The 60,948-nt window shown below is 38.9% G+C and overlaps 1 protein-coding gene across 1 annotated transcript; it reads left to right on the top strand.

Moving 5' to 3' along the window:
• The first annotated feature begins 25,665 nt into the window (after positions 1-25,665).
• AADAT (aminoadipate aminotransferase) lies at positions 25,666-48,606 on the top strand. Its single transcript, XM_045831816.1, has 13 exons — positions 25,666-26,338; positions 26,924-27,092; positions 28,047-28,179; positions 31,810-31,884; positions 36,358-36,567; positions 38,409-38,474; positions 39,779-39,861; positions 40,562-40,658; positions 41,906-41,967; positions 42,219-42,283; positions 43,646-43,752; positions 46,994-47,095; positions 48,053-48,606. Exons 1-13 carry the CDS (start codon positions 26,272-26,274, stop codon positions 48,092-48,094), a joined length of 1,278 nt encoding a protein of 425 aa, XP_045687772.1. The 5' UTR covers positions 25,666-26,271; the 3' UTR covers positions 48,095-48,606.
• Positions 48,607-60,948: the final 12,342 nt, after the last annotated feature.

Consider the following 60,948-nt stretch of genomic DNA (forward strand, 5'->3'; position numbering starts at 1 on the left):
GATGGATAGTTGCTTTTTTTGAAATGTTTTTTAAACTTTGCTAGTAAAATCATGTTTTAATACACTAATTTTTGTAAAAATAAAAGCACACTGGTCACTAACATGCCAGAATTCTATTGATTTTCTAATTACATACTAATGCTGAGGAAATTCCTAGTAATTTAAAAATTCATGAAAACAAAAAAGTAAGAGAAGCCTAAACCAGGGCTTGCAAATACATGTGCCAAGTTACAGAAAAAATGAGCACAATGAAAATATGAATTCAGAAAATTGGTCACTATGGAAATTCTCCTTGGTAAGACCTTTTGATCCACGCAAAACAGAACGAGCCCAGGAAAAGCGGTAGTAGAAAAACTGTAACGGCATCAAAGTGGCTGCACTGGAGCATCACATTCCTAGAACGACACAGAATAAATCTGCTTCTATCTTTGTGAATCCCACCACTGTTTGAGCATTGTTCTGTTTCTCTTCAGTCTTACCACCTTCAGCTTAAATCTCCCCCCCATAATCATTCTCTTAGACAATAATTTTCTGACTATTCAATATTCTGATTTACCATCTCTGTTTCATCAATGATATCAGACAATACAATGTCCAGGTATGGTTCAAGCAGAACAGAATACAGTGCCTATTACCCCTTTTGATCTAGACTAGCAAGTTGGCAAATGTGTGGAGTGCATGTCACCATTCTCTTGTCTCACACCTGTGTCTGCAATATTCCTTCCAGAGGAAGGCTTCTAACCCATTGCTGCTGGCATATGGGAAAGCAACTAACTGTTGTCTGTTCCTTTGCATCTGGTCATTATATTAACAGTCAGGTGGCCAGAGAGTCCAAGGGCTTGGTTCATCACAGAGCATGAGACCCAGGGAAGCAGGGAAGCTCTGGGCATCAGAAACTAGTCACAGACTGGGTCCCTCTCTCAAGTCAGTATTGATAGATTTGTAAGACCTCACATGTTATTACTCTTAAGCTCACATGCATAACCCAGTAATTATCTAGAGAGGGGAAAGAGCCCCTCTTGTCACATCTAAGTGAGCTCTCATGGGTGGGAAGAATGGATGAGATGACAGAAGTGACTGGATGGTCACTCTGGACAGGTGGAGTGGACTGATCTACTCAGGGAATATCCTAAAAGAATGACAGCATTTCTAAAGGAAATGATCTGCATAAAATTAAGGCCACTGGCAACTTGATATATGAAATTAATTAGATCTGAACATGCTGTTTAGATGAATGATCATAAACACAACTATTCCCGATGTAATGAAGCCATCCACTAGAGAAACATGGCCACATGAGAAAGTTTGCATTTAGTACCTAGACAATAAGTTTGCTCGATCCCTTCAGCCAGTAGCAGAATTGCAGTCCATCATTGTTAACCTATTGGAGCTTTGGTCATTTTCTTTGTTTTTCTCTTTATTTCTGTGGTGTCTTCTTTATGTATCTGACCTTCTTTCCTTATGTCTTTTTCCCTTGTTGCATCTTGGCATACCAGAGAGCCAGCCAGGTCAGCACAAAAGATAAAACCTCAGAATTAAAATCCCCTAAGTCAAACAACTAACTGAAGAGGAGGCCAGGTTCAGGAGCAAAACGGAAGTTTCATTATTTCAAGCCTGCTGAGCCACAGCCTGTCCTAACAGAAATGTCCATGGGCCAGAGGTGTGGGACCAGCGGCCATGGCCCTATTCTCAGGCTAAGAGAATAGGACTTAGAGTTCAACTTTTCCAACTCCTACATTTTATAGTCCATGGAGATGTAAATGCTAGTTACATAACTAGTTAGTGACAGAGTTAATTCTAGATTCTGCTTTATGCTGAACAAACACATAGTTATGGGTTGAATTGTGTCTATCCAAGAAATATGTTGATGTTCCACCCCAACCCCTGGTATCTCAAAATATGACTGTATTTGGAAATAGTGTGATTACAGATGTCATTAGTTAAGGTGATACTGGAATGGGGAGGGGCCCTAATCCAATACAATGGTGTCCTTGTGAGAAGACAGCCATCTGAAGACACAGAGACACAAAGGGAGAATGCCACGTGAAGATGGAGGCAGAGACTGAAGTTATCCAGCGGCAAGCTAAGGAATGCCAAAGAGTGCTGGCAAATGCTAGGAAGTTTTTCCAGAAGCTAGAAAGAGGCAAGGAAGGACTCTCCTACAGGTTTCAGAGGGAGCATGGTCCAGCCAGCACTTTGATTTCGGACTTCTAGGCTGCAGAACTATGAGACAATAAGTTTTTGTTGTTTTAAGCCACCCAGTCTGTGGTACTTTGTTAGAACAGCCCTGGGAAACTAATGTACACACCCTCAGAAAGTGTCTGTTCCTTTCACCTCGTTCATGCTGAGACCTGTGGGTGATCAAGAGCCTTACTAAGCAGCTGCTATTGAATAGAATACTCTTGTCTTTAGGATAACAGAAATTGCAGAAATACGACTCCACAGCCCAGTCATTGTGTCCATATCGGCACATTCACTTTCAGGCACCAAATCTCACATGCCTACAAGTGCAGAAGTCAACAGGCAATTTTTTCTTTTCCTTTGTGCTACATTTTAAGTCACATCAGGCCCAGAGGAGTAGGAATCACTAGCGCACTTGATTTAGAGGACAAGGAAAATATCCTTGAGGCTAAAACATCTCTGTTACTCTTCTGTGATAGTGTGTCATCTGGCAGACAGCCCCATAGGTTAACCATTGAGCTCTACCGGGTCTCCTCAAATACAAGTCAACCTAGGAGAGGCTGTACCTGCTTTCCCTAATACCTCGGTGCGTGTGAGTCCCCTGATAAAAGAAATGTACACAACAAGGCAACTCCAAATAAGGGGCAGCGTGGTGTGGCGGGAAGAACATAAGCCTTGGGGTTACAGAAACTCCAGCTGGGATCACGTTCTGCTCTGTGACTCCAAGAAAGGCATTTTACTTCACGGAGTTTCATTACTTATCAATAAAGATATTAATACCTGCCTTCCTGGGTTCATGTGATGAGTCTAGATAAGCTATTTAAAACATGTTGGTCTGCTTAGATATATATTAATAACATTAGGTATATATTAATAAATTCATTAATGTGATTTTGTTGGTATTTTTATTACTATTTTTTAAAATCCCAGTCCTAGACAAAGATCTTGGGGGCAAATCTGATTATGTCTTTTCAATTTTCTTCTCTCCCATATTGGAAGCATGACACAGAAAAACAAGGGCCCCTATCGGACAGATGTATCTGTCCTACTAGACTGCATATTCATGAGGCCATGGACAGGGACCGATGACTGTTTAAATCCCTGGCCCTTGGCATAGATACATAGTAAGCAGTCAAAAAATATTTGTTGCATGTTGAATACATGCTTCATAATCAATTTTCCTCCAGATTCAAAACTGAACAGTCACTTAAAATGGGCAAGTTAAAGACTCTTGTCCTAAAAACACTCATTACTGTACTTTTGCTAATAAGGAGCACCAAGTACAAACATCACCCAAGTTTCCTGGACTCAGGAGTAAAAGAAGCTGCACTGCACTACAGCTTCCCAAAGCTAATGATGATATTTTGCTTGAATCATGTTTTTAAATAAGTTAGCCCTTTGTATATAGAAGACCAGGAATGGATTATTCATACCTTTTGGATTATCTCTTTAGGACCCAACTTTGCATCCATAGGTTTCCAAATACTCAATTTTCTTCACATAAGTTCAACTGGCCTCAGTTTTTTTAAAATAAATTAATACTCAAATGTAAATCAAAATTTCCTGATATCTTAAACATATAAATTTTATTATGTTGGAAACAATATACACAATAGCATTTCTGATCAAGTCATCTAAGTCCCATATAATATATTAATATATTTAATTAATAGTGTTCAGCTGTTACTAGCTATTTCAGTTGTAGAATTATTATATGTGTTTAGTCTTTGAAATAATAATCTACAAATCATAATTACTGCTATAGTCTGAAACAGGAAGAGAAAAATCATAATTGTGAAAATAAAACAATGCTTAAAAAAACAGTAATTTTGAACTGCTAAAAGTGTGAACAAAATGGCTCTTGTCATGTTCTGAAATAAGAGTTTTCTTTCAAGCATGGAAATGCCACTTCTTTGTACAAACTCTTGTTAACTGGCCTCAGTTTTTAAATCTGAAATCTTTAAAGGGGGTGCAATGCACAGAAAATGTGACACCTGGTAATGTGGAATGGGGTCACATTTTATTCCAGGGTCTGACTTCCCTTGATTCTCTATAGGTGTGTCATGTTCCTTTCCTCTCTGTCCCTACCACAGCCTTAAGATGTGCAACATTCTCTGTATGCAGCCTATTGTATCTCAGTTACGTCCATTTCCTGAGTTTATCACTCCTTCCCCATTATTTGAGGACTGAAACAAACAGAAACCCTGCTGTGGAAGCTCTAGAGCATATTTAATGTGATCTTCCAACAAAACCAGTTTTTAAAACTCTGTGACTTGACTGCCATCTAGAGATGACTAGAGATATTAACATCAGCCAAGAGAATCCAGGATCCTGATGGGTTGGTTTACTTTTCTCTAACCCTGTGGTGGAAAACCATGAGGAAAAGCAGCTTAAACGAGAAATGTAGAAAACATTTCAATGTTGTATTGTGGCTTTGGGTGGTGTCATTAATTTTCTGGTTTACAAAATAATATGCAGCCATTGTATTGTTCCTAAGGAAATATGACACTATTAGCGATGGCAATCTGCTTGGCTTCAAATTTATTTTATGGATTCTTTATGGAAATACACACCAAGGTAATGTAGTTATTACATCTGCACATTTGTAATGCTGTAATTAAAACTGGATGGTTGTTCTCATTGAATTCCCCGGATTGTTTGAGGTTTATTTCCTCCTGCCGTAAGAGTTTTTATCTTAAAGCAGATTTCATAACCTGTCTTTGCTGCTCTTGTTATATTAATGTTGATGTTACTGGACAAGAAATTGCTTCAGCTTTGTAAAATATCTGTTTAGCAATTTTATCATGAAGTAGCTTCAATAAAACTTTGAGACCTAGGAAATTTAAAAATGATTTCTCTCATTAAATCACCTCAAAGTTTCTTCTGTTTATATACAACAAAGGTGGGTTTTGTTTTTCTTCTGGCTTCTACTACCTAGAAACATAAAAGAATTGGTGGTGTTCATTGTCCCTTATATTACACTAGGAATTATTTGCTACTCAAATGCCAAGAAGTCACAACTTGACCTTACAGAAATTCTTGATCATTGCCACAATGGGATTTTTGTCACAATTTGTAAATAATGGTAAGGAGAGGGTTAAATTCAGGAAATTGGAAAACTGAAAGACAGTAGGATGAATTACAATGAATGAGGCACAGATTAAGGCTGTACATTGAAATTAGAAAGCATGAAAGGACATGAAGAGTCCACAGAGTATTAACTAAACAACCAAGGACTGAATTTTGATCCCATCCTGTGTTGCCAGTTGTCATATCTTTTGTGTATCACATCCTCTTCGAAGAGGCCACGTGAGCCTATGTGAAAAAGAATGCATATTTGAAAGCCTACGAATGCAAATTTGAGGCAAGAGAAAATCCAAAAATTGTAAATATTCCATTCTTCATCTTCTATATACAAAGGATGTTGATTTATTTTTAAATATGATTAAAGCCAAGTGTCAGTAATGCAACATTGGCATTGGAAAGCTCTAGGCCAAGGTCATTTATTTTACAATTGAGTCCAGGTAAACTGAGACAAATGTGCTCCCAATAGGGGTCAGCAAACTTTTTCTTAAAGGTTCAGGTGGTTAAAATTTTTGACTTTCCACATCACATGGTCACAATTAACCAATTGCCACCGTAACATGGAAGGAGCACAGGCAATGTGTGAACAAATGGGGGTGGTGGGGATGCAATACAACTCTACTTAACAAAAACAGGCTAACTAGTTTGCCTACCACCGTGAGAGACCAAGTCTTTAACTGCCCAATGTAATGCATGTCAGATCGTGAAGCCTAAACATTCTGTGTACTCAAGGAGTCAAGTCTTAATTTAGGAGATTTCAGTGCAGCTTACACTGGTGCCAACATACTAGAACTAGTTTCATTTGTTTTTTCATGCATCTGGTACATCTTCTAACAATATCAAACTTAAAACAGTCTCAGAAAAAATAAAACTTTTTCCCAGATAGTAAAAACTGAAACATAAACTCAGACACACACAAATTCAGTACTCTTCTCAGATTAGTAATGCAGCAGAAGGCAAAAGGTAAATTTGGAGTAGACAAATATTTATCTATTGATGTGTATCTCCAAACCTGTTTTAGTATCCTACGTAATTAAAACTGGATGTTCCTAGTACTAGTATCCTATGGGTGGAGTCTGTAAAAGCTATGAGATGCATTTTCACTTTAAAACTTAGCTTATATCTCATGATTAGTCTGCTCCCGTAAGTCAGGACTATAAAAAGGACCTCAAGAAAGAATCATTCCCCTAAAAATCTAAATACTGTGTGGAGGGTACCATCCAGCAGTATCCACCTCAACTGCGGATGCTCATCGAAACATGCTAAAAACATACACAGAGACAACCAGGTCCTGCAGGAGAATAGGAACAGAAGGGCCACTCCTCATGTGGGGAGAGCCTTTGCCACCCTCTCTCCTGGAGGGTGCCATGGCCACTCCTCACGTTGGGAGCTTCTTGTGTCCATACCCAAGCAGATTTTTATTGAGAAAACAGACTTAGTTTGTGGATTCACAGTCTGGCAGAAAAGATCAAAAGATGTAAACAACTTACAAAGGTGGGGACAGGACTCCTGCTGAGAATCCGGGCAAGGTTTGTGGTCTTTGTTTGTGAACATATGAAAGAGGTACAGGTTCCAAAAGTTTCCTGCCTGTGCTTTTAAATTCCAAGATAATAACATCCTCCAGCAAACAGATCTCACAGGATCTTGCATATTCTATGTCCCAGGCCTGATTACCCTGGGGGTTTGCCATTTCTGGTCTGGGCTGTTTCACCCCTGCAGGCAGGAGACAGAGGCAGCCAGGAGACTTGGATTTCTCACATCCAAGAACAAAGACTCAGGCTTTGACAAAGCCAAAAGGGGCAGGGGTTGATGTTGATCACCCCGTTACTTCCACAGCCCCGTGAGTCTTATCCCTGTCATTCCTTCATGAACGCGTCTGTCTTACATTCATTCTCTATCCAAGAGAATTGTTACCCGTCATTGACTGCCGTTCAAGCATAAAAAGGAATGAAGCATATGAACAGGCAGCATTCATGCCAGGGAAATAAGTTTTGTCTCCTTTGTGTCTCCTGGTCTGGAGGTCTTTCACTCAGCCTAAGTCACAGGGGGTTACAGCTTCCTGAGACCAGGCAGGGCAGCCCACAACAATACTGGAGTAACTGGGACATACTGGGAAGTTCCTTACAGCTTCTTACTTCCCTTGAAACCGAAGAGCTATAGCTTTTTAAAAATATTATTTTAATTATTGTTCAAGTACAATTTTCTATGTTTTACTCCCATCCCAGCCCACCCACCCAGCCCTCCCCACCTCCCTCCCATTTCCACCCATCCCTAGTTTTTGTCCATGTGTCCTTTATACTTGTTCCTGTAAACCCTTCCCCTGTTCCCCTGAAATTCCCCTGAAATTCCCTCCTCTCTCCCCTCTAGACACTCTCAGTTTGTTCTCTATTTCAGTGTCTTTGGTTATATTTTGCTTGTTTCTTTGTTTTGCTGATTAGGTTCCTGTTAAAGGTGACCCACAAGGAGATACCACTTCACACCAGTCAGAATGGCCATCATAAACAAAGCAACAAACAACAAGTGTTGGAGAGGTTGTGGAGAAAAGGGGTCCCTAGTGCACTGTTGGTGGGATTGCAGACTGGTACAACCACTATGGAAAACAGTATGGAATTTCCTCAGAAAACTAAAAATAGATCTGCCTTTTGACCCAGCAATTCCATTGCTAGGATTATATCCTAAGAACCCTAAAACACCAATCCAAAAGAACCTATGCACCCCAATGTTCACAGCAGCACAATTTACAATAGCCAAGTGTTGAAAGCAACCCAAGTGCCCATCAGTAAATGAATGGATCAAAAAACTATGGTACATTTACACAATGGAATTCTACGCAGCAGAATGAAAGAAGGAGCTCCTACCCTTTGTGACGGCATGGATGGAACTGGAAAGCATTATGCTAACTAAAATAAGCCAAGAGGTGAAAGACAAATACCATATGATCTCACCTTTAACAGGAACCTAATCAACAAAACAGAGCTGTGGCTTTTAGATGGAGCAGGCAGAGGCAGGCTACAGAGAAACTGAAAACAAGCCAGCTGAGACGTTCTGCACTAGCTAAATGCAATGTTTTTTCCTTTTTTCAATGTTTTACCATCTCAAAAACAATAAGAGAAAGTTTAATTGGCAGTTTGATAGGTTATCAGTTTCACCTTTATTTTTTTTACTCTTTTCAAAATTATTTCCTCCTTTCCCTACTATGAATTCCTATGATCATTTATATCTATGATACTTTTTTCTTTCCTCTTGTTAGTGGCCAATGAAGTGTACAGACAGAGCACAGGCTGTAAAGAAGACAGACCTGAGCTGAAATCCCTGCTCCTACCCATACCATCCCTGTAACTGTGACAGCGCTACCTAACTGCTCTGAGACTTGGTTTTCTCTATATGAAATAAAGATAATACTAAGTATTGCCCAATATTTTTTTAAGACTAAGTGACAGCATTTTGTGAGAAATCCTGCATATTACTCACTGAATGTTAGTTCACCTCTTCTCTCTCTCCAGACTCCTAAGACACAGACTGCTGAAGCTGGGAACTGACTTATTCATATCCTCCCTCCCTCCAGTGCCTGCCACCAGGTTAGACACAGAGTAGGTGCTTCATGAACATCTCTTGAATAGCCAGTGCATTCTCATATTTTCATTGTTATTGAAGATCTTACCATTTTAAACTGCTATGAAGATGAGCCCAAAGGTATTTTCCGAGTCATGTAAAGAAAACATGATTCATAGGTTAAGAAAAACAAAAGAACATACTCATAACATTGGTATGCTATACACAAAGTAGGCACTCAAATATTTGCTGAAAAGATGATCTATAAGTGTGTGACTGCAGTAAAAAGATACAAGTCATGATATTTCACTCTGCTCTTGAGGGAGATATATGACCCACAATACTATCAAAACTGTGGAATAACAAGGTGCTTTATCATGAGGTTTTATTACTTATTGTTAACTTCTGTAATTCACACCATGGTCTGTTGGTCAAACTTATATGCTGCTTAGCATTGTCCAAGGAAAAATATTTTTGTTTATGTTTCTTATCTAAACTAGCTTCACATTTTAATTTCTTGTTTCAATCATACAGATTATTACAGGCTGAAAAGTTTGTGGAAATGTCAATCAGAGAATCGACAAGATTAGATGTGACTAATTTGGAGTCATCCCGGCAAAGGATTTTTGATCAGAAGACAAAATTAAACTAAAGAATCAACTGGGGGGATAAAAAATGGAAAGAGACTAGGACCCAGGAGTTATTTCAGGGCTTTATCATGAAGAAAAGAAACAGAGCCAGAGTTATTGAGAATGTGAAGGAAAATCACTAGCTAGGGGGCCCATGAACAGAGTAACTAAGATGCCAATAAAAATAAATGGGATTTTTGAAATACCAAAAAGTATATTAAAAGAAACCAATTCAACAGAAATCTCTCCTTTGTTTTCCTGTACCCATTCGGCTCTGGGGGATATGGGTTACAAATTTGTTTCCTTCTCTTTGCATTTCTAGTCTAGAAGACATAGGTGAAATTAGTTATGCTAAGAATTAAATTCTTATCAGTCACTTTTTAAACTTGAATTTTTCTCATGAAATATAACTACTGCCTCCCCTGGCTATCATTGTATATATGATTTTCCAGAATACCAGCATGAAACATAAAATGTCACATATGTTCTAATTACATTAACAGGCCTCCAAAACTTGTGTAGTCCCTACTATACAACATCCCTGACAAGTTATCGGTCTGGCTGAACAAGTCAATATGTTTTTAGGGGTAAATATGTACACAGAAAAAATCTCCATTCTAGCCTGGCAAAAACCCTAACTGTTCATTCATCCCCTACCTAGTTACAAGTCATTACACAGGTTACATCTGAACAACTCTGAAATCCTAACCTCTCTCTAACCTCTCATCATTTAAAAACTATGCTTTGCTTTTTTAATGTCTTCCTCCCAGATTGAACATAACTACATATCTAAAAGGAGAGAGGATTTAGGAAAGAGAAAATCACAGCCTTTTCCACTGACAACTTTGCCTAGGAGTAGTGGTTTTTCCAGAGAAGTCAAATACATGCAGCAGAAGGAAGTCATTCAGTATTTATTAATGTTACCAGCTTCTTCAGAATAACTGATATGTCCTAATTTGTTTTCATCTGAAACAATCAGGGCTAATGGTTATGGAGTGTGTGCTATGTGTCAGGCACTGTTTTAAACATATTTTACATTATGATATTATCCAATCTTCACAGGAACCTCAGCAAGTAAATAAGTTATTATTGCTATCCTTTTGCAGATGTACAGCCTGAGGCTGCACGGTCAAGTAGCTTCCCAAAGGTACACAGTGGGTCCTGATCCAGGCAATCTGGATCCAGAGGTCACACTCTTAACACTAATCTCCCAGGCAGACTGCTAGGAGTATCTAACATCTTAGACTTTTAGAAATCATATCAGTCTAGCCTACTCATTACTGTAAGTTTTTTAAAAAAAGAGAACTCTAAAGAAAAGCGAGTTAGCTAGATGGAGCATTCTTCTAACATGGTTCTATAAAGAAAGAACATGAGTGGAGGAAAAAGCTTTACATTTAAAATCTTAATAATACACATATACAAATTTCTCCCAAAGCCTGTGAGTATTTTGCTCTACAGAAGCATGGTCAAACTTCTACATTCCATTAAGTTAATCCACGATTCAGCATAACAGAAAATGTCCCACAACTCAGTGTCCTTAAAACAAAAGAAATTAAATCACAAAAAATACATTACTTACTGCTTAAGAAACACAGGAAATGCTTGAACTAAGAGTTACAATTAACCAAAGACCTTAACTCAAACTGATTAATCAGCAACTGTAAATTTTTTCAAAAATAAAGAATAATTGAGCCCTGGCTGGCATAGCTCAGTGGATTGAGCGCGGGCTGCAAACCAAAGCATCACAGGTTTGATTCCCAGTCAGGGTACATGCCTGGGTAAATAATGAGTAATAATTTATCTGCCTTTTTCAGTCAGGCATTTAACCAATGTTGCATACATTTTTACCAGCACCTTCACCAAGCATTGAAAGAAAGAACTCAGGTAGGATAGTGGAATTTCTTTCCCCACTTAATCATTTTTCAAAGAGCTACATCTTACCTCTAGATTCTTTTTTTCATTTATGAAAACAAGATATTTTCATGTAATATCTTTTTATAAAATACCTTTTGATGCAAGCAATTGTCCAACAACAATCATCTTGAATAATCTTGAAATTCTAAATTAAGGTCTTGGTCTTGTTCACGAATATCTAAGTGAATCACTCTTCATAATTGTGTAACAAGGAGGAGAAACAACTGCGACACAGACACCGAACAACGCCACCATGTCCCTAATTTGGGCTTGCTGCCAGATTGAACTTGACAGGTAGCTCGTGGAGTATCAATCCTTTGAGCAAAAACCTCCACTGGATTCCCTCTACCTGCAGAATGAAGTTAAACTGTCTATCCCATGGAATAACATGATTCCTCCTTCAAATTTAATCCCCACCATTCCCTTCCTCGTTTCCTTAACAGCAAAAAAAAACAAAACCCTCTGTAATTTTTTTTGGACATGCCCTGTTTTTTCCCATTTCCATCCTTATTTTCATGCTGTGTCTTCATTTCAAATATTCTTCCTCCATTATTTCTTCAAAGTTCAGCTCAGATACAATTTCTTACACATGCACACATTTTCCTGGCTATTTGCATGTGTTATGATTAACTTTATATGTCAACTTGGTCAGGCTGTAGTTCCTGGTTGGAGGTCAAACGCCAGTCTAAATGTTGCTATAAAGGTATTTTTTAGATGAAATTAGCATTTACATCAGTAGACTGAGTAAAGCAGATTACTCTCCATGATACAGGCCAGCCTCATCAAATCAGTTGAAGGCCCCAAAAGAAAAGTCTGACGCCAGAGTGCAGCATCAAGACTTCCCTGGCATGCCCAACAGGTTTCAGACTTGCCAGCCCTCACAATCATAGGAGGCAATTCCTTAAAATAAATTACTTTCTCCCTCAGTAAATGCACAGATAGAAATAGGCTATAAACATAGATAGACAGCCAAGACAGATCGATGACAGATAGATGAAGAGATTTATACATACACATGAATGAGAGAGAGAGAGAGAGAGAGAGGAGTGTGTGTGTGATATTTCCTGTGGTTTCTGTTTCTCTGGAGAACTCTGACTATTCCCGCCTGATGTCTGATTTCCCTGCTGAACTATAAGCCCCTCAGAAGCAATCATCTTTGTATTCCTCAAAGAACAAGGATAACTAATGTTTTATTTTCTCTTTCCTTTGGCAGTATTGTAATTATGCACTTACCCTCCTCATCTACATTACTTGAGATTCCAGACCATTACAACCCCTATCCAAGTGTATCCTTCACATCGGGACTTAGGAGTCTCTCCAAAACACACCCACACACGGGGTCCTGCAGTGGAATATGTGAGGTCCCTCCATTGCCTAGAGCCCCTCTGTAGCTCTCATCAGATCCGCTTTGCCTTCATGGCAAGTTTATCTTACTAACCTCTCTTACAAAAATGCTCCTCATAGGCTGATTGGCTAACAAAAAAGGTTTTCTGTGTACATTATTTGCCTTATACTATCAGTGGTACTGATGAAAAAGTGATTTCAACATCTTAGGTTATTTCCACTTTATGGAAGACAGTCTTTGTTGTACTGCCCCAGGAGGCTGGGCATTTGGGCTGTGTGCTCCCCCATCTTGGCAGCAAAGTCTGCCTGACAATTCTCCTCTTCCCTTTGAAGTTAAAAGGTTACCTCTTCTGTGAAAGCCTCCTTCCCTTCTGCAATCAGGTGATTGTTCCTCTATCCCCCATATATATGTTCCATGTATGTTTGGTGTGTTTGCCTCTGTAGCATGTGAGTTCCTCCCAGACTGTATTCTTTTTTTTAAAAGATTTTATTTATTTATTTATTTTAGAGAGAGAAGGGAGGGAGATAGAGAGAGAGGGAGAAACATCAATGTGCGGTTGCTGGGGATTATGGCCTGCAACCCAGGAATGTACCCTGGCTGGGAATCTAACCTGGGACACTTTGGTTCGCAGCCCGTACTCAATCCACTGAGCTACACCAGCCAGGGCCCAGACTGTATTCTCATCTCATTTATTTTGAATCCCCAAATATCTAGCCTATTGCCTGAGATAATTCCCCAACCACTCCCTAATGTACATTTTTATGTTTTATAAGCATGCAGTAATATGTTGAAGTCAGCAGAAACCATAAGTTATTGGCTTTTCTTTGGAAACTCTTTTCTAAAACCAGAAATAAAATTAGGGAACATGAAGAAGCATCTGATGCTATGCACTGATGAACAAACTTCCCTTTTCATCTGGCCATTTTGACATAGTATAGACACAGCTGGCTATTCTGAAATTGTAACATCTGGGTTTCTCATGTTTATTCCTGCAAGAATCCAAGAGTTGTCTGTTCTGCATTCAAGAAGACTAACTGTTATTATAGTTAGCCTCAGCTATTGCGGGTTTAAACCCTCAATACAGTGAAGCCACAATAAGTGAACCATGATAAAGCAAGGGACAACTGTATACCTCACTGGTGAGTACCCATATAGAATTTTGTATGTTGTTAAAATTACATAGGTTTAGGAGTGTAGAAAGAGTTTAAGAGCATATGAAGTGTTTATAAGAGTATGGGAAAAGTTAATAAGAGAGTGGGAAAGGTTTATAGGAGTGTGGGAAGGGTATATAAAGTCTTAAAATATATATAAATAATAAAATAAAAATATAACACCACTACTTCGTGGATCTTCACCTATTGCAGGGGTCTCTGGAACATAACACCCACGATAGGTGAGGGGTCACTGTAGTACAATGCAAAGGTTAAAGTATTGTCTGTGGTGTCATCCAGCCAGAACCCATGAGCCTGCCAGGTTAAATAGTTAATATCACCATTCATTAGAAGTACTGCTATTTTGAAAATGCCTAACTTTTAAGATGGCTGAGCACAAGCAAAGCCAGGTACAAAGCTGAAATCTTTTGATAAATGTCAAGTTGCCATTAGAATGCTACTCATAGACTTGAGGGCACAGTCAACGACATCATTCTCATCAAAGAAGCAATTGCTTCCTTTCAATACCTTGACAGCTCTGCATCAGTCCCATAGATTAGCACTGCCCTCAGAATTCTCTGGCATGTTTTAAATCTGTTGAAGTATGAAAAGAATCAAGTGTGTTTCACAAAACAAGATCATAAAAATGAACTCGGCCAGAGCTGTCTTTGATGGATGATTTTGAATCATGCCCTAGACCAAAAAGATAAAAAATTTAAAAAATAATAACCAAGGGTTGGAAAGTGGCTGAGACATCAGTGCAGAAATGTTAAATTCAGCAGCACATTAAATGCAAGAAGACATGACTGCTTACTTAAGGGCAGACAAAAGCTCTGATACAAAATAAAACCAAACTTTTCAGAAAATTGCTGTAAAATAATTTCAGCATAAACTAATCTGCATTTGAGCATTTATACATAGATATGATATACCTTAAAGATAAATGATTAAATACTGTTTTCATTCCATATACAAAATGCAATCTAACTGCCGTCCACTTTACCTTCTTGCGAGCCCCGATTACGCAGAGTTGTTAATCACGAATCATGCGAACCACTTTACTTTCTTAATAGTTGAAGCCTCGTGTTCCTCTGTAAAACATTCTGACTGCCCCTGACACACATGTTTCTCACTTGTTTTCTATCCTTTCCGTTTTGTCCACAATTTTGCTTTATCACAAAATTATTTGTCTCCCTAGGCCTTGTAATAACTAATCTTTTATTAAGCATTATGTAATCTGATAAAACGAAAATGTAAAAGGAAAGGATTTGTTCTCTCAATTAAAGCCAAGTTGAACAGTAGAAAAATCAATGGAATTTGGACAAGAAACATGTGCTGTTATTTGGTGCCTGGTTGAGATCACTGTGGCAGCAAAAACATGAAATTCAGCAGTCACGTTGCTTGACAAAAGGAGAAAAGGAAAGCCAGTGTAGGCAGAGGGCTGCCAAGCTGCGGAAAGAGATATGCCTCCAAAGTTCCCTTTGTTTCTCCACAGCCAAGGTGCTGCAATGCTCGCGAGCATTGAGTCTGCTCCAGCACATCATGTCTTCTGTCCTATTCCAGGCTTGCTGAGCCATCTGTGACTAATACTAATGAGAGACATGCCCTTTCAATTGTTACCTCAAAAATATGCAGAAACCACCCCGTTGTGCTCTCCAGCCTGGCCTAATTTCCCAGCAAAGAAATAGAACTCCAGCTACTTGACTGACTTTTCATATTGAATCTTGAGACATCAGAAATGCTTCATGTATCTGCTATGCTCAAGGAAATAAAATAGCTTGCACCCGGTCATATCTGATGTCTAAATTCACAACTCTTTCATTTTTAACATAATTCATTACTTTGCTTTCCATTTTATTTTCCCTGGTCTTGACTCAGATGCCAGAATTTCTATCTTTTGAACCTCAACAATTTACCAATTTTGACAATATAGCTAAGTGTACAATTAATCCCAACTTCATTTATTGGATGAGTGTGTGTGTGCATATTATGTTTTGGTTGATTCAAATTTGAATTTTAGTGGGTGTTGTTTTGAAAATTTTGAAATTTGTGGGGATTTTGAGTAAAACAATTTCTATGAAATTATAAAATTATGCTTAGGAAAAAATTTTAAACCCCTTAGTTTAACATCAAAGATCCTGCTATTTCTGAAATGGGAGAAACTTGTTATCCTTATATTTGGAAAGAGGTAACCAAATGAAACTTTGGTGAGTACACATGACAGGAATGAGCTTGATCCTTTCTCCATTCCTTTATGTGACTCATATGTACATAATAAAACACAATAAAAACAAATACAGAAAAATAAAGTGCCAATAACCCAAGACTGCTAGTCTACCAGAACAGCTAGGGAAAGAACTATGCTAAGCTGTTTAAAAGGCCTGATCCTTGTGTTGCTCACCACATAAAGACTAGTGGGGGAAAGACATGGAAATTAAGATGAGAAAGCCACGAGGGAATGAAATTCAGTCTAGGAAGGAGACAGAGGAGCAAACCAAATATGATGAGAAGAGAGCTGCAGTCCAATAGAGAAGCACATTCGGGTGTGGCCAGGAGGTCAAGTTCAATTGTTCTCCCAGCTGGGGAGGACTGTTTCTGCACACTTCCTCTTTAGAGATAGGTGAGTCTATGGACTGAATTGTGCCTCCCTAAAATTCATGTGCTGAAGCCCTAACCTCCAATGTGATGGTATTTGGAGATAGGACCTTCGGGAGCTAATTAGAGTTAGATGAGGTCATGAGAGTGGGATCCTCATTATGAGATGAGAGCCCTTTTATAAGAAACCTCGCTCTCCCCCACGTGAGGACACCACGGGAAGGCTACTGTCTACAAGCCAGAAAGAGAGCTCTCACCTGAAACCATAGATGCTGGCATTCTGGATTGCACTTTTAGACACCAGAACCGAGAGGAAATAAATTTTTATTGTTTAAGCATCCAGTCCATGGTATTTTGCTACAGCAGCCCAAGCTGGCTAAGATGGTTGGCATTCTATAAAAATTAGAAACTAAGATATAGGGAGGTGCTGGAAAAGAATAATCTGCAGGGGAACCAGAAATCATTGTCGATCTGGTAGGCAAGTAAAAAACATATGATATTGTAAATAAAGGAGAAACTCTGTCATAGGGCTTCAGATCCCCTAAGAGAAACCATCTCATGCTCCACAGACCTCTAAGACTGTTCAGAGAGTAGAGGACTTCATGTTAGTGGGTTACCCCCCACCAACAAGCACAAGGCTGCTCTGGAGAAGCTACTAGAGAAAATCAGAAGGCATGCTGTCTCCCCAGAGAGAGGATGTAAGTGAGAAGCAGACCCACGGCAGTCAAGGCCCCCATGCTGTGCGCTCCCCAAAGACGGCCTCCAGACCCAGGCAGGCGCTACCTGCCCACAGCTCATCGGACTCATCAGGTACTGCTTACCTGCACCTACTGATGCAGAAGATGGAGAAAATCCAGAAAACCAGCAAGCAACTCGAGGTACTTTGAAGCTCAGAGTCCGACAGAAGGGCTCACAAGCATCACTACGGGTCTTATCGGTTCTGTCAGGGCACAACTGTGACTAAAGGAAAGAAAAACATGGCAGGAAGAAATAATGGTCCACGTGCAGGATAGCAGAAGAAATGAATTTGGCTCCTGAGCTTTGGTCTATAGAACAACAACATATTCTCTGTTGTAATATACGCAGAAAAGCTTTCTGCCCTTTAGATAACATGGGTTGTAATTTATCTAAAGGGCAGAAAGCTTTTCTGCATGTATTACCATTCCCTATAAAAGACTAGGTACATCTTACAAAAACAGTATTTTGTCCAGATACTCAATAATCGAATGAAAGAATCCAAAGTAGATTTTAATATGAAGAAGGAGAAACAAAGCCTGGATCAGAAAAGCTGCCAGGACTTGTCCTCTGACAATTTAGCTCCAGGGTCTGCACTCCTAACTAACACACAAAGCTGTATAGAGATATGAGGCCTACTAAGTAACAAAGTAAGACCAGAAGGGCCATTTCAGAAGACCCACAGTTCAAAAAGAAAGAGTTCTAAGAATAATGTCAGGAATCCGTACAGTTTTCCCTTTTCGGAGAAGTTCTCACAGCCTATACCCCATGCACACTGCATGCCACAGAGCGCTCATCTGGCTCTGGGGATGCAAAGCAGCTGAACCCATGAAGAACTGCCACAGCTTGAGAAAGATATTAAAAATTATAAATCCTGATTCCAAACTCTAGAGGGCTTTCAAGTAACAGTCCTCAAGAATGTCTGAGCACTGCCTCAAGATGGAACATATCTGCTCTGACGTCAATAGAGACTGCACAGCAAAGCAATTTCCCGGCCAGAACCTGCTGCTGAGGAGTGGTTCCATAAGGCAGTGCACATTAAAAGGCTAGAGTAGAATGGAAAAGCTCAGGAGGCTTATTCTTTATGTTACCAAATTCATGGGGAAAAGTGAGCATTCACTGCCTGGGAGTCATAGTTGTACATGTATATATTTTATTCCCAGACTACTTAGTTTCATTTCTTTTCTTTTACCATCTGGTGCAAATTCCCTAAGACCTGCAACACTGTCCCACTGACATTCATTTAGATCCTTACTTCTGGGAATTCGCTCATGGCATCGCACATCTATACTGCTTCCTACTTGCATCTGTGTAGCCAATCCCTACCCATCCCTCAAAATAGAGTTTCAAATTCTATCTCATCTTAAAGTCTCCTATAAAAATTCTGGATATTATTTCTCCCACCTATGGAGTTTGAGGACATCCAAATTGATAGTTCACATTTTACCTTTAATTATCTACTTCATAGGGTAGTTGTAAAATGAAATTAATAGCTAAAGTAATTAATGTAAGTTGTTTAGGACAGTTTGTGGCATATAGTAAGATTTCTGTGTTGCTATTATTATGATGATTTCTGATATTTCTCCTTATTACATTATTTTATGCTATTATCAAACTAAGATGTTTTATTAATTTTGTTACATGTATCCTTTATATTTCCAATGAGAATAAAGTCAATATTATATCTAGTATCCCCAAAACCCCCCAGGCTCATAACACTGTACTAAACACAGAATGTATTCCCAGTGACTACTTAGATGGTTAAAAATGGGGCACTAAAATTGTTGACAAATACTACCTTTTTACACTCAGGAATTTCTGAACCATGGTCAGGTAGTGAAACAGATGGAACCATTCTTACCAAAGATTTACAGCACAAAATAGTTGTAAAAATACCTGTCGAAGCAATCAACTGCCATTCCAAGTAATAACCAGGTGGTCTTGACCCCGAGATCTCACGTGAGCTGTGAATTCGAGGGAGAAGATGATGTACAGCTGACCATCCATCTGCGCCCAGGTTTCCACATAGATTCCAGAAGCATTGGTTGGCTCACAAATGTCATCAGATGTAGTCCCCAAGATTCTACAACTCTAAATAGGCAGACACATTTGCCAATGTACATATTTGTGTTTTAGAAATAGCACTCTGAAAGCAGCTTAGAAAACAATGAATCGCATGTGGAGAGATGAAAAGCACTGGAGGCTACCACAAGGGCCCAGATGAGAGACATTGAAAATATGACCTGGAGCCATGCAAGTGACAATCTGGAAACCCGACACACCACTCTCCTGTGCCTTTCCAGATGCTGCTTTCTCTACGCTCAGGTCCCCCTCCTATATAACGCATTGCAGGCCCTGGATTCTGAGTGGAATGAATTCTTTCTACCACTGTTGGATGTCACAGTTTCCTACCATAAATCACATTATTTTCTCGTAGCTTACAAATTGACTCATCATCCTTAGAGTTAATTGATATCACTCAAAGCACAATTCAGCACTGAGAGTTTTCATCATTTGATCTCTTCTCTCTACACAGGTCTAATCAAATGTCCTCACTCCATATACTTTGCATATATGGAAAGATGTGGATATTGGAGTAATTAGGAAAATAAGAACTACAAAAAAAAGCAAATAACTGACTAAAGTCATGAAAAGTGGAAATATAGTATGCCTTATTTACAAAGATAAATAGTATTGTTTCTAGGTGTCTCTAAGTAAAATGGACAATTAATTTGAAATGCACACACACAAAAAACTTGAGGTAGAAGACAGTAGTTGTCAAAGAAACATTGTGAGTTTCATTAGTTTAGAAATTCTTGAAACAAATGAAATTGAAGAAGTCTCAAATAAATGGAAATATATCCTGTACTCATGCATTGACAAAATAAATATTGTTAAAATGTCCATACTACCCAAAGCCATTAATAGAGTCAATAAATCCCTATCAAAATAACAATAGCATTTTTCTCAGAAATAGAAAAAAATTTAAAATTTGTATGGAACCACTAAAGACTGCAAATAGCCAAAGCAACCTTGAGAAAGGAGAACAAAGCTGGAGACATTGTACACTGTGACTTCAAATTTTTTTACAAAGCTATAGTAATTGCAACAGTATGGTACTAGCATAAATATAGACACATAGACCGATGGAATAGAATAGAGAACTCAGAAATAAACACTCATAAATATGGTCAACTGATATTTACAAAAAGGTCAAGAATACTTAATAGAGAAAGAATATTCTCTTTAATAAATGTTGTTGGGAAAACTGAATAAACCTATGCAGAAGAATGAAATGGGATGCCTAATCATATCACTCATGAAAACTAACTTGAAGTGGATTAAGGATTATACATGAGCCTTGAAACCATGAAACTCCTAGAAGAAAACACAGGAAAAAAATTCCTTGACATTGGTCTTGGCAACAAATTTTTGGGTGTGACAACAAAAGCACAAGCAACAAAAATCAACAAGTAGAACTATATCAACTAAAAATCTCCCTCAAAGCAAAAAAAAAAAAAATCAACAAAACGAAAAGACAATCTACAGAATGGGAGAAAATATTTGCAAACCATATATCTGATAAAGAGTTAATATCCAATATATATTTTTGAAACTCATATAACTCAAAAACAAAAACTAAAAATAATTGGATTAAAATGGGCAGAAGAACTGAATAAACATTCTTCCAAAGAAGACATACAAATGGCCAACAGGCACAATGCAAATCAAAATCATAATGAGATATCACCACACACTGGTGAGAAGGTTGTTATCGGAAAAGACAAGATAAAAACTACTGGCTGGGATACAGAGAAAAGAGAACCTTTGTACTCTGTTAGTGGAAACGTAAGTTGGTTCAGCCACTATGAAAAACAGTATGGAGGTTCTTCAGTAAATCAAAAATAGAACTACCATATAATCCAGCAATACCACTTCTGGGTATAGGTTTAAAGGAAATAAAACCAGGATCTAACAGAGACATATGTATCCTCATGTTCATTTCAGCATTATATATAATAGCCAAGGTAAGAAAACAAACCTAAGCATCAATGGATGAATGGATAAAGAAAGAAGGAAATCCTGTCCTATGTGATCACGAAGGCATTATGCAAAGTGAAAAGTCAGGTGGAGGACAAACACCATGTGACCTCAGTTACCTGTGGAATCTTCAAAAACAGAATTCATAGAAACAGAGAATATATTGGCGGTTGCCAGGGACTGGGAAAGGAGGGAAAAGGGAGGTGTTAGTCAGAGAGTACAAACTTCTAGCTATGAAATGATTAAGTTATGGGAATCTGATGTTCATCCTGGTCACTGTAGTTAACAATACTGTACTATACATTTGAAAGTTACTAAAAGAGTAAACCTTAAAAATTCTCATCACATTTAAAGCTGAGATCATATGGTCACCTTTAACTGGAACATAATCAACAAAAGAAAAAAAGCAAACAAAATATAACCAGAGTCATTGAAATTAAGAACAATCTAACAATAACCAGAGGGGAGGAAGGAAGGGACAGTGGGGAGAAGGGTTTTAACTATAAAGGACACGTGGACAAAACCAAGGGGGAGGGTGGAAGCAAGGGAGGGAAGTGTGTTTGGAGGGGGTTGGGGAGGAGGGGTAGGGAGAAAATACGGACAACTGTAATTGAAGAACAATAAAATAATTTAAACTAAAAAAAAGGCTCACCACAGAAAGAAAGAATCATGCGAGGTGATGGAGGTGTCAGCCCTCCCATGGTAATCATTTCTCAGTATATAAATGTACCAAACCATCACACTGTCCACCTTAAACTTACACAATGTAACAAACACGTCAATTATATCTCAGTAAAGCTGGAAACTAAATAGGTAAGTCTCTAATGATGGGGGCGCTGGGGGAGACAGCTTAGGTTGAAGACTTTATAATTGACAAGAGAATAATGTCAATTTTGCACTAGTTTAAAATTTCTCACTCCAAAATCTTTGTCCTCCCTCTTCATTTGTATTCCTAACGATCTCAAGTGGAAGCTCCTTGCCAAGATCTGGGTGATGGAGCACAATGATTATCACGTTACCAGACAGAACATTATGCAAGAGATGTCCGTATGCATGCTTGCTTGTGCATTAACTTTCAGAGAATCTGAGTATTTTCTAAATGCTGGACTCATAACTGGATTTAAAGTGGATGAAAAAGTCCTTCCAAATGATCCTCTGGAGTTTGAACATGTGAACTCAGCCAGATTGTTTTAAAAGTCTAATCTCAAAAGAGTAGCTTCAGTAAGAATACCGACTTCTCTCGCTACGTGTTACAAAAACAAAAAAACTTTACCAAGTTGAAACAGCTCCTCCTTGTAGTACAGCATTTATTAGAACATGCTCAAGTTACATCCCAAAACATTTAGAATCACTAGAAATGTGTGTAAAAATCATTCTTATCTTTGTTGATTCCTCAACTTACAATCTTGGTTTTTTGGCCTAGGAATTAGTAAAAAATCTATATAATATCCATATGCATTTTTTCTCAACTGCTCTACAAAAAGTTTTATTAAAATGAATTCTGCTTTTCAAAGGCAATTTCAATTTATTTTTATCCTCCTGAGGGAACTACCATCCAGTGGTGTACATTATAATACAAATGTTCACACTTGTGAAGAATGAAGCTTTAATTCACTTAATGACTGCTATCCACCAAAACTCTTGTATGCATCTTGCCCTGGTTGGATGGCTCAGTTGGTTAGAGCACTGTCCCGTATACCAAAAGGTTGTGGGTTCAATCCCCAGTCGGGGCACATATGGGGCACACACGATGTGAGAACGATCAATGTTCTCACATCGATGTTTCTCTCTCTCCATCTCTCTCTCTCTCCCCACCCTACCCTCCACCCCCCTCTCTAAAATCAATCTAAAAACAATATACGCGAATGAGGATTAACAAATAAGAATAAAAAATAGACTACAGACCCCAATAAAGCCCTCATTGAAACCTTCATCGATCTCAGGACAAGTCCCAAACAGAGTCTCCCTGCACGGTGGGCACACTGCTGACGACATCTCCATGCACTACTGGCACATCACAGGTACGATCCAGCCTCCCTTAGAGGCTCTGTATGCTTTTATGAATAATAACAAACAGACACTAGACTCTCTTCACAAGAGACAGCTGCCGTAACATCCAGTGTGGAGCAGCTAAAAAGGAAGAGAAACTCACATGCCCTGCCACCCAGTCCATCAAGTCAAATCTGGAAATCAAAGTAACATATTGATGAAGCTACTCTTGCCAGCACCCACACATCCAACAAAAACAGCCACAGCAAACCCTAGAACCTGGCAAGTAAGAACATTTTCCTATTGTACAGTAAATCCCATTGTTGTCTGTCTGCAGGCAAGGTGTTCACATGAATTAATGCCATGCTCACATTGCCAGTTTTAATTTCCAGTATTGCCTACATGCAAACTCTCTAAGGAGATGAAAAAATACAAATGGATCATCCTGCAGCTTTAGAATTTTTCAATAATAAAAGTCACAATGTGTATTTCTGTACTTTTCCAAGTTATTGTTAAAGCATCCCATATTTAAACATCTTATTATAGGTTTTAGCATTTTCCCCCCACATTAGCTAAGCAAGCTGTTTTCAGAGTCAGGTTTGAAATGTCAGTCAAACCCAACAAATCTGCATGACTAAGTGTGATAACTTGTAAAACAACAGCACCTTAAACTGTTAGCAAGGATGTTAGCAACAATCTTCTAATAATCGCGTAGCATCTTCTTCTGCTAAATAAAACAATATATGCCTTAAAAATATCTTTTGCACATATAATTCTATTTTTCCAGCTTTATTGGGATAAAATTACATATAAATTTGTGTGAAGTTAAGATACAAAATGTGATTTGTATGTATGTATGCATATGTACATATTGCAAAATGATTTCCACAATGAGTTATATCCATCACCTCACAAACCTTTTATCACCTGTTTGTGGCAATGCAAATAAAGTTTGTCCCTGTATAAAATACAAATCTCTGCAAGATAAATTATCAACTCAACCCATTTTAATGGTGTATAGGTTTCCTCATAATGAATTAAATAAAATGCTTCACATGTGCTCATTTAACATGTGTATGGGGCTCATGATTTTTTAACTTTTTGAAAATTATACTTTAATAATGAGATCCCATGCTTGACCTGGAGTATTTTCTTTTCTTTGATCTGTTCATGCCAGAAAGAACTCACCAAATGATTTGTCACAGTATAACTGGAGTCAACTGCCCCCACTTTTTCAGAAATAATCTATCATCACCCACCATTAAACCAATGTCACGTATCTTAGATTTTTGTTATAACAACATTCTTCTCCCAGTATTAATTTATATATATCAGGGAAAAGAGGCAGCTAACATTTACTGAGTGCTTTTACGGTGTGCAGGCCACTGTGTTAATGAACCTAATATTGATAATCTCATTTAATCCTGCCAACAACAGCCCTGTGAGAAAACTAATGCACAGAAAAATTAAGTAACTTGTCCAAAGACAACCAGCTGGTAAATCATCAAGGAGGATTTAAACCACTTCAAATGTCTGACTCCAAAACTGTACTGCCTCTTGGGTTTCTGGCAGCTTTACTAATGATATTCCCTTGTTACCTAGCTGGTGGCATAGAGATTTCACTGGTTACCTCATCCGTCTGTTGCAAGGACCGGGATAAGAGCAGTTACAAGATCTTACTTGGACCAATCTATTTATGTCTAGAAGGGAGCTCTTCGGCCCTGCGTCAATACTCACCCAGGAAGGACTCGATAAATGTTTGCTGAATGGATGAATCCAGTTTTGAATTTGTTAACAATAAATGACTTTTTAACTACCCATTAAAGAATTAACTACCTATTACAGATTGTCTCAAAATCATCTCACAAGTGCTCACATGGAAACCCTGTGCATTCCATGCTGGTGATCAGGAAGGAGAAATCCCACAGAAAACGGGATGGAGAGTTGAGAAGTGGAAAATGGGGAGGATTATTCTGTAAGAAAAAAAGGGCAAGGTGCTTGACTCAAATAGATGAATCTCTTTGGATATACACTTCCAACCTAAATTCATAATGAATAGTCAAAAAAATCCAAGGGAGAGACACTCTAAAAGTTGAGACCCTCAGGGTGATTATTTTTTTTAAATTAACAGCATTCTACCCTCACTCTAAAATGCTCCAATTTTGGAGAAAGTGACATCGGAGATCATCTGGGTCGCATTGTTGACTTTCCCAGAATAGTGCCTATACTTGTGCCTTAAAAAAAGGGGGGGGGCTACATTTTACACAACAGTGGTCCGACGGGTTACAACTCTTTCTGTGTCGCCACAGGCCAGGCAAGTAACCAACCACCAGCGCAGGAAAGCTCGGCACAGCAAACACCTGGCTGAATGCCCTCTTGGGAGCTTGCTGCACAAAGAAGCTGCCAGAAGGTATTTTTCATAAAATACGTTCACCCGGTTGGGTTCCGGGTGAATATCCTGCCCCAGCTCCTACTAGCCGCCCCAGGGCAAGATCTCCGACCACGTGTGAATGCCTGGAGGGACACTTCCTTGAGACGACTGCCAGCTGCAAGGAGTCGTACTGGCATCCAAACGGATTCAGGCACTGGCCGAGGTTTTCAAGTGCCTCGCCCGTCGCCCTAACCAGCCCCCACACGCCCCGAGGCCTGCTAGCGGGCCTAGGACTGCAGGCGGGACTGGGCGGTGCGCATAGCCGGCCAGCTATAGGCTGCGGCGCTTGGCGGGAGGGGGTGTGGCCAGACCAACCCACCTCCTCCCCACGCGCAACCGGAGCATATAGGGTGCCAGACAGGGGGCGAACTCTGCTTTTGCAGCTAGACTTTCCTTGTTTTGCCACCCGTCCTAGGCCGGTTCAGGACCCAAGCTCGCAGGGTTGCTTCCAGCCTGGGAGTTTTGGCGACGAATTTCTGGCACTGCACTCAGCAAGCCAGACTCCTGCGGGGAGGAGGGCGGGAGTCACCTAAGGAGACGTTGGGAGAGAGAGCGGAGGGGCAGCCCTAGTGTTTTGTTGTGCTAGTCTTTACCAAAGGAGCTTGGTGCTTGGGTATCAGAGGCATGAATTACGCACGGTTCCTCACCGCTAGAAGCGCAGCAAGAAGGCCTTCTCCTATCCGAGTCTTGAGTGAGTGCTGGGGCACAGTCCCTTTTCCTGGGATGAGGGCGGTCCGGGAGTGGGGGGGGCGCTTCGTAGAGCCTCTGGGTGGTGCCTGCAGTCACCCTTGGTTGTAATCATTCATTCAACTATGAAATCTCTATGTGAGCCAGGCCTCGTGTGCAAACACACACTCGGGCTGGAACTGAAGGCGGGGAAGGAGCTACAATAGAGAAGAACAAGCTGATGCAGGACTCGGCCCTAGAAGAGACCGGGCCTTCCTAGAACTAAATAGGGATTAGGTACAGTGTGCAGGCCTGTGCAGGGTGAGCCATGTGGCTTGTCAAGCAGGCAGGAGCTAAATAGAGCAGGGTTTTCTGTTACTGAGGCCCCTTGCTTATCTTCCTGATCACTCTCTGCCTTCTCAGTTGGACATCTCCATTGCTTAGTTCCTCCACCAGTGAGGTAGGTCCAGGCAACGTTATTTTAAGTTTATCTTAGATTAGCATCCTATCCCTGGACAGTTGTATTGAGTGTAACACAACATACTGAACTATGCTGTTCAGGAAAGTCTTCAGCAAAAGTGTCAAGTCTTGTCTTCTGTATTTGTTGTAGGTGAGATAATGCTGAGGTCACCAAAATCAGTCATCTCCTTGGCTACTGGATCACCAAATCCGAACATGTTTCCCTTTAAGACTGCTGTTATCACCACAGACGATGGAAAGGTCATCCAATTTGATGAAGAGATAATGAAGAAAGCACTTCAGTATTCTCAAACTGCTGGGTAATTCATTTTCATGAGCAATATTGTAAAGGCTGCTAACAAAGTGACTTGTCTTTTTTTTTTTCATGGGCAGTCAACAGTTAGGAAGGTTTGGGGAAGAATTTTCAAAGAATTAAGAGCAACAGAATATTGAACACTTAATGTTCACATTCCTCAGGGACTTCTTCTCACCCTCACGTGACTGGGGGAGTCTGAAGGCTTCTGGAAAAAAGTGCTCTACTGAGCTGAGATTGAAAGAAATGAGAAGACAGCTAGGGAGAGAAGTGGGTTAGGAGAAGGGAACAAAAGGGTGATCCAGGAAGCAGCAGTATTAAGTCCTAGGGCAATTTTCTGAGAATTAGCCTCTCTTCCAAGCTGTGCAGACATGTTGCCTTCAGTTCAGATGTCTTAGTTCTCAAAGGCAAACTAGAATACCTAGCTTGCCTTTAAGATTTTCTTTAGCTGATCTTCTAATGATAAAGGATAATTTATTGTCTATAAATTATACTTTGTTAAAGCCTGCTTTGTTCTGTGATGGGAAACTATATTGAAATATAGTACAGATTATATACACATGAATGATATGCAACATATCCATAGGCTTTTTCTTCTATGATATAAAGGACTTTGGGGGTTTAAACTTCTAGGTAATTTATGGGAATTTTCCTAAAGAGAACAAAGAATTGATTATTAAGTGAGTGCTCTATAGTAAAATAAAGATTATAGGTGTTTAGACTAAGAAAGATGTAGATTCACATATCAGCTCACTTAATCACTGCTGATTAACTTTATGTGACTTTCTTAATCTCTAAGTCTGTTGCCTTTTCTTGTAAATAGGGATATTAATATTGGCAAAAAATTTTGAGGATTTAGAAATTGAATGTATAAAGTACCTAGTATATAGCTACAATTTAATTCCTGTCTATTATTATGATTTTTACAACTATAAATTTGAAAATATATTTTATGCTTTAGAATCCCAGAGCTGTTGTCCTGGCTAACACAGTTACAGTTAAGACTGCATAATCCTCCCACCCTCCATCGCCCATCTAGCCAAGAAGAAATGGACATATGTGTCACAACTGGCAGCCAAGATGGTCTTTGTAAGGTAAGGCTGAAAAGAAAAGCTACCCCACATTAAAAATCAAGTATTCATAAATACATTCATGTCTCACTGACAAACCAGAAGATCACGTTTTGTGACTTACTGATAGTCTTTCCTGTCTTTACCTAGAGTAATAAACAGAGAACTTAAAGACATTCACTAACCTGATTTTCCTTACACATAGATCATGTAGTCAGTGACCCGGAGCTATGAGGCATGCAAACGGGATTCCCACTGAAGGAGTACTCAACTCCTACCAGAAGCTGTAGTGAGCACTGCTCAATGTCATCTGGCTCAAAAATTCAGGTTACATTTTGTTCTGTGTGGTTTCAGTTAAGAAATTTCAACATAAGTTTTCAGTTTTTAGAGGGCATATCCTGATACTCGTCAGATGACATGAGTCCTTTGCATGCCCACTTATGTAATCACCTGTGCTCTCCACTGCTCATGTCTTGTCTTTTCTCTGGGTTCTCTCTCTCTTCCCCTCCCTCCCGCCCTCCCTCTCTTCTGGGTTCCAGGAGCTTCACAGATGTAACCACCAAAAGAGATTATACCTATGACTCTATTTTATCTGTTTTCTTCTCTTCTCTTTCATGAATAATTAGTCCTGGATAAAGATTCTCTATCTTCAGTCTTTACATCTAGATTAAAACATGACTCTTATTTATCTTAAACTAGAGTAAGCTTCCTTTTTCTTATTTTTTATGTAAATGTGAAAGCTATAATCTGGTTAACTTTAATGAATTTTCATTATTATTTATTATTATTACAGAATAATTGAAGGAATAAGAATCTTTATAATTTTTCCTCCATCTTTTTTAATTAGATAAGATCAGGCATGTTCAGGGTGGTATGGCCTTAGTCTATCTTTTTTAATTAGGAAAAATAAAAGGATTAGCTACTGTTAAAGTTTTTGCTTGAAGAGAAACACTTGTGATTCCATAGACTAATGCAAAAGAGTTCTAATCCATCAAATTCTTTTCTTAGGAAGGCATACTGTGAATTTTTTTCACAGAAAAATATTCTAGACAGTTTATCTGTTACAATATCAGTCATATCAAAGAAGAAAGATAGAATAGGTGGCCAAATACATCAATAACTCACTTACTTGTAGATATGTTTATTACAGAGTCATTAGTGGGAATCTGGTTTAATATCTCTTCCCCTTTGTTCTCCAGGATAGGTGTTATCATAGGTGCTTGTGTTTCTAGCTACAGCTATTAAAACGTGCTGCCAGACAACAAACAACCCTCCTAATTGGGGCTATTTGGCATCCTCATGTCCCCTAGTTGACATGTAAAATGTATATAACTAAGTTTTCATTTGATCTATTGACAATGCACAGACCACCCACATAATTTGCTTGGTCCTGGATATCACGTAAAGCCTGAATCAATTAGAAACTTTCCAGAGGAGGATACTGTTTGTCCTAACATGCCAAAGCTCATAAGGAAAAGGTCAAGGGAATATCCTAGGCCAAATCAGTAAAAAAAAAGTTAAATCTTCTGTCTCAATCAACAGTAGCCATACCATTTGTCAAGAGATGTAGGTTGTTAAAAAGATGGGAAGGAAAGGTTTGAGCTGGGGATTGTGAAAAAACACAAGGCAAGAATGGATTACTTGCCATGATCCATGTGGCTCAGTTGGTTGGGTGTCATCTCAGAAAGCAAAAGGTCACTGGTTAGATTCTGGGTCTGAGCTCAGGCCTGGGTTGAGGGTTCAGTTCCCAGTCAGGGTGTGTGCAAGAGGCAACTAATCAACCCAGTCAATGTTTCTCTCTCATATAGATGTTTTGCTCCCTCTCCTTCTCCCTTCCCATCTCTCTCAAAATAAATAAATAAAATCTTTTTTAAAAAAGAAAGGATTATTCTGACTTGTGTAAGGTTTAGTCATAATAGACCCATTTGATTAGGCTGGAAAGATCTACTGTCTAGCTCCATTGATCTCAGTAGACATTACACTGTCTGCAAAATCTCCTAAGATCTGTCAAGTCTTGTCTTACTTGACCTCTAAATATCCTTTAACATTGTTGACTTCCCCCATCCATTCTGAAACATTCTCCTGCCCTGGCACTCTCAGCACCGCACTAGGTGGCTCTCCTTCAGCCCACCTGCCCTGCCTCCACGGCAGCATCCCTTTACTCAGCCATCATTTACTGGAGCTCCTCAGGCTGAGGCCTCAAACCTCTGCCCCCCTGAATCTGTACACACTCCCTGGGTATTTGCACTCACACCCATGTGATCAATCATGCTGGTAACTTCCAAGTTCCTTCTAAGTCCATTCGTCCATCTGCCCACCTGACATCATCACAAAATGCTTTGAAAGCACTTCAAACCAAAACACTCATCATCTTCTCCCTCGTACCTGGACAACCTTTTGGGTCTACCTTTCAGTGAATGGCCCCACTCCCACCATCCTTCTAGTTCCACAGCCAAAAATCCAGGAGTCCTACTTGACACCTCCTCTTCCTCATGCCTCGTAGACCATGATTATTATGTTCATTGGTTTTGAGTTCCTAAGTACCTCTCAGCTCTCCTCTCCTACTCCACCATCATTGTCCCACTTCAGACTACCTGTATCTGTCTGCCCTGAATAATTGTAAAACCTTCCACATGTATTCTCATTCATCTTTAATTCTTTCAAATTATAGCCAGAATGATGTTGTCAAAATGCATATCTGATATAGTGGTTCCCCCTTCCCACACTCTACTTAAAATTCCCACTGGCCTCACTTGGCCCAGTGTCTGCATGGTATGGTTTCAGCTCGCTTTTGTCTGATCTCACCCCACCCTCCTCATTATACTCTGATTCAAGCCACAGAATTCTTTCAGTTTCTCAAAGTGTGCCTATTGTCAACCCCATCCCGCCTCATCACTTCCTCAGGGAAACCTCTGAATGCCCAAGTCCTCCTATGACGAGCTCTTATAGCATTGTGCATCTGTACTTAATAGCATTCATCACTGGTGCAAATAGACATTTATTTGAGTAATTATTTGATTAATGTCTAGCTTTCCTAGTGGACTAGTATCTCTACGAGGGTAAAAACTGGTCATTATGTTATTCATTTCATCACTTTGTCTTCTATAGGACTGGCTTATAGTAAATATTTAATACACATTCAAAGAAGAAACGGAAGGATAAAATGAATTTTGGAAGCCAAACCAGTTATGTTTATGTTATTTTTCATGTAACCCTAGAACAGAGGTTAGTTGACTGTGGCTTGAGAGGCAAACCCAGCCTTTATCTGATGTTGTAAATAGAGTTTTATTGGAACTCATCCACACTCATTGGTTTACATACAGTGATGGGAAAAACTGGGTTTATAGTTGTATGGAAGAAGACATACAGGTTATGATTATAATAATAGTAATAAAGGAATAAATTGTGTTTCACATACTCACAACTGTAAACCTACTTTTGCCTACTCCTGTATTGTCAGTGGCCATCACTACAGAGGCAGAGATAAGTAGTTGCAATGGAGACACCATCACCCACAAAATATGTGCTACCTGACATTACAGAATATTTGCCAACTCCTAATCTATAGCCCTGGTGAGCTAAAACTGAAAGGATAAGGGTTGTCCTAAGAATGGAAACAGTACTATCCAAGCTAACCTATGCTTCTTTTGTTAGGTGTTTGAAATGCTCATTAATAGTGGAGATAATATCCTCCTAAATGAACCTGTTTATTCAGGAACACTTGAAGCTGTGAGTATACATTTCCATAAAAGGTAACTCTCTTTCTTATAATAAATAAGAAGAAACCATTGCGCCTTTAGCATTATCTGTCCACTGAAAACTAAAATAGTCTCTTTCATCTGTAAATAGGAGAATCTTAAATTATGTATGCCAACTATGTTAAATACACCCTTTACTTTATACATTTCTTGTTACCAAATTTAAATGAATAGGTGCTAAAATTAGGTTGTACAAAATCATGTCCAGTTTTCTTAAGATTTCACTTGAAGTGTGACAATTTACAAAAATTTATTTTTTCATTGCCATCCATAATTATCATATGCCTAATTATAATAATATTATATGTCAAGTTAATATAACTATAAACTAATGTGGTATAATTAGGGCTTTCCACTCCCATGTTAAATTAATGGGGCTATAATAATCAGAAAAAGGAAACTGACCATCTTGTTCTGCTGTGTAGTGGTCAGAACACACTGCTGAGAATTAGGTTTGTTTGGGGCACAATACTTTAGGATAGTTAAGTATTCAAATTGGAACAAAGAAGAATAATCAGAGTGAATAGGAAACTGGAAACCATACTATATGATGAATGATTTTAGAAACTGTGGCTGTTTTCTGCAAAAAAAAAAAAAGGAAGACTCGATACATATGAGAACTGTCCTCAAATACATAGAAGTTAGCACGTGACCAGGGAATTAGAATTGTTTGTGCGTGTCCTCAGGTGAGAGAACTGGAACCAAAGGCTAGAAACTACAGGGAAGCAATTCCAACTCAGTATAACAACTTTCCAACTATCTGTCTTGCCTGACTTCTTATGCAGGTAAAGCACTGCCCATCACTGCAGGTGCTCAGTTACACTTGATTGCCACCTAACACAAATATTGCAGAATTAATTCTAGCCTAAAGTAGGGGAGTTGAATGAGATGATGACCTTTATGCTCTATTGATTCTGATTTCATCGATTTTCTTTTTCATTCAAATTTAAAACAATCTTTGTAAAAATCAATATATAGCCCTGACTGGTGTGGCTCAGTCGGTTGGGAGTTGTACTTTAAAGCACAAGGTCCCTGGTTCAATTTATATGCCTGGATTGCAGTTTTGATCCCCAGGTGGGGTGCACATGGCAGGCAATTGATTGATATTTCTCACATCAATGTTTTTCTCCCTCTTTTTCTCCTTCCCTTCCCATGTTTCTAAAAAATAAACAAAATTTAGAAAACCTTCTTAAAAAACAATATATAGAGCAATTAGCTAGTCTTGATGAAAGTTATATTATTCAACATTCCTAAGTAGAGATAAAATGAATATTATAAAATTTTTTCAGAGAACAATCTGAAAAGAAAATTAAAAAACAATTTTCATTTATAACATCCAAGATATCACCTATTCATAGATTGAAAGACTTAACATTGTTAAAATGCCAGTACTGCCAAAGCAAGCTATAGACTCAATGCAATCTGTCAAAATGTTAATAGCCTTTTTGCAGATACAGAAAAGCCAATCCTCCAATTTGCATGGGATTCGAAGGGGCCCTAATAACCAGAAGAACCCTGAAAAAGCAGAACGTAATTGGAGTCCTCACACTTCCCCTTTAAAACCATCTACAAAGCTATAGTAATCAAAACAGTGTAGTACTGGCATAAGAGATAAGACATAATTCCAATGGAACAGAATTGAGAGTCCGGAAATAAACACATACAGTCATGGCCAACTGATTTTGACAAGGATACTAAAACCATTCAGTAGGAAAAGAACAGTCTCTTCAATGAATCATGATGGGAAAACTGGATTTCCACATGAAAAAAGAAAGAAAATGGACCCTTACTCCACAGCATATAAAATTTTAACTCAAAATTAATCAAAGACCTAAATGTAAGAGGTAAAACTATAAATTCTTAAAAGAAAACATAAGGGCAAATCCTAATCTTGTGTTTCTCACTGAATTCTTGGATATGACACTAAAAACACAAGAAACAACCACAAATATAAATAGATAATTGGGCTTCATTAAAAAATTAATTGTTAAGCTTCAAACACATTATGAATAATGTGAAAAGACAGCCTAAAGAATGGGAGAAAACATTTGCAACCCATATATCTGATAAGGCATTAATATCCAGAATATATAAAGATCTGTAACTCAACAACAAAAGTCAAACAAATTTAAAAATAGACAAAGACTTGAACAGACATTTCTCCAAAGAAGATATACAAATGGTCAATAAGCACATGAAAAGATACTCAACGTCATTAGTCATTAGGGAAATGCAAATCAAAACCAGAGGGAGAGACAACTTCACTCATACTAGGATGGCTATTTTTTTTTTAATGGAACATAGCAAATACTGGTGGATATGTGGAGAAGTCAGAACCTTTGTACATTGTTAGTGGAAATGTAAAATGGTGCAGCTACTGTGGAAACTATTTTTTCAGTTCCTCAAAATTTTAAACATAGAATTACGGTGCCTGATTCACCAATTCCACTCCTAGTGTATACCCAGAAAGAAGTGAACACTGGGACTCAAACAGAAACACACTCATTCACTGCAACATTATTCACAATAGCCAAAAGGTGGGAGCAACCCAGGTGTCCATGAGTGGGTGAATAAATAAATAAAATGTAGTGTATACATACAATGGGATATTACTCAGCTACAAAAGGAGCAAAGTTACGACACATGCTGCAACAGGGATAAACCTTGGAAACATGCCAACGGAAAGGAGCCAGGCACAAGGGACACGTATCGTGTGAAATATCTAGAACAGGTAAATTCACAGAGACGGAGGTAGGATAGACATCTCCAGGGTCTAGAGGGAGGGAGGAATGGGAGTACAGAGTTTCTGCCTGGGGTGATGAAAAGAATTTTGAAATTGATGATGATGACAGGAGCACATACTGTGAATGTAATTAATGCCATTAAATTATACACTTTCAAATGGCCAAATTTTTATATAGATCCTACCTTAGTTAAAAAACATCATATAATTGATTTTTCTAGTGATTTAACACTAATTATTATTTTCCTAAATTCCTAAGATTTATGATTACATATGCCTATAAATATAAAACTTGTGTCTACATAAACAGCATGCATGCAAACACACAGAACATTTTCACATACCCAAACAGAAACCATGTGCCGAGCCGTGAGGAAGTATGCTAATGAGCAATATTGTTCATTTCATGGCCCAATATAAATTTGTTTTATTCATGGTAAGACCTTTTATTTTATGTTTTATTAAATTTATTTGGGTGACATTGGTTAATAACATTATACAAGTTCCGGGTGTACAACTCTACAATACGCCATTAGTATATTGCACTGTGCACTCACCACCTGAACTCTCCCTCCATCAAGGGCCATTTAAAGTTGTCATAAGCAGAGTAGTGCATAATTCTACATTGGACTATTAAAAAGAGTGTTTGCTTATCCTTTGAAAAAAAATTTTTGAGAACCTCATTCAATTATTGCTATTTCTTAATATCTGATTTTTTTTATGTCTGTTTTCATCCAAGAATAAGATTCCACAGTACCTTTATAAAATTATGTCTGTAAGCAAGACCACTACTTGCCAACTCAGCCTTAGCAGGTGGTAAAACATTGAAATGCTTCCACACCCCTCAGTAAGCTGCTACCCAGTGCCCCATCACACCCTGGCTTTGCCGGCCACTCTCCCTAGACCACCCTGAACACCCCATGATACGGAATCAATGCTGACAGGGAACCTCCAGGAACCCCTTCCAGCCTGCAGGTGTATCTGATGGACCCACTGCTACAGCACTTGTTAAATATTTTGAATGTCACCTCTGCTTGTAACTATTTTATATATTAGCATAACAGATGCTTTATAGAATTACTCTGTCGAAATATGTATTAATAAACACCTGCTTTACGACCCAGTTCTAACTATACTTACGATGATAATTCAGTCAGAAGAGGCTGGGTTGTGCTGTACAAAAAATGCCCCCAGTGTCTCAGTGACTTACAGCTACAAAGATTTCTTTCTCTCCCACACTACATGTCTACTGCAAGGCAACTATAGCTGAGTTTCATGTCATCTTTATCCCAAGCCCTAAGCTGACAGAAGCAGTCTCTTTCTGGAACACCGCAAGTCTTAGAGCAGAGAGGGGAAAGAGAAACAGAGCAGTGCAAAGCCAGATTTTAAAGCTTCTGCTTGGAAGGAACACATAGCACTTCTGCTCACGATTTACTGGCCAGAGCAAGACACACAGCCAAGCCTGGTTTACAGGAGCAGGGATGTGTGATCCTTCCACTGGAAATTGATGGGATGTCTGCATGATACTGGGATCTGCCCCAGGGCAACAACAGGATTAGAATATACTAGCTAAACCCTCTGGAAGTAGAGCTGAGTGCAGGTTGTATGTTTAAGGGTGTCAAGGGTAACATTCTCAGTATAAGAATCATTTTGTCATCAGTTCTGAATCTTGGGCTTTCTTTTTTCCTTTGTGTTCCCCAGCTACAACCACTCGGCTGCAACCTTATTAATGTTCCCAGTGATGAATATGGGATTATTCCAGAATCCCTCAAAGAAATACTTTCCAGATGGAAACCAGAAGATTCAAAGAACCCCAAGAAAAACACCCCCAAATTTCTTTATACTGTCCCAAATGGCAACAACCCTACTGGAAACTCACTAACAATTAACCGCAAAAAGGAAATCTATGAGGTACTTTAAAGGGTGTTATGTGGCTACTTCTTGGTTTTTGGGTGTTGCTGACTTTTTAGAGAAGTACTATGCAAGTGCCCTTTATTCACTTCTTGCTTTCAAGGTAGGTAAGTTTTAATAAGAGGAAGTCATCTATGTCAAGGGTCCTAATAAATTTAAACACAAGAAATTACTACATCCTTTGTTAACTATGAGATTTTTCTATCCCTTTAATTGATATTTTCATAGAAAGAAACAGAATTCTTGGCCTGATGTTAAATTTTATGATGTTATGTAACATTTGAACCCCAAGTTTGATTTTCTCTATTTTATATTTATATTTTCAATTTGTCTCTTTTCCTTCTGTCATTTCAATTTACAAAGAAACTCTTTGAAAATAAGAGTCATGTTCCTTTTGTAAAGTCTATTTTAGCTACCTGACAATGATCCTTAAGCTTTTCACCATAGACATTTATTACAAGTATCAAATAAATATGGAGCTATTGAGAAATCTTTGAAAAGTAAGAAAAATGTGCCTTTTGTGAAGTCTTTTGTATGTACCTGACTGTGATCTCTAGCCTTTCACTACCAATAGTTTTTCAAAATAAGTACCAAACCCTTATTAAAATAACACAGAGCTTAATCATTGCAGTGGAATCGTAAGAAAGATTTCAAATGGTTCCTTATATTCGATATGTATATAATCAAAATATTGTCTGATTCTCATTTTTCACACACTCCTGGCCCTGTCCTCAGTTTCTCTTATTTACATACTCTCCTTAGACACCCTCACCCAGCTCTGTGGTTGTGAATTGCAGTCTATAACGGAAATGCCTGAATTCCACACTTCTCTACCCAACTTCTGTTTCCAATTTCCAACATAAACACCTAATAGGCATTTCAAACCCAACATGGACACACAGAACCATTGATTTTGTCCAGTCACACCCCAGACATCTCATCCCCAAACAATTAACATTCTTCATCTCCATACACTGTGCCAGCGTGATCAATTGCCTTTTATTCCTCTTCCCCTCTCCTCCCTAACCACCCCTGCTGCTATATCCAATCCATTCTGTGGGCTCTACCAACAAATTCATCCAAATCCATCCATTTCCCTCCAGCCACTGCTATCACCATCTTCTCAGACACTACTGCCTTCCCTCCCCGGTCTGCAGGCATGTTCCGCTGCTCTCCACTCTTGATGTCTAACCATTCTTCACACAGTCACCCATGTCCTCCCCCTGCTGAAACAGAAATGTAAAGCCAGCCTCAGGTCCTCCTGTTTCCAGTCCTCTGGTGGCTTCTGCTTGCAGTTAAAATCCCAGAATTTTGTATCTGCCTTGCAGAGGCTCTTACTGTCATTGCAGCCCCCTTGCGGCACTCGCACCGGCCATCTCTCTAACCCTTACATGCGCCATGCTTCTGTCTCACCCAAGGGCCTCTGCTCTTTGCTCATCCCTTAGTCTAGAAGCTTCTTCCCTGATATTTGCACAACTGTTTCTTTCCTGTCATTCTGAGGCCTGTGTTATCTTGTCAGGAACGGCTTCCCAGAAATTCAACCCAAAATAGCTACTCGGTTTCTCTCTTTCTCAAACTTCGCCCTGTTTAATGTTTTGCCCAGTCCTTAAGTCCCCTATCTAACATTTCTTCTGCTCATTATCCACTGGCTTATGTGTATTCTGCCTTTCCCACTAGAATGGAAGTTCCATGAGAGCAAGAGCTTTCGCAGCCTCATCTCTTTATCTTCGTTGTCTAGACAGTAGCTTTTCCAGTGAATGAGCACAAAGAATTGTGATTCCAAATGCTTTTAACTTTAGATAGCTCTTAAGAAATAAACACACTACTTTAACCTTTTTTAGCTCGCAAGAAAATATGATTTCCTCATAATAGAAGATGATCCGTACTATTTTCTCCAGTTCAACAAGGTAAGTGACGCTGTGAACTTATTTCACAATTAGAAGATAAATTGTTGTAAGTTCTTGCCCTGCACTTGATTTTAGCCTGACTGCTAATCCACTTTTACATTGGAATTAAATAAATGATTTTTCATTTGCTTCCACTTCAACTTTCAGTCTTTTAGTTTTATTATGGAATTAGTACTTTTCATTGCTGATATTACAGCTCTTTCTAGGAATTAGTTACCTTAAAAAGTGCAGCTGGCTCTCTGTACCATACATTGAATGAAAGAGAAAGTCAGGGCTAATGGTGGCGAACTCCATTTCCTAGGGCATAGCTCCTTAACCATGGTACCAGGGGTCTGAAGGTGTTTCCTCCTGCGTGTCACCTACTCTTGGTAGCAGCTGACAGGAATGGTGTCTGAAAAGGATTTGGAAGCTGCATTCAAGCTGAAAGAAAAGAAGGGCTGTGCTCAATTAGTGATGTCCCTCACGGACATCCGATGAGGCATTCCTGGCAGCAGGACACTATTTGCCCTCCCTGTGGCGAAGGTCCTGGATCACAGCTGCAGAACACTGGGTTTTAGACTCCCTCTGTAGCGCACTGCTTCTCACAGCCACTTTTTCCTAGTGGGCACTAGGAGCGATGCACGCTCCCTATGCCTGATTTTTCAAAATTAAACACTTTATTTGTTGTCAGGGCTGCAGAGAACAAATATATGGATTTGATTCCTTCTTTAAATCTACAGAAAAGAAAAACTCTTGATTTTTCTGGATGTATTGCCTGAATGAATCACACCTCACTGTCATCATGGCCACAACCCCCTTCCTTGTATGCATCTATTTCTTGAGTAAATACTTAAGTCAGTATTTCATGTTGACAGAATTTCCTACCTTCAGTCTTACTTTGTTTATCTTTCCGGTTCTAAGAGGCAGCATTCTCTCTGTAAACAATCCTGAATGATGCTGGTCCTCTGTGCTTAGTATATCTTATCTAACTTCCATTTTCTTGAATCCTTTCTCTAAACCTGTTCATCTTGACTTTCAGTCCGTGGGGCACGAAGGACCTAAATTCATAATAAGGGCATCTTAAGAAAATGAGTAAACCCTTGTTTGTACTTTTGGCAGAAAAGTCATGAAGACAGGCATACACTAATAAAAGAACACTCATCTCTGTTTGTATTCCATTTTAGAGGGTTGAGGTAAAGGTAATGGGAAAGGTGGTTGTGCTGCTGTTAATCTGAATTTATGCCCTTTCCAGTCTCCACAGGAAGTAATTACACGGTCACTAACCGAGTTCTCAAACCAATAGTGTTTACTTTTTCCATTTCAAGCCCTGGATACCGTCATTTCTTTCCATGGACATTGATGGGCGAGTCATCAGATCTGACTCTTTTTCAAAAGTCCTGTCTGCTGGGTAAGGCCCTGTGTCTCTAACTCAAGGCTAGATCTAAAAAAGATAGAAATGTGCTTGAGCATCTTTCAGTTCAAGACATTCTCCTCATTTAAGATGCTTGTATTCTACTTGCCTGAACACACCAGTTAAACTAGTAATTTGAATATAGGCCTTTTCTCTCTGTTCATCTCCAATTATCAGAGGAACCTGGACATTAATCTAAAGTTGTAGAAGATTAGATCAGATGTTTGGTTTCATGTATAAAAGAGCACATTTAAGAATTCTTGGTTGAACTTGCATTGTATTTTAAACATACACTTAAATTTAAATTTGAATGGTAAATAAGAAGTAGTTAGCTTTATTAGAATGTTTTAATTATCTAGGTCCATTAGCCCCAGGTCACAGCTCTCTTCCTAAAGAGATCAGGGGAATGACAGGGACTCATTGTTTTGTGTGTGTGTGTGTGTGTGTGTGTGTGTTTTAAGATTTTATTTATTTATTTTTAGAGGGGGAAGGGAGGGAGATAGAGAAAGAGAGAGAAACATCAATGTGCGGTTGCTGGGGGCCATGGCCTGCAACCCAGGCATGTGCCCTGACTGGGAATCGAACCTGCGACACTTTGGTTCGCAGCCCGCGCTCAATCCACTGAGCTACGCCAGCCAGGGCTGGGACTCATTGTTAATACAGGAGTGCTATTGTGCCTTTTCTCTTTTTTGTGTAGGTTGAGAATAGGGTTTATATCTGGTCCAAAACCCTTGATAGAAAGAGTTGTTTTACACACACAAGTCTCAACATTGCACACCAGCACTTTTACACAGGTAAGGACAATTTAAGAAATAGAAAAAAATTTTAATTTGATAAGAATAGAAAATAGATGTTGGCAAATAAGACTGATTTACGGTGGCAGGGAGGGAAATCACTGGTATTGAATCTCTAGTTCCAATATGGACTGAATTAAAAAACCTGACACTGCACATGTTTACTCTATCAGACAACTGAGAGCTAGAATTATAACCTGGTGGTATTTTGTAGCATAGACTAAACTCTGTGAGAGTCAGGCTATCTTACTCATCCGGCATCCCTAGCATCGAGCCCCAGAACTCCATCAAAACTGTTGAACTGTACACAGTGGAACTGAGCCTGATGAAGTACTGGAACTTGGGCTTCTTTGTCTTAAAACCTATAATGAGAACAAGAATTGCAGAGCTGCCTAGTGACTCATCACCTTCACTGAACACGTGCTAACCTTCCTAAAAACACTGGTTGGTGTGTATTTGAATTACAATGAAGTTAATTTTGGAGAATGTATAAATTTCCTCGCAAGCTTTGAGAAATACTGAATCCATCCCTAATGCAATCTTGAGAATTAGATCTCAAGAACAGAATTGCTACCTAAAAACTCAAAATGCTAAGAACTACAAAAGTATGTGTGGAATAGGATATTTGTTTGATATTTTACATTCCATAAAGTGCCTTATCAAGTTGGGGATGTTTTCCTTTCCTTTTTTTTTTATTTTTTGTATCTGATATCAACAAAAATTCACTATCCATTTATGACACTTAGAATTTCCATTTTAAATAGAAATACACCCACATATGTTACATGGTTGTATATATTATAAGCACTACATATTTCTTGTGTTAGAGAGGAAGTGTAGTATGGCTGTCAGTGGCACAGACCTGGTGCTGGACAGTCTAACTTGAACCCAGGCTCTGTGACCACCTGTGTGACCTCAGGAAAGTTACCTTGACCCTTGTTTCTCAGTTTTCTCTTCAGTAAAATGGAAATAATAACCTGCTTCATAAGGTTATTATGAGATTAAATTAGCTAAAATATATTAACATAGTACAATAGTTCCTGGCACATAGCAAGTACTACATAAATATTTGCCATTTTTATTGTCGCTGCTTTTAATTAACATTTATTCTAAATCACTGATTGTATAAAGCTTGGTTCAGCTTGTTATAGTTTCTTATGGTGGTTTATATGTAATCAAGAGTGATTGGCAAAAAACACATTCTAGAGGATGAACCTTGACATTTGTTATTGTCTTATCTCTTTTAGCTTATGATATTTCAGCTTCTTCACCAATGGGGACAAGAGGGCTTTCTGGCTCATGTAGACAGGTATTATATTTTACGTCCCATTTTTTACATAGAAATGGACGGGACGTCACTTTGTAATTCTCAATTTTTCATTATTCCATAATAAAGGGAAAAAACATAGTAGTAAAAAGTTTACCACCAGGTCAAATAAATATACTCTATTCCCTTATCAAACATTCATTTTAATCATGATAGAAATCATTCTTATAGAGCCTCTTAGCTTCTGTAGTCAATGTACTACACACAGCCTTTTCATTGTTTTCTTCTTCTAGGGTTACCGACTACTACAGGAAGCAGAAGGATGCAATCCTGGCCGCTGCAGATAAGTGGTTAAGTGGTGAGTGGAACGTACATCCCATCCCATGCTAAACAGTAGCACTGATATGAATGAGTGATAAACACTGCATAGTATTGTCCATAATCCTGAGGGGCAGGAAACAAGAGTCCAGGAGTATTTCTGTAAGAAAATATTAACCTATAACTAATGTCAGAAGTAACAGTTTGCAAACTCTGGTACATTTCCACCTATCTCTGTTTTACCTGTCCGCTGCAAAGAATTTGTGATTAAAAAAAAAAAAGATCAATTAGTCTAATAATCAACCAGCAATACATTATCTCAAGCTAAATAACCTCTATACTCAAAAGCTTTTAGAGTTATTTCAAACTTTTCCTCTAAATAGAAGAGGAATTGTGAAAAAACAACATGCTCCTTTTCTAACTGTATTACATAAAGATAATATAGTACAAATCTATGGGAGATTTTTCATTACAAATGATTTGCATTTTAATCACTAATCTCATTTATCTGTCTAATACTATCTATTGCTGATTTGATTGAGGGATGGTTTATATTTAATTTTCTATTAAAAATAAAGTACAATGAATTACATAGCTTTAATTATATCATTAAAATACTTTTGGTATAAAACGTAGTAAGCAAAAAATATCACTTCCTTAATTCTGTCATACCTTGTTTCCTATGAAGTCTTGGTAAAAACAGAATTATGTTTTTCATAAAGAGTACTACTCTACCACCATAGAGTACTGCTCTACTCTACCATTTTGCACAGTGGAGTTGAGAGAAGGTTTTAATTAATAGCAACTTTATTTTTAAAAGAAGGTAACAATCAAAATCGAAATAATAATAATTATCCTTCCTTCTTGGTTCTTCTCTCCTAATAATCAACAAAGCATAAAGCCTATGGAACATAGCTGGAATTCCTGATCTTAAGTACTTCTTTTCATAATTGATTACATTCTGATAGAAACTTTCATTCATTGGACTTCTACACCATTACATAAGTGATAGGATTTATTAAAACACAGGAGGAATTCAGAAAGAGTTGAAGAATGCTCTTCTAAAACTGAAAGAGTTATGTTTGGCTCAGGAATGGTTCTGACCACGGGAAGTAGACACAAGCACGAGATTTCTTGCACTAACCTGAGGCTGACCAAAATTGTAAATACACACACATGAGTCTCCCTCCCTCCCTTACTCCACTCTCTCACTCACTTTTAAAATAAAACTCAAACACCAATCTTCAGGACTCGTAAAATTATATTTTTTAAAAATACTATCACTGAAGGAACTTTTATGGAAAAAATACTAATTTACAGTTCCTTCAATTATGCCATTAAATAGTATGTGTGACAGCACAAATAGCCTCAGGAGATATTTGTTCCCTTCTTTTATTTGCAGGTTTGGCAGAGTGGTATGTTCCTACTGCTGGAATGTTTCTGTGGATTAAAATTAAGGGCCTTAAGGATGCCAAAAAACTGATTGAAGAAAAAGCCATTAAGAAAGAGGTAAAAAGGGTTTTCTTTTTCTTTAACATAGTTTCTTACTTAAAAATGGAGCCCCATGCCAGTCGGCACACGCCTGGGTCGCAGGCCAGATCCCCAGTTGGAGGCGCATGAGGGGCAACCACACATTGATGTTTCTCTCCCTCCCTTCCTCCTTCCTTTCCCCTCCCTCTGGAAAATAAATTTTAAAAATCTTTAAGAAACAAAAATGGAGCTCTGGCCAGTGTGGCTCAGTTAATTGGAGCGTCAACCGGTAACTGAAATGTTACAGGTTCAAGTCCTGATTTAGGCACATGCCTAGGCTGCAGATTTGGTCCGTCGGGGGGCCTGCAATCCTCTGTCCAGATGCAGGCGATCCCTGGTCCTGGCGAGGATGGGAGGCGACCAATCAATGCCTCTCTCTCACACTGATTTTCTCTCTCCCTTCCTCATTCCTTTCTCTCTAAAAGCAATGAAAAGCAATGAAAAAAAATGTCCTCCAGTGAGGATTAAAAAAGAAATGGAGAGAAATGTTTCAGTGTCCACCACCCCAATTCATGTTTTAATATCAGATATGTTATCTCATTATCAAAATCATAATAGATTTGGGGGGTTACATAATTATTCTTTTGGTCTAAATTAATGGGAATATAGTCATTCATCTCAGCTACTGGTTGGTTTAGTGGCTAAGAGCAGAGTCTTTGGAGCCGCATCCCTTGGGTTTGAATTCCGGCTCCACCCTTTACTGGATGTGTGGCTTTGGGTAAGTTACCCTCCCTGAGTTTTACCTGTACAATAGTAATAATGACACTTCCTCCCTCATGAAGTTGCTGATAATTGTATTAATATGTACAAAACACCTAAACTAGTACATGCTCAATAGGTATTAGCCACTTAGTGTTTAAAATTAGAGGATTCCGCCCCCCCCCATTATGAAAATAAAGCATACTTATGGTAAAAAAGTTAGAAGATGAACAAAAGGATTATGAAAAATTTTTACATAGCCCATAATTTCACCACTCAGATTTTATGGTTATTGGTGGTGTATTTCCTTGGAGAGCTTGTGTATAGCTGGTATTTTACGCAATTATTTTACATGGTTAAAATTACACAGAAGGGTTTCTGTCCTGCTTTTTTCACTTCAGATTAGCCCATAAGGATTTATTCTGTGTTTTTTTTAATTCTCCTTTTGTACTTAAATAATAAATCTATTTAGATTTCATTCAGGGGCATTGATTAAGCTTAGAAGTCCAAATATTTTTCTGTGTAGCTTTCCAATTTACCAAATAAATCATCTTTTCTCCATTGATTAATTTCTTTATGATGTTTGTCAAATAAATCACCTTTTCTCCATTGATTAATTTCTTTATGATGTAAAAACTAAAATCTATTTCTAGTATAGAAATTTTGTCTCGAAGCAACGGAATAGACTGCACAAAAGGACAGGCTGTGTTGATGCTGGGGGAGTGCCCTGCTCTCTAGTGCGTAAGAGATGAAGTCGTCTGAGGCTTAGTTAGACCTGGTGACTGGCTGGGCTCCGGGGCTGGGTCCACTGGGTCGGGAAGCTCGTTCTTCCTGTCTGCCCATCTCACTGGAGGGCAGGACGCATGATTTATGAATTGTTTTAATCCTAGTAACAATGCCCAGTAGGTACTTACTAAATACTTAACTGATTTGTTTCAAAGAAATACATTTTAGTATAACAAGTCAATCCTAGATTTTCTTTGCTTTTCTATCAATGCCACCTTCTTTAAGAACATTTGGTAAGTGGCTATTTGTATGTATCTCTGAGCAATGTGTCAAGGGTATAGATTTCATATTTTATTGTAGTTTTTTTCAGTCCTCTTCATTGATGCCACGTATCCTGTTGCACATACCTTTACTTTTTCTAAATAATCTCCAACTTTATCACCACTGCCTGAGCCCAGACTTTGGGCATCTTGTAAAGCGTTTTCTTACCGTTCCCTCCTTCTCTTTCAGCATCTTGCCTCTAGCACATCCCACAACTTTTCTACTATGTTGGAAAAATGATTTTTTCATTTTATTGTTATTAAGGACACCAAAAAAACCTAACTTCCTCCTTGAAATATTTTCCCCAGAGTGCCTCAAATCCTTTTACTCCCTACTCATCTTACGTTAGCAGACAGTGCCCAGATTTATACCATGTAATGGCAAGCAGTTACTTAATGCTTTTGAATGTCATGAATGCTTTTTATGGTACTACATAACAATCTCAAAGACCTAACACAATCAAAGTATATTCCAACTCACACAAAATTTTCAAATATGTGATCTGCAGGTAGCTCTGCTCCAAGCAATGATTCAGAGACCCTGGTTCCTTCCCTCTCCTTGTTCTTCAGTCTTCAACATATAGGTCCCACATGGCTACAAAATGGAAAGAGGATGGTGGATCCCACAGGGGAAGAATTTCACAGGTCAGGCCTTGAAGTGGCACATGTGACTTCACATCCATTGGCTGGGATACAGTCATGTGTACACATATCGTTAGAAAGAGCCTGGGGATCGAATATATGTGTATGCCCAGGAAACAGAGGACATGTATGTGCAATGCATGTATGCAGTACATATGTGGTCATATACATACATATGTATATGTATATATAATAACAGTGGTTCTCACCACTGCAGTTGGACATGCTTACTTAACACTGTTAATCCTTCACTCTGTGTATTAAATTTTTTACCTTCTTTCAGTTAAGGGGGATAATTTTCTTCCCATCTCAGGGCTTTCACACTCCATATTATCCCTAAAATACTCTTCCCCTACTTCTACTTTTTGCTTGGCCAACACCTACCTGTCTTTCAGATCCCAGCCTAAAAGTCATTCCCAAATTTGATAACTTAAAAATAGTATCTCATTGTTAGAACTTACATCACTTTTCTAGTTAGGTTACACATTTACTATTTTTATTTCCTTTGTAAGCTTCACTTTGCTCATTAAGGCTAGAAGTCTAGTGTTTTTCTTCTCAGTCTAGTGTTTTTCTTCTCAGGATATTTTTTAATGTGGAGAAGATGTTGCATTTGCCATATTCATTGTAACCATTTTTCCAATTTCTCTGCTTTTAGTTTTGTTTATTGTATGATATATTGAATTTTTATATAAACTTTTTTTTATTTTTCTTGTGATTTGATTAATTGCTTTTAATTTTAAAAAGTCCTTCCCCATTCTGAGCTTTGATTTACCTATATTTTCCTTCAGTTTTTCTTTAATGGGATGTTACTTATTTTCCATAAACTCTCTTAGATACTAATGGTTCCTGGAAATGCTTTCTACATTGATAACTCAGCTCCTAGCCCTTACTTCAGAGCATCCTTCTCTTTGGCTTCTCCAGAACAAATGGATATGGTAAGTACAGTATTTTCTTCAGAGTAACATTAGCTATCAATTCTATTTCTTGGTGCATAAGTTTATTTTATGAATTCCAATATGCTTTAATGTCTTCTTGGGTTTCTCAAAAACAGGTATTAGTTGAAAAGTCATGAACTACTATTAAAAGACACTTTACTTTGTTGCTAGACTTCTATAAACAAATGAAAAGAATGAGTTGGAATTTAATTTTATTGTTTTCATGAATAGTTTTCAGACCAACTGAACAGTGTTCATTGATTACCAATAAGGTATGAAGAAACTCTCTTTCCTTTGTAGAATTAACATAAGCCACAGGCACAAAATTGAAGCCAGCAGTCTCTTTCATTAAGGAAAAAAAATCAGCAAGTCAAAGAGAATAATATTCTCAAATTAATCAAAGTCTAGCTTTAACCAAAATAACAAGAAGCAAAGAAATGAGTTCCTAAGAACTGTGTGTCTGGGAATCCAAACAGAAGACCCAGAAATTGAATGGTGCCATTAACTTTAAGATGAGTTTATACTTATATTTGCAGATGGATTGGTTCTTTGTGTGTTCTTTATTTACTTGCTTTCTTCTGTCATTAAATATGCTTTGCATAGGGTTTTTTTTTGTTTTTATATAATAGAGTTGGACAATAGAAACTGTATAGGATGTATATATGCAGGTGAGAGATTACATGAAAAAATAAAACGTGATGTGGAAAAAAAAGAAAATTATGATCTTGAGGGCTACAAGAACAATAAGAGAAAAATCCTAGGCATCTAACATGCTTATCTCTATATACATTGTGACATTGAGAGCGTCCTACCACTATAAAATTGATGTTAAACTTGGTTTTCATTGACTTATCTCAACCTTAGCTGGATAGTCTTTGTTTGAATTTTTAAAGTTCTGACAAACTTTTCCTAAATAGCATCCTAATTTTATTAATTCTTATCTATTTTCAATTCCAGGCCTTCCAGAGATTAGCACAACTTATAAAAGAATCTTTATGAAGACATCAGACTCTTTGTAGTTCTCACGGATTTTTTGGATAAATTATTCTGTGTTTTAACAGCAAAAGATGATCATTAGTGTTAGACTTACAGATTGGGTTGCATCAAACATGTCATATCTGTAGTAATTTAACTGGACAACTTTTAAAGTGCCCTTAAATCCACCAGATTGCCAAAACATATTTATAATCCACATACCTTTTGATAAACTTTCAACCTGCAAAAAAATGGTTTTTGTGAATTTTATTGTAAAGAACTCTGCAGCTGTTCTGTAATTTCCCATAAATTTTCTTTGAAACTAACAATTACAGGAAATTATTTTGACAATGTAAGAAAATAAGTCTAAGATGATATACAATGTAAACTTTCTCTATTTTTTAAAAAAATTTCATGAAAACTTGTTGCAAAAATTATTAGAATTTGACCATCATAAGTGATTTCAGTAACAGTACCACAGATATTATGTTATGCCACAAAAATCCATGTAAAATAAAATTCTGAAATTAAACATACCTAAAAGCACCAGACCTATTAATTCTAGGTAAGAAGGAGCGATTGGGACTTAGAAAAATTTACTACAGTGCTTTTTCATAATACTATACAATGTACAAAAACACAATCTTATCAGCTATGTAATTTGAGTCTACACGCCCCTTTGTGGTATTTATGATATATTATTTTGATGATTTTTTCTCGCCTTTTAAGTGGTTTATTTTTCCCATTTGATTACTAAAGTAATATCACTTATTTTTAAATCTTCAAACAATCCAGGAAATACAAGGAATAAGGTAAAAACATCCACTTATTGTCTCATCCCCCCATGATAATTGCTGTCAGCATCTATCATTCATCCTTTTAGATATTTTTCTGTGCATATGCATGTCACATGTACTGTAAAATAATAGGACCTCATTATGGTAGTGTATCATAAATAACCCGTATTCGTTTTCTAATGCTGTGTAAAAAATTCACATTGCTCCAAGATCTAGTAATTGTAAGGTCCTTTAAGGAAATGTATTTCATGGTCTTTTATGTCCTCCTTTGTGTATATAAACATCTGCATCATGGTGATTGTACTCCCTGACTCTTGGATGAGATGTTGCATCTTCAAACTTGAGCAAAATCTTACCTTGTAGGTCAGGTCAGCTGACTCGAAGCCCAAATCCCTTTCTCTAAGGCAAGCGGTGGTAGCTATTTAGGAGAGATAGGAGACACAGAACCTAGAGGAGGGATAAGAGGGAGAACCTGAGAAGAAAGGGGAAAGTATAAATTAGAGAGATTAATAATAAAATAAGCCTTCCTCTTACTTTATTCAGTAGTTTTCAACACTAAAATTGCTTAGCCTATATTATATAAATGAGTGCCTTGTTGGTAAGCCATCAACAGAGTAGTTAATTTATATTCCTCAGCTTTCAAGCAGGAGGTTGCCTCGAACCACAATCTATAGGAATCTGTTTATTAAAAAAAAAAAAAAAACAGAGAAAGGCAGAAAACACAGGCTGCCCCTTATCACTCAATATCTGTTTTTGTCCATTGAGATTACCATCCCCTGATACTTTAAAGCACCAGAAAACCAGAGTCTCACTTGCTGTCATTGCCATTGTAAATTTTCCAACCTTTTAAAAAAGCAGTTGGGCAGTATTGAGAGACATTAAAATGTGTACATTCTTTAACAACGTATGAGCTACTGAGGACTGCCTCCGTTGGCATCCATTCCAGTTTCCTTCTCATGTCTTTGAGCACTGTAGATGTGAAATGCTGCATCTGATGCCCTTGCAGGTCCAGCTCCAGGGATGATTTAAGTTTCTTCATTCAGACCTGAGTTAACAGGGGATCAAGGCAGGATGCCAGGCATCCACTTGCTGGCGTAGCTAAAGCAGCGTGATTTTACAGCAAGTAGCTTCTCAGTGCTTGCTGCGTCTGCAAGAATGAGATTCTGGGGCTAGAAATGGTTCCTGGAGTCTCCGCCTGCTTTTTCAGCCATTCCAACCATTTTGGAAGTCAGAGAATAGATGATAATAAACACTTGTTTGCTTAAACCAACTAAAGTAGTTTTCATTTTCTACAACTGAATGCCAAGTGAACAGGGCGTGTCACAAGTCTCCAAGACCACCCTCAAGTTCAATGGTTCCCTAACAAGATGCTTCTGGAGAGGGGTGGCTCTTTCCTCATCTTGTATTCCCAGCACCTCTCCCAGTAACTGCATATGGTTATGGTTGGCACCTAATTAACATTTATTGAACTAATTACTTTACTTGCTCTTCTTTACTGAAGTCACAGTGGTTATCCCTCTTTCCAGCAAATACAAAGTTAGGGTTAATGAGCACACACTAATTAACAGGTAAGTGAAGCTACAGAAGCTTCAAATGTTCAGAGGACTCATGGGGGCATTTCTCTCCAGTCTCCAAATGATTTTTATCATGTCGATGCACTAAATTTCTAGTCCCTGGGACTGCAAGGTCTGTCTGGCAATAAAGAGGATCTTCACAGTAAAAAAGGGAAGAAAACAAGGATAAAAAAATTGGATTAGGCAATATGGATGAAGTGAAAAGTCATAGTCCTATCTTGGCAAACTTTCTAATGACTGATGACAGACACATATAGTAATGTCTTCTAAGGCCAGCAAATAACAATAATGAAGCCAAGTGCTTTTCATGCATTACCTAATTTAATGCTCAAAACAACCGGAAGCAGAATCATGAGCCCTATTTTACAAATGAGGAAACTGAGGCTCTGGGATGGTCTAAGTAATGGGTGACTCCAGGGCTGTGCTTCCAGTCAGCCAGAAGAGTGGGAGGCAGTGCAGGCTGGGGCCCTAAGGGCAGGGGGTACACAGCAGCACCAGCACCAGTACATTGTGCGGTAGGGCTCCGGAAAAGGAGGGGTGGAGGAGTGCAATTCTGCAGGAGGTTTAGCAGCACTTAGCAACCCCTCGCCTACAGGCACTCAGTTACTCAAGATGAAAGCACCTGAATAAAACTTTGACCCTGTAGAAAAGACTCAGAAATATATAGCCATAGATTTGTTATCAATGGCTATCAAGAGGCAAAAATAAATGTGAAAGGCTTGTGGTTATAACAATTATTAGAACATTAAGCTTCAATAATTTGTAACAACCTAAGAAATCTCATAAGTAGGTAGAACTGCTTCAAAGTGTATTACATCTCTATGCTGTAATGAAAAATGCAGTTTATTTGAAACGCAAAATGAAGTAACAAATCTTAACCAGCAGGTGTCAGGCTTACCCCACAATTTCTTTAAAAGTTTGCAGCAAGGATTACATTCTTGATTCTGAGTGATATTACAAAAATCCAAGTACATCTTAGCTAGCATGAAGTATGAATACAATATTATTTAATAATACAATGGCCTGGAGTTTCATTACTAATGTTGACTAAATCTTTTCATTGAACTGTAGGAATACAATACATTTGTGTATTAAGAGAAATCATCAAGACATTTCTGCCTGCTAGATATGTAGTATAGTATCTAAACCTTTCTAAATAATAGTGGGTAGAAGGTGATATATTTAAATATTGATTTTCCTATTAATATACTTAGTAGTATATTTTGTCTTCCTATGTGAGACCTGTAGAGTTTTATATTTCATATCCTGTTGTATTTAATTCTTTAAAAAAAGTATAAGTTTTTATTCACTCCAGAAAAATATTAAAATTTATTTTTAACTTTTTAGAAAGGTCAATATGTGCTTTCAACATTTACAGTATTTTAAAGTATATTTTAATATGGTTCAAAATAAAATGGCAAATCCCATTGGATAATCATGTTAAATTTATGTTTGTTCTCAAAATGTTTGCTAATATTTTGTCTAGTACAATACACAACACATTTTTGTCTGTGGAGTTTGTTTACATCAAAACAGCCTCTGGCTTCACTAACCAGCACAATAAGTTCACAGGCCTGCCTCACCCTAGCGGTGTGTTGGGCACTTAGGAGGAGAAGAGCCCTTTCCTGCCCCCCAGAGCACACATCCTTGTTACAGAGACAAGACCAACAGAGTCTGATGTTACTAGGAACTTCCTCAATATGATCACACATACATTCCCAGCAAAAGGCTTACATTATCAGAGTAGAAAATGGCAGCGCATGCGAGTTTTGGGTGAGGAATGGTCCCCTAGGCACTCCTTCTCTCAGCCACTCTCCCTGCCACACTCCGTAGCCCCACCCCCAAACGCTCACACATCCAGTCTTCAAAACTCAGGTCATTAAAACTTGTATCTCAGGAAAGTTCCCTGCGCCTACCTATCAGAGTTCCTTTTAATAATAGAACCAGAAAATTCTCACTCTATCAGTGCCAGGAGCCTAATAAATGCATGCCATGATAAAAACATAAGGTAATACATACGCCTCAAATGTCAGTTAATAAAAATCAGCGGAGAGACTGGGCCACATTGTTAAAGGCTGGTGGTGCAGACTACAAGTGCTGCGTCGAGCAGTCTGCTGGTAGGAATAGCTAAGGAAGGTTTCCCCATTGGTGAGGAAGGTGAGCTGGAGTGGAGATGGTGGGGAAGAGTCAGAGAAAGAGAAGAAAAAGGAGAAGAGCCACATTTCCATTGGGAGAGAGACATGAGAAAACACAGAAGAACTTTAATTATTATGGAGCATTTGGAGCACCCTTCATCTAATTTAATTTTTAAAATATGTAATATGCCCTTTACTGCCCACTGATCTCGTGTGCAAAATAAGACGGTTGTATCTAATGATCTTCCAAGATCCTACTCGTGCTAACCCTCCATGGTTGATTATCTTCACGCCAATCACATTGTTAGCACTGAACTGCCCACCCGCCCCACCGCGCACTAATTCATGAGTTGAAGTCCTGACTCCAAGCACCTCAGGAGACCTCATTCAGAAATCAGGTTGTTGCAGATGCAATTAGTTGAGTCACCCTGGAGTAGGGTGGGCCGCTAACCCAGCGTGACTGATGCCCTTACAGACGGGAAATCTGGACAGACACGCTCACAGAACTCCACGTGAAGGCTGGAGTGACGCTGCCACAAGTCAAAGACCCACTGGATTCCAGGGGAGAGGCCTGGGGCACATCCTTCCCTGCACCTTCCGAGGGAGGCTGGCCCTGCTGATACCTTGATCTTGAATTTTTAGCCTCCAGAACCATGAGACAAGTTTCCATTTAAGCCACTCAGTTTGTGGTCCTTAGTTACAACAACCTGAGGAAACTGATAATACACCTCAAACAAAATTCATTGTCTTTATCTAAGTATTTTATATGTATGTTCATAAACATATACAGTGAAATCCAACTTAAGTATTCAAATGTAGACAGCACATCAGAATTGCAGATTGGGGGGAATTGCTGCAGAGACTGTACAAATTCAAAGATTGGCTAACTCCTCTTTTACCAATTTAAAATTAAGTGTGGCTGCTGACGGAGCCCAGGGAATTAGCCAAGGGGACCCGAGGGGGCTACTCTCTCGGCTTCGAATCCTGCAGAGGGCTGGTCGCACCGCTGCTCTAACCACCCGCTGTTTGGTACAGCAGCTTGGCTCTCTCTCTCGGCATTCACGGCCTTCCTGAGTCACTCTTCCTGTTCTTGGTCAACAGCGCCTCCGCTGGCGTACGGAGCGCCTAGTGTGCAGAACTGGGTTATCCTCTCTGACTGCTAACCTGAGAGATGGTCCAGATTGTTCCCAGCCCTGCTCTAGGACTCTCCATCCTGGGTGACAGTACTGTGCTTATCTGAAAACACTGTCCACATTCCGTTTATTTGGCGACTAATTTCAGTGACTCCTGTTTCCAAAAAGGACTTGAGGTGACTTAAAACAAAAACACCAATGCAATATTCAGACCATGTATCATAGAAATGTACACTTGAAACCTATATGATGCTATTAACCAATGTCTCCCCAATAAATTTAATTTAAAAAATCCTGGCCAACATGAACATTATTAACCATATGGTCTAAAACTGGCAGGGTAGTTCCACATTCTAGAAAGTCTGCTTTTTGGAATTGAAAGGTCTTCTCAGATATCTAATGGACATGCATACCTGCCTGTGCTATTAGAAGACACGTGCTTTCAAACTTTGAGATAATAGGTTTCACCTGCCATGACATTATCCTTTACATACAGCAGACAGTCAGAGGCAAATTGCTCAATATAAATGGCAGGGAAAAAATAGGGAGAAAATGTTCTCATTCCTTATTCCTATGTGCTGACCGTATTTCCTTTCAATAAGCTCAGTGATGCAACATGACTCCCCCTACACGGGAAAACTCACTTTGTGAAAATGTTTTCTTTTTTGTGTGTTTCTAATTTGTTTTTGTGCAAACTCTAAAGATGATGGAACTTATAAAAAGTATGAGACAGAAAAAATTGAGATAATAGACACAAAAATAACAGGAAAACAGGAGTGTAAAAGGACAGGAGAAATTTAAGTAATTGAGTAAATAATTTTTCCAGAGAAATAACCATTTAAGCACTATAAATAACCATTTATAACTCCTTATGAGGGCTTTATACAGAGAAATATAATTTTAAAAAACATAGGGGTAAGGGAGTGACTTAAAATTTTTTGAATTTTTGATAGATTAATTTTTCAGAAAAATATAAAAGAAAAAATCAGAGTCGAAGAATTTTGGTGAGAACAAAAATGCTCATAGGCCTTTTCTGTAAAACATTGTCTGAATTCTCCTAGTGTGCACAAACAAACAAACAAACAAACAGAAAACCAGAACCATTTCTTCAAAAGACATATATACAGCAGGGGCATTCTAATCACAATTCCATTTATACCAAGTTCAAACTATTCCATAGCAACACGGGATACTATTCTAAGAGCTGCATTACATTGCATCCTCACAAAAAGGAAAACTTCTCGGTCCTTCCTCATAGCAGCACACTGCACCAAAGTGACTGTGTTGCTGTGTGTGTGTGGAGAGGCAGGGGGCGCAGATTGGAAGAGATTAGCCCAAGAATGTGTGTGCATATATGCATAGCTCACGGACACAGACCACAGTGCAGTGAAGGCCAGAGGGAGGGGCAGGAGCTGTGCGGAGGTGCACAGGAGGTAGGTAATAGAGGACATCTGTGATAGTGTCAACAATAAAAAAAAACTGTTACTCAATTGTTCTGATGTAAATTGATTCCTCTGTACTGGGAGCCATGAGTCAGGGCAAGGATGATACCATGTTCTAGACAAATGGTTTCTGGAACCACACTGTCTTAGTCAGTTTGGGCTTCTACAACAAAATACCATAGGCTAAGTGCTTAAACAACAGACATTTATTTCTCGTAGGTCTGGAGCTGGAAAGTCCAAGTTCAGGAAGCCGGCATGGCCGGCTTCTGGTGAGATCCCTCCTCCTGGCTTACAAAGGCCTGCCTTCTCACTGGATCCTCATATGGGTGTGTGTGGGGGGGGGGGGGGCAGCGAGAAAGAGAGAGACAGAGAGAGATTGAACCTCTCTTAACTCTTCTTATAAGGACACTAATCCCATCATGAGGGCTCCATCCTTATGACCTAACTACTTCCTACTCTAGCCTCCTAATACCATCACATTGCGGGGTAGGGCTTCAACATGTGAGCTTTTGAGGACACGACTCAGTCCATAGCACAGATACAGTATTCACCCAGTCTTGCCTGCCCCTTCGAGGTCCTCTCCATGTAAATTACTTATGGGTGCACAGCTGCCACACCAACCCCACAGATTTTGATGGGGTTGCTAAAATGGTACACACACTTTCTCAAACATGGTGGTATGTTGTATACATTTGTGTACAGGGCTTTACAGTGAATATTTATACAACATACAGTCAGCCTGTTCATGCATAAGACTACAAGCACTTGAGGAAAGGACCCCAATGCCCATTTTGTAAATGAAGAGCAACTCAAATGGCAGGAATATGCAGATGGCAGGAGAGAGGCATCCATGGCAGACCAGCCAGAGGGCACTGGCAGGACACACAACACACAGATGACACTCTCAGTCCTGACTGATTCTGCAGGTGGAGGTCCAGCTGCTCTGCCACCATGAAATGCCAGGCCGGGGGGATAGGGGTTCCTTACATCCCACTCCAGGCTGTAGATATTGAATGTAATTAAGTGAGAAGTGCACAGAAATTCATGGAGCTCGAGGAGTCCTTGCTCTCCGTCATTTGGCTTTACTCAACAACACGGCAAATGTCAGTGCTCTTGCGACCCCAGAAACCCATTCTGTAGCTACAGATCTCTACATTACTGCCAGCAGTGCCTCTCGTTGCTGGAATAAGCCCACATGACTGCTGATATCCGGAACCTAAACTTAAGTCAGCATTCCTGGCATCTAAACCATCAGGTTGTTTCAGGATAAATCTCGCAAGGGCTTTGATCATCCAGGTTCCTTAAATAGGTTACAAATAGGCCGTGCATGGCAGTTGCAGTAGTTAGGGTATCATTAAAGGAAAAGCTGAGAAATGTCCAGTGCACTCACACAAAGGGCACAGAAGTATTACATCTTTTGTTCAAAACCATTATTGCTGATAAACTTCAGATGGCCCACCAGATTTTCATTTTTTCTAATAACAGTGACAAGCTGCACTTATCCACTATGGCTTATGTAATCTCCCTTGTGAGACTTTCCTGAAACAGTTAGACAGACAGAGTCTTCCGAAAACCAGAACAAAATGAGATGGAATCCCAAACATAAATAATACCTTGGTTTTACCGTCCCACTGCTGTGTGTTGTGATCCGAGGGCAATGACCAGCCAAGCAGGCCACTGTCAGACAATGGGAGTCAGTCAGACCTCTCTGTGCCAACCCCGCTCCAGCACGGGTACAGCATGGAGCTGCAGCAACTCTCAAATCCTTTAACTGAATCAAAGAATCGCCGTGGACTTCCAGTTTCCCTTCACATCATAAGAAAACTCTATAAAACAGAGGCAGTGGCGTCTCTGACTTGAGTATCTGACCCTACCCTGCTACATAAGATACAGAACATGTGACTCCTTATTAGGTTGAACCCTCATGGTGATATGAATCAAAGTTATAAAGGTTTAATATTAAGACAGAGCGCAGTAAATCCTGTGGGCAACGGGAGCTCTTGGGTGTCTCTCTGTAGCCTCAATTCACCTGGAATCTTGACAGACATCAAGATTCCAAACAGATGGATCTGGCTGCCCAGGCATTTGTATAGACTCTCATTTCACCCCTCTCTTTGGAAGTAGAGGATATACTCAAACAGGTATGTTAAATTTCAGCATACCAGCAGCTGGTCAATGTGGGGATTTTCATGCTTAATTTTGACTACATATTAATTTTATTTATTTTTTATTTTTAGTAAGATTTTATGTTTTGTTTTTTTGGAGAGAAAGCTGAAGGGAGTGAGAAAGAGACAGAGAGAAACATCAAATGGTTGCCTGTTGTATGCACCCCAACCAAGGACTGAACCCACAACCTAGGCATGTGACCTGACCAGAAATCCAACCAGTGATCTTTAGCTTTGACAGACAACACCCAAACAACTGAACCACACCAGTCAGGGCTACACACTAATTTTAGAACCTAGCCCTCCATGAGAAGCCACCTCCTCAAATACCAACTTGCTTCTAACCAAATCCCATTCTTTTATTTTTTTTTTGGTAAATAGCTATTCAAAATGAAGTCATTGCCTTTCTGTCATATTCTTCCTTTCCTAATATAGACTAGTTTATTTGGAAACTGTATAAATCACTACAAAGTTCCTATTTTATTCAACAGAGACATTTAACAAGTGCCTACCATGTTCAGGATAATACCTGGATGCAGCGGCGAAACACAACCTCTATCCTTAGGGGGTTTTAACGAGTTTGTGAGTACAGGCAATGTATGTTAAACGTACTTTGCATGATAAGACAATTTTGGTGTACCAGGTAAAAATAAAATCAATTTTCTGTTTCGTAAAATTCTTTAGGCTGATTTACAATGTAAATTCATTATATTTTTATTGTTACTGATATTTATTCTTACTATAATCCTGTCACTGAAAATTCATTCATCATGCCCAATGTTTTTATTAATCTTCCACCATAAATGACCCATGGGAGAAGAGTCACTCTCCAATTTGTTTTATAGCTTTGAAAAAAGCCATCCTAATTCTTCTGTAAATGAACTGTCACAATAAATTATGCAATGTTCCTAAGTTGTTAGACAAATCGGGTATATTTACTTTATAATAAATTAAAATGTATGCATTAGATTCAATGTTTCCGCTTACTTTCAATATTAGTTTCACTGGTCCAAAATACTATATCTAGTTCATTCTAAACCTCATGAATTATATGGCTAGTTTCTTGTGATGACATTTAAGAGCCAATTGTACTGGAGCTTATCAAACATTGCCCAAATTACCATTTCCTCATAGAAGTGCTGGTGATCTGTAGTAATCTCAATGTTTAGAATGATACAGATTGACAGTTAATGCAACAAATGAAAAGTATTCTCACTCCAAAACTATCAATAGACATTTGTAGATATTAAAAACATTGATTCCATTTAAAAGTTGCACTTAGTTTACTAGAGTATGAGAGGAAGATATACACACACCCTTCTTAAATTCCTGCTTCCTGTCCTGCATGGTCCCACCTCTAGACCTGCTCAGGAGCTCATGGCTCTAACTGCAACTCCAGATTGAGCTGCAATTCTGAGAGGCCTCCTGGCTTTTGAGGGGCTCTAAATAGATCCCCAGGGGTGACCCACAGGAGGGCGGGAACCTTTGACAGGCCTGGGTCAGGTGTAACAAGTGCCTCAGCACTAGAAAGTAGCAGGTGCTTGGTGAAGTGGAGATGCTGAGAGGACAGCAGGGGAGTCATTTAAGCCCCAATACCAGGCTTCAACCAGGTGCTACCATGAGAGGTTGTGTGGTTAGAGGGATGTTAAGGGCAGTGGCAATGACCGCTACATTCTTCCATCCCCCTCAACCCTGACGACAGTGGTCAGGGGCCATGAAGCAGCTGGAACATGAAGCAGGACAGAACACTGCTGATCCCGGGTGACCTTGGGTACCCAGAAGGTCCAAGCACCCTGCACCTTTCGTCTTCAGCTCCTTGGCCCTTAGGCACTGACTGCAGAGGGGTCCGCTTAGACCATGGCCTTCTCCTAACTGAAGTGAGACTCTGGTGGAGCCAGGAGCAGGGGTGTCATTGACCAAAGTGGGGGTGGTTGAGCAAGGAATTTGACAGCACAGCGGCCTCTTAGAAGCTGGTAATCCTGATTTGCTCATCTGGTTTCTACAGATAAATGCATTTGTAAATAGATCTCACAAATACAAAGAAAGGTATTTTCATACAAAATGCTGGTATCAAAAAATTGGCAACCCATAAATTATGTAACTTCTATGACCTGTCTGTCATATCACATTTTTAATATTAGGTTAGATGCCTACCATTTGAAAGAAAACTATGCCTGAGTCAGACTCTTACGAGAAATGAATCAAATCGACCAGTTCAGCGTGTGGTATTTGGAACTGCCCCGGAAGTCAGGCCAACAGGAGTGATGTCTGAGGGCTGCAGTCTCTCAGATCCTTCCAGTAATGGCTTTGGTTCCTCTTTTCCCTGTGGCTCTTCTCATGGGTTTTCCTAGTACGTTATGAAAAGAAAGCAAATAACAATCTCAAGAAAAATAAATAGCATGAGAGTAAATACAAGTGAAAATAATAAAGAGATAGAAAACCAAGCAAATAAACCAGTACTAGATGCTTTAAAACCAAAGCATCTAGTACTGGAAAAAGTACCCAGGAATTTCAACACACCAACACTGCCTAGCTGATAAACGAATGTAGGGCAGGGTTGGGGGGTGTAATTTTCCCAGGGATGACTATTTTGGTGCTCTTTTGTGATACTAACACCGTCAGAACTGTTTTTGGTTCTCCCAAATTCCTGGTGCCCTCAGGAATGGGGGTCCAGTGCTAGGTGAACAATAGGTTAGTAAATGCCTCAGAGATGACAAGCAGTTCTCTTCCAAGTGAACTCATTAGCTACCATGTGTCTTACGGGCAATAAGCAATAGTGGACTTTCAATGTAATTAAACGTAATATTCATGTAACAGTAGAAGACTCCTAAAGACAGGATGGGTGTTCCCATCTCAAGTCTAGCCCATTTTCAGTAACTAGCACTACAGGCCAAAGCGCAAACACAGCACTACAAACCACTGTGCTGAGTCACAACAACACAGATCTGCAGGGCCCTTCCACGTGCCACTCTGTTTCCTCCCTGCCGTCGTTGGCCAATGTCATCACTCTTATCCACAGTTCTTCACTGCTCTTCTGAGTCACCTTAGCCTACAGTCCATACTTTAAGCAGCAAATTATAATTTTTATTCAGCTTAAGAGAAGTGGCCCATTTAGTTCATAAATACAGTCACAAGATTCCTCAGATTTTAAGGGTGGTTAATTTCAAGACAATTTTAAAATTCCTATTAAAGCAAAAAGAAAGGCTCGTTGCAATTAATAGCACAATGTGCTCTCCCTCTGGGGAGCATGCCGGTGCCTTTCCCTTCATCCTCCACTTCCCCCACAGGCACGCGTCTCCTAAACTCTAAGGGACCCCACTAGACTCGCAACCAGGGGAGCAATGGGCAGCAGCAGCTCTTCCCAGGCTAACCTCCTGCACTTGTCTCCAAGGCCCACTTTTTTCTGACTTCCCAGTGAGCCAAAGCAGCCCTGCCTCTCCTCATTTCTTTCTTATAACATTTGCAGAGAACCAAAGGAGCCCAGGCTGGGCCTTCCTGCTGCTTCTTGTATGTTAAGCCCTTCCTTGTTTCACTGTCTCCAGCTTTAATAAATGTACTCCCAAACAGAAGAAAAGAAAAAAAGAAAAGAGAAGAAAAAAGAGAAAGAAATTAATAGCAGAAATACTCTACAA

This window comes from Phyllostomus hastatus, unplaced genomic scaffold (assembly GCF_019186645.2).
Source record: "Phyllostomus hastatus isolate PE091 unplaced genomic scaffold, TTU_PhHast_1.1 phas_contig_159, whole genome shotgun sequence".
In the NCBI taxonomy this organism is placed as follows: domain Eukaryota; kingdom Metazoa; phylum Chordata; class Mammalia; order Chiroptera; family Phyllostomidae; genus Phyllostomus; species Phyllostomus hastatus.

Excerpts from the sequence above, each read along its gene's own strand:
- AADAT (XM_045831816.1), top strand. The coding sequence starts at position 26,272 with ATGAATTACGCACGGTTCCTCACCGCTAGAAGCGCAGCAAGAAGGCCT. Across the intron at positions 26,339-26,923 it reads TTCTCCTATCCGAGTCTTGA|GTGAGATAATGCTGAGGTCA; the intron begins GTGAGTGCTGGG and ends TATTTGTTGTAG. Across the intron at positions 47,096-48,052 it reads CTCCAGAACAAATGGATATG|GCCTTCCAGAGATTAGCACA; the intron begins GTAAGTACAGTA and ends TTTCAATTCCAG.